Source organism: Lathyrus oleraceus, unplaced genomic scaffold, assembly GCF_024323335.1.
Source record: "Lathyrus oleraceus cultivar Zhongwan6 unplaced genomic scaffold, CAAS_Psat_ZW6_1.0 chrUn0489, whole genome shotgun sequence".
In the NCBI taxonomy this organism is placed as follows: Eukaryota; Viridiplantae; Streptophyta; class Magnoliopsida; order Fabales; family Fabaceae; genus Lathyrus; species Lathyrus oleraceus.
The window spans coordinates 1-55,588 of record NW_026112880.1 but is presented as its reverse complement, the minus strand read 5'-3'; the positions used below and the strand labels follow the sequence as shown (position 1 = coordinate 55,588).

Below are 55,588 nucleotides of genomic sequence, written 5' to 3'. Positions count from 1 at the left end.
AAATTTTCTATCTATCGTGCTTGCACCAACAACAACCGTCCATCCAACCATGTACCATCTCTCTTTCTCTTTCTTTTTTCTTTAAGTGGCCTAATATAACCATTATAATATTTGTTGACAAAATGTGAAAATAAATTTTACAATACATTTCTAATTATGAAAAAAAAATTTAATGTGATACTGATAGTGAATATGAGATACAAGAAGTTATTTATGGTTGTGTGTTAATTAATTAAAATTTTCCAATTTAACATTTGTTGTTGTCAGTATTAGCTTTACAATTAAGGGCATAATGGTTCGTATCCTTTGTACCTCCTTAGTCTTATGCTACATACGATGCTTTTGGTTAAATGTTATTCACCATGTCAACAAAACACCTAAAGAGAAGTTGTTTATCACTTTTTCATATTTATGTTTTTAATAGTTTAATTTAGTTGAAAAAAGTATAATTTTTTATCTTTATCATAAACCTATTGAATTAAAAATGCAGATTTATATTGTCATAACTGGACCTTATTTCGAAAATATAATGCGTCAAGACATTGAATTGATACATCAAGCTGCTAATAGGTGGCTTAATTGTTACGGTGAATTCTTATTTACCCAACACAAAAATTTGAAGACTTTTTAAATTTTTTTCCTACAATTTTAGACTCGGCAGTAGAGTTTGTTATCGACTATTACTCGAAGATTTTGAATGGATTTGTCGTAAAGCTGACCAGAAAAGAATCAGAAAGAATGGCGGGTCTCTTTACACTTTAATTTTTTCTATTGAAAAAGTACTCATCGTTTTTTAAATATTTATAATATTGTTAACTATGAATTATTGTGATGCAGAACTTGAAGGAGTTGTGTGTCTTCTTGCCGATACAAAGAGATACTCTCTCGTTACTCGAGATGATGAGATTTCGTTGGCTTGGAAAGAGAATTTAAGTTACATATTTTATGTAATTTTTAATTATGCACTTTTATATTATTATAGAATAAATAGTATACTTTTTGTTAAAGTAAAAATAAAATTAACAATATATTTATATCATTCTAGTTGTAAATGTTATTCGACTTCTAAATTAAAATGTTAGAACTCACAAAATTTAAATTAGTGAGTTAAATGTTAAATTTTTTATAAGCAAAACTAGTAAAATACACATGTTCCCTCACGGATAAATTTATTTTGGTATTGTAGATAATATATTGAGATATATCGGTAAAAAAACACATTTATTCTAAATGGAGAATGTATAATAAAAAATAATTATGCGAAAAAATTTCAATTATAAATTTGTAATATGATTACAAAAAATATAATTTATTTTGATAAGGGATATCAATTATCCAAAATAAGAAGAAACAAATAGTTGAAAATATAGCATCTATTTTAACCAATTGTTATAGTATTTCAAAAGTTAAAGTTTCAAACATCAATCTTCAAAATAAACTCAATGATTTAGCTTGTAAAATGAAAAAAATAGTAGTATTAGATAACAAATATATGAGGTATTAAGAGAAGTGTGTGAAAACAGGAAAGTGCGTGCGTGCGCGCGCCAATTCCATTATGGCGGGTGGTGTATTTTAAAAATGGACGAAATAATTTCAGGATGGTTTGAAAGATAAAACTGTGTGTTTTATTTTTAGTTAATTTTATAGAATGTTTTTGTTTAATGTACTAATGGGTCGAATATCTTTTGTACTCCTTTAAGATATTTCTTCCATCTTATTATAAAAAAAAACATCTTCTATTATTTGTTGATAAACCTACTATTTTTCATTTCATTTAGGTTTGCTTCTAAATTGTGACTATTCAAGGTTTGACAATGAGTTATTTATAATGATAAAGTATTGGATCAAACATTGACACAAGTTCAACCATCAGGATATATAAGATAAAAGTACTCTAACTGAAATGTTTGGAAAATGTGTCTAGCCGGATGACAAATATGCAACACACTTTCTAATTTTCATGTCTAAACGCAACAACTTATTTCTTTCTCTCACTAGCTAAGTAGATCCCGAGCCATTTTTTTGTTCATTCTAAATTATACATCATATAAGAATTCTTTTTTCCTCAACTTATTTCTTTTATATTCAATTTTTCCTATATATTTTAAATTATCCATCTTTAAAAAAATAATTCAAAGTCATAGAGAACTAAAAATATAATCGGTGCTTGCATTCTACATTCAGAGAACAACTAGGGTGAATTGACATTTAATTAGTGTGACTTCTTTAAGAATCAAAGGACACATCAATTCCTCTAAATAGTTTTGTATATTTTTCATGCAGGTTCAGTGTATTGGTGGACCAAACCTTTGTTCAGTGAAGCTAAAAGATCTGGCCAAATCCACTATCGATACGATAACCCCAACCAACCATCACTTCACATAATCTTGTTTATCCACATATTGTGTCCGACCAATAAAATCCCATTTTCTGGTCTAAGGAGCTCTCTCTTTCTATTATGCAAAATAACACCCCCCCCTTCAAGCCTAAAGTCTTATTATATATAATAAACTTATATTAGCATTTTTGTTTCAATAGAAAGAAAAAATTTCACACACCTGCCATTTTATTGGCTTCTCCTTTTGTAAGGTTGGCTACAAAACGACTAAAACTCTTCTTGTAGTATTGAAGTATAGTTTTTGGCTCTTCACCGCTGAAATTCAAACATAAATATTGATATAATAAATAAAGTAATTATTAACATTTCTATACATTTTTTATTGACACGATATAACAATATTTTTTTGTGACCAATTGTGTCCTTTGTAGATAGTTTAGAGGGGGAGGAGATTCGTTACATAAATGCCTAAGATTAGGTAAAAGAAATGAAATATGTCTTGTAAACTTTAAAATTAATTATACAACCATGTCTAAAAGAAAAACTTTAAAAGAATAATGTAAAAATTAAATTATATGTTAGAATTTAAGAAAATCCATACAAGAGAACAATATTAATACAACACCCATCTAAGTGTGCTTCAAATAAATAAATTTAAATATGCAGAAATTCAAAATATTAAATAATTTTACTTGGAAATTAAAATTTCAATAGTAGATAAAAAAATAAATATAAATCGTTAGCTAAAAGGGTAAAATAAATAGCATATTTTAAGGTTATTTGTAGATATAATACATGGCAAGTCATAGAATATGACTTTAGTTTTTAAATTTGTACTTGAATTTAAAAATTCTGATACAAAAATATAATGTTGAATTCAATATAAATATATACCTTTTTGTAACTTGTTGAAGCACATTTTTATACTGAAGCAATAAAAATGTTTCATTGTTGGAGGGGGAGAGGGTGAAATACATATATATAGAGGGGGAGAGAAAATGTTGCCATAGCTATCCTATTTTTTTAATATCTTTTTACTAAAATGTTCTTCCCGATTTTCTTATTTATTTTTTTTCTCAATTTTTTATTATTTGTTTAAGATTTATCTAAAATGTAATTGGTAAATATTATATATTTATAATATATTTATTTTTCATTATATGATGTTATTTACCCATAACCAGTAATTTGTATGAAACATAAATTATTGATCAATATAATTTTTATTTAATATTTTTTTACTAAAGTAGTCTTCTCAATTTTTTCAATTTTTCTATACAAGATTTTATTATTTATTTTATATTTATCTAAGATGAATTTTTATAAAATTAGGACACCAAAGACATTATGTCACATTTATTATATATATCCACACACACACACATATATTATATATATATATATATATATATATATATATATATATATATATATATATATATATATATATATATATATATATATATATATATATATATAGTCACATGTGAATAAGATACTAGTATGTGTCCATATATGGTCAAACACAATACATATTTTTTATTGAAAAAAGTAATTGTTATTCAAACAAAATATTGTTTATTTTAAAAATTAATATATAATTTTGAATCCTAATAGAATTTTGTTTGAAATTTGAATATACTAATCAATAATTATTTTTTATAAAATTTGTATTAACTTAATTTTTGTAAAATATTGCATTATAAATATTATTTAATTAATTCATAATAGAAAAATATAACAAATAATTAAATGAATAAAAGATAGTTTTAGAATGTACATGATTGTGTCTTAAATCCAATGGTTATTATGTTCCTGCAAATATGACTGCAACTGCCCATAATTTTAATTAGTAAGCTTTGTTGGTGATATATTTTTTTAATCTTAATTAAAAAAAAGTAGTTTACGTGACTCATATGACTTTTCCTTTATGCACTGCATTATTGTACGAGAAAGAGACTAACTTAAGGAAAAGTCAAGCTTTTGTTATTGTGTTTCTATATATAGAAAGGAATATTCAAACACAACACCCATCTCAGTGTGCTTCAAATAACCAAATTTAAATATGCAGAAATTCAAAATATTAAATAATTTACATGGAAATAAAATTTCAATAGTAGATAAAAAAATAAATATAAATCCTTAGTTAAAAGGGTAAAATAAATAGGTTATTTGTAGATATAATACATGGCAAGTCATAGAAGATGACTTTAGTTTTTAAATTTGTTACACTTTAATTTAAAAATTTTGATACAAAAATATAATGTTGAACTCAATATAAATATATACCTTTTTGTATTGAAGCAATAAAGATATTTCATTATTTCTAGTATTGCCAGTATATATAATATAAGTCTGTATTATTGATAGGATATATTTGTTAAAAACAGAAAGATAGAAGCCATATAAATTACATATAAAGGATAAGTTAGGTATATTTACCTTTTCTTCGGAAAAAGATGAACGATATATCACTAGAAGTGAAATAAGACAAACAATAAGAATGAAAATGATAATAGAAGACCTGCCCTTCATGATAAAATTTAATGTAAGGAATTAGAAGGAGGGTTTAGTATATGGAGGAGGAGAGGGAATGAGAAGAACGGTTTAGTATATGGAAGGGGAAAGGGTGAAATGCAATATATATATATAGGGTGAGAGGAAATGTTGTCATAGGTAATTCTAAGCATAGTTCTAAAAAAATAAATATAAATCCTTAGCTAAAAGGGTAAAATAAAGATCATATTTTAAGGTTACTTGTAGATATAATACATGGCAAGTCATAGAAGATGATTTTAGTTTTTAAATATGTTACACTTGAATCTAAAAATTCTGATACAAAAATATAATCTTTTCATCTAAGACTTCAATATAAAAATATATCTTTTTGTAACTTGTTGAAGCAGATTTTTGTAGTGAAGCAATAAAGATGTTTCATTGTTTCTAGTATTGCCCGTATATATAATATAAGTTTGCATTATGGATAAAATATATTTGTGAAAAACAGAAAGATAGAAGCCATATAAATTTAATAAGGATAAGTTAGGTATATATATATTTTCTTCGTCGAGTGATATTTCACTAAAAGTGAAATAATACAAACAATGAGAACCAAAATGCCAAAAGAATACCGGTCTTTCATGATAGAATTAAGGTAACATAAAATTCTTTTTATACAACTTTATCTTTCATACATAATACCATAATGAAAGTGTTGTATTATTAAGCGCTAAGTAATGTCGTCAATAGAAATTAAAAATATATTATTTTCTTTTTAACTAAAGAATCATGATTTATTCATTACCAATATCAAATAGTACTAAGTTTAGAATTACAATTAACATCTAACTTATACTTTTCTCTTTATACTTATTGTGTAAGGCTCTAATAAAATCCCATCGAGTCTTACATCACAATATTTATGAATATTTTAAAAAAATGAGTAATTTTTTCAGCACAGAAGATTTATTTGAATAGTAGTCGATTATAGACTTTGGTGCCAAGTTGTGAAGATTGTAGGAAAAAAAATTCACTGCACATCAGGTCACAAAAACAAAGATAAATGTCTAATTTGAATAAAGTTTCTTTTATAAGTAGATTCAATAAGAATGAGTATTAAGGCTACTCAATCTTGAGTATAAAGGAAATCAAAGTGAAATACACTAGACAAAACAACTATGAAACAAAATAGGGTTCCAAATTAGATTCCCATTCTCCCACAAGTATGTCATAGAATACTTAAACGTATCTTGGTATCCCTCCGAATAAATCTGTTTAATACACATAACAATGTCCATGTTATCTAAGAGCTTGCCCATAAAAAAATGGAAATCCGACAAAACCACAAAACCTAATAGACAAAAGGGCAACATGCGGGAAGGGAAAGAAGTCTCTTTGAAAACAAAAAGAAAACCCAACAAAGCATATACTTTTTCCCATACCTTCAAGATTATTCTGCAGGTTAAGAATAAATGTGATTCGTCTTCATAGTCATTGAAGTAGATAGGGCAGACTAAGTTATGTGCTCCATGAATAATGTCCTTCTTTTCCAATTTAAAGTTTCATTGGAATCCGGCCATATCAACCTCGACAAACAAGCCAAAACTATAAGGGTGTTCTGAAGCTCTTAACCACTAACATTGAGAGTTAGGGTGAAGCTGATGGAAGGAAATGAGGATGAGACCTCATGCTCTTAACCCTTGCCTGGGTGAGCTTATGATAAAGAAAGTGTGGGGATCCAGAATGAGGGACCCTATTCCACTTGACTGACTCTATACAAAATCTTGGGTGTTTATTCAAGAGCATCAGCACGTAGTGCGAGCATAATGAAAGACTCACGGAATAACAGGGGATTGATTGCTAATCCCTTCTATCTGTCAATTGCCTCTTCACTTAGGAGGACTTATCAAGTAACATGCCTCACTTGGAGGTCTTTAGCACAAATGTAAACAATCACAATCATTGCCTCTTAAGGAGGACTTCAGTCAAATGCCTGCCAAAAAGGCGACAGGACTTCCAGACTACATGGAGTAAGAGAGTGGTTACCTAAGTGGTATATCAACCACAAACCAAAGCAAAGCTCAAGCAAGAGCTAAAAGCGACTAATGTACCTGTACAAAAGCCAAATAGTTAATATTGCATTCAGAAAACCAAACAGACAACGGTGGAATCATCCAACAATTATACACAATGTAAGTCATAAGTGCAAGCACTCAAGTGAGTTCATCACATCAATGGACCTACAACACAACAAGAGTTAGTGATCAAAGCAAATGGCATCTCAAGTAATGAGACCAAACCAACCATTAGTGCTAAATACCTGAAACACAAAACACAATTGGTGAGTACAAACCACTAGTACAAAGACTAGGGTCAAAGGCAAGTCAAATGACCAAAACAGAAGTCAATATTTCACATGAAGCACATTCAATCAGACAAGAAAGAGTCCTCAAAAGTACCAAAACCAATTCATAAGGCAAATGCATCAAATGATCAATGTAAAGCAAAGGCAAGCAAAGGTGCACAAAATGGACAATCAAATTAGAAAATCCAAATCAAAACAGAAAAGCATCCAATGATCATGAGATTTTTTATGTAAGCTTATCATGTTAAGAATGAACATCATGCACAAAATTAAGTCCATAAGAGCTCAAATGATTTGCAAATGAAAATGCATAAATGCAATATCAAATATGTGACACAAATTGTCACACCATATGTTCATGTGTCCAAAATAGTGATGGCATATGATAAAAATCTCAAACCAAAGCTCAAACATCAAATCACATGTTAGGATCAAGCATGTCAAATTTCAAGTCCATTGGATAAACCATGAGCATTTCACAAACAAATGAGTGCAACATAGCAATATGGCATCATGTTCAATCAACAATTCCCAATTAAAAGTCCAGCATCCAACAATTTATGAAATTGATGCTAAAAAATACTAGACATCAAAACAAGAATGTGAAAAAAAGTTTGGATCAATTTGGACATGTCTTCTATTTTTTATGATTTTTAGAAGTTGAATGAACAAAATGAAAATCATGTGGAAAATGAAATGTGAATGAAAATCAGAAAGTGCATAAGGCCAGGTTCGAACTCATGCTAGCCAGGTTAAAGAGCGCTCAAGTGAGAAATCAGAAAACATGCGCCAGTGAAGAATCGAACTCATGTGTTGACGGTTCAAGGCGCGCTCAATTGGAATTTTAAAACAAAATGCACAAGCGAAGGTTCGAACCCGCGTGTGGACGGTCACAAAGTGAAAGAAACGCTGCGTTTAAGACAGAAACCCTAGGCCAAAACCAGAAGGCGGCACACGGTGGTTTCACCGTCTTCTCCGACTGTGTACACGACGGAGCAACAAGAATTTTTTCCAGAATTTTGCAAACCATACACCGTTAGAACCGTCTTGCAACGTAGATCACAGATATCATATCATATCAACCTAAAACCTCATGAATCAAGCAGATCGAAGGAAAACATTTTGAACAACCAAACTTTAAATCATCATATCTTGATCAATATCCATCCATTTCAAAATCTAACTATATCAACATCATCAGCACAACAGGATCTATCTAATCATGGCAAGAAATTGAAGAAAAGAGATGACGAATTTTTCACCTACTTGAGATGCAGTTCTTCAAATTCACATGTTCAAGCCTCCAAAATGTCCAGATCTTCTTCCTCAATCCTCTAATGAAGCTTTATGCACAAAGAAGCAGTTGAAAATCCTCAAATCAAGCTCAATTTCAGAACTCCATCTTCATGTTCAAGCTTTGGATCTGCACGATTCTGGACTGAATTGGTCAAAGTAATGGTTGATTCTTGCTCAAAACTACACAAGGATCATGAATCTACAAAGAAACTTGGTGTTTGTGTGAAGAATTTTGAGATTCGATGAGAGAGAAAATTGGGAGGGAAATGAAATTTTTTATCCAAATTCTGTTATTCTTTCCAATTATGATTAAGATTTGGCTTATATATGATGTGTTAATGATGCTGTAATCAAGATTAGGCAATGGTTAATTGAAAATTAGAGAGATGTGAGGTGTTTTGCAAATTGGCAAGTGTGAGGTAGCATGAGCAATGTGCACGTGAACAGTGCCATGCAAGGTGCAAATCCAATTAAAATAATTCAATAAACAACATTGGATTGGTATTAGGCTTGTATGATCCACCAAATTCAAATTATCAAATATCCCTCCAAAATGCACTTGTATGGACACTTGATCATGTGAGCTTCTTTCATGCAAGGCAATGATTCAATTTGGAATCTCTTGGTCACAAGGAGCATTTTGCAAAAAGAGTGGTTCAATTTGGAGTTTGGAATCAAAAGTTATGGCATTTTGAACTTCCATGTATACTATGTGATCATTTGGCCATAACTTCTCAACCATTCATCAGATGATCATGATATAGGACTTTTTGAAAAGAGGAGAGAAAGATCTTCAACTTTCATGTTCACCAATAATCCATTTGAAGCTTCTTTGATTTTGGAAAGTCAAGTTGAATGTGAACCAAAAACTTGCCATTTTTGGAAACTTGAAATTACAGGTCAGTTTCCATTTTTGGAAACTTTTGCTTTGACTTCAAAATCTTCAAGATAGATGTTTGACATGATGAATAGGCCTTGTATGAACATGATTAGGATGAAGAAATTCCATTCCTCAACTCATAGCCCTCAATTGACTGCACATTTGACTTGTATGGTCCTCAGATGACCTGAATATGCCTTGATGAACTTGGGCCTCTACCACCTGGTAAATTTGCTTCAAAATGAAACCCTAGCTCATATAAGCTCTTTAAAATGATCAAATGGTCCTCATCTCAAGGAAATTCCTCATCTTGTACACATAAGATCCACTTGATATGCTTGACCTATTGACTGCTTAAGCTGCAAGTAACACAGGTTAATGACATATTTTTGTGCATTTTAGTTAGCAAACAAATGAGAAAAGCAATGATATACAATGAAAACATGCTTGGTGATTAAGAATCACTCACAAAGAGATCCCAACCACAGGGGAAGGAAGTCAAAATGCTCAATGATCCTTGAGGCTTATGCAATGCAATGTTATGATGCCATGAGGGATCTTAGGGTCAAAAATTGGGGTCTTACACTAGCCTTAGGATATTGAGATATCATAGTTCCATGACATGAATGCATAAATAAGGGGAATGAGATGAAGAGGGAGGGGACATGGATCAAACTCAAATTGGACAAAGGAGGACTTTTACTAAGTTAAGATCATTCATTCATTTTGGAAGATGGAATGTACATTCCATCAATCCTCTAAATCCAATGATCTTAACCTAACAAAGTCAGATCAACCTTGACCAAGGCCCAACAACACAAGTCAAACTTACAAAGTCAATTAAAATGGTTCTACACAATTAATTTGGCATTTAAACAATTAAAAATATTAAAAATAATGCATTAAATTAAATATGGTTGGTCAATTTCCTAAAACCTCATCAAAACACCAAAGAAATGGCCATTAGATTTATCATAGGTCAAACAAATTCAAAGGACCTTGGATAAAAAATTTCAGAATTTTTGGAAAGTTAAAAGTATTTTTAAACAATTAAAAATATTCACAAAATCAATTAAATCATGAAAAATATTAATAATGATCCAAAAATAATTTTAATTCAAAAATGAAAGAGGATTTTATTTAAAATATTTTGGTGAAACTCTCATATTTTTTGGATCAATATTAAAATTAATATGAATTAATGAAAATTAAAGAAATAAAAATAAAAATCAGATAATCAAAAAAACGTGGACCACTTGATCTGCCTCATTAATTGAGGTGGAAGATCAAGTGGTGGAGAGAGTGAGTTCCATGGTACGTGTCGCATTACGCGAAAAACCGGCGGGAAACAAGAACAACAGAGCCGCCACCGTGCGTTATTTATCCCAAAAGAGGGAAAGGAAACGCTCAGAGTAAACCTGGAAAAAGCGTGGTCTCGCGACCAAAGAGAATGGGATCGGGAGTCGGTTATGCGAAAGGAAGGTATTAGCACCCCTACGCATCCGTCGTACTCGACGGGATCCACGCACAATAGAAAGGAAAATGGTTGCTAAAACACTGCTCACACACACACACACACACTGGCTGGAAGAGACACAAGAAAACAACAAGACTGACTCGGCAGGATACCGCATCCTGGGCCTACTTAGTCTATCAAGCATAGACATCAGAGTCTAAGTAGTTCGGACTGAGGAAACGACACATGCTCGCTAAGATATCGCATCTTATGCATACGTATCTCCTTTGGACGAAGGAGAATCAGAGCATCCGTAGCTCGGCTAACACGCACAAACAAACACAGGCAAAGGAAAACGTGGAGCCTGAATGCCAATCACTGGACTTACATCAGCATCCGAACCAAACACACGCACACTGGAACCCGAATGCCACTCGATGGACTTACATCAGCTTCCAAGCACACAACAAGACACAGGATGTGGAATGCCAATCGCTGGGCTTACATCCATCTCCTAACACACGCAAGACAAAACAAAGACACAGGCGCCCGGAGAGATCTGCTCATCTCCTGCCTACCTACCTCATCTGGTATGAGGATCAGGGCGACGTAGTTCCCCTACGAAGGGACACAGGACTAGCCTAACCAGATAACAGAGGGAGACACAACACTAGGGAGACTACGACTCGAGCCTAGATGTTGTCATGCAAAATCGTCCCTAAGTTAAGGTTTCTAGCTAACTTGCACAGGAAGCAAGCCTATCCTATTCAACACAAGCAGTAAATCAAGCATTCACAAGCAGCACACGCTATATACACACAATTGGGGCTCAATCAAAGGGTAAGACTGCAAGAGCAAGTCATCTGTACAGGGTTAAGGGTGCTCTTAACCTTGCCATTGAGGGGCTAAGGTGAAGCAGATGAAAGGAGAGTGAAGATTAGACTTCACAACTCTTATCCCTGGTCAGGGAGAGCTTCAGACAAAGGAGCATGGGTTCAGAATGTGGGAACCCTTCTATACTCAAGACACTGACTCGATTGTACACTGTACAAGATCTTGGGTTTGTGTCCCAATGCGTCAACACAGTGGTGTGAGCAGAGGGACGACTCAACAGAAGAGCGGGAGATAGATTGCTTATCTCTTTTATCCGCCAATTGCCTTAATCAAGGACTTTTCCTGCTTGGGACAAAAGTAAACAAACACAAACATCGCCTCTTAAGGAGGACTTCAGACAGGTGCCTGGCCAAGTAACAGGCCAGGTCTTCCAGACTACATGGAGAAAAGAGAGTCTACCTCAATGCAAATGCTATCAAGCAAAGCAATGCAAAGTTCTCAAGGAACTGTAAGCAACTATGGTACCTGAAATCAATCTAATATGATCAGTATACAGACAAACCAATAGTAAACAGCAAAGTCAACAATTAAACTGCACAATCTAAACAAAGCAAGGTGCAAAGCTCAAAGGAACCAAGCATCCTACAAAACAAACAAATTAGTCCACAATAGTCAAGTGAAACAACTCAAACAAGTATGTCAACCTCCTTAAGGTATTAGCTTTTTAACCTGAAAAGTCAAAGTCAAACTCAAATGTGAGATATAAGACCGCTAGGACAAGCCTAGGGTCCAAAGGAGGGAAAACATTAAAACAGCAAGCCAAACATGATCAATGTCAAGATAAATCACATACCAAGAGCATCCAATTGGTCTCACATCCAAACTATACACCAATTTCATTTTATGTACAAATTAAGTCAAGCTAGGCAATTATGAACTACATATACACAAACAGAATGATTTCGATTAAACCCAAACCACAACAGCTCAATAAATCTCACAAAAATTTATGCCTAAACAGAACACATTCGATGAGCTACATATCAATTTTCATGCCATTTGGACAAAAGGAAGTAGGGTAATGAAAATCAGAAAGTTAAGACATGCAAAAACACAACCAAATTAGATCACAAATCACATGTCAACTTCAATAAATTGTAAAACAGTGAGATCAAATGGGAAATGAATGGGACCAAAGCCAAATGGAATCTATACATGTTAGGAAGCACTCCACCAAATTTCATATTCATAGGGTAAAGCATGAGGATTTGGCAACACATGTAAATTTGTCACACAAACAAAGTCCTAAAAATGCTAAACAGCAATCAAAAGTATCAATCAAATTGAAAATGGATCAATTAAATCCACAAAAACTCATGTTGAAAGCTAACATATAATAGGTATCTCATGCAAAAAATCAGAGCCATAGGCCTAAGGGAAGCATGGAAAATAAATCATGAAGTTGGCATATCATAGTGTGACACATATTGTCACACTCAAATTGAATAAATCATATCTATCAATCCAGAGATCCAAAAATTACAAATCATACACCAAAAATTACAGGAATGAGTCAAGAATCATCATATGAAATTTCAATTAATTTGGAGTTAGCATGATTATTTGGTGATTAAAATGGTAAAACACATGAATATTGCACACATGTCAAAAATCAATAAGCCAATAAAAAATTCTACCAGGCACAACTTGAGTTATCATACCTATAAAATTCTAGACAAAATTATGAATCTAACAAAAAAAGTCTCACTAATTTTGGACTTAAAATGGATTTTATATGAATTTTAGAAGTTTTGTAATATTTATTGAATAATTATTTAAGTTTATGTGAATTAATTTGGTCTGTAATGGCAGTAACGTAATTATCACTAGCCAAGCCTAAACGACGGCGTATGGCATTAATTTGCTGGCAGCGTCTCATTCGCTCACAGAGGCGGGAAACAGGAAAATTGAATTAAGCCAGCGCTGAAACGGATTGGACACAGATTATTTCCAGAAAATTTACGTTTCTTCCTCGCGGTTCATGTTCTTGAGTCCCAGCTACGGTTTCGATCAAATCTCAACGAAAACGCACAAATTTTATATGGATAGAAAGGTCTAAGTACGTACGTTCCAGATATGCAAACGAAATTGTCCAGAAACTCGTGTACAAAGCGAATCGAACGAAAGAAGTTTGTGCATCTAAACTTTAATCTAAGATATCTCTCTCAATAATTGATGAAAACGCATGATACAAGCTCTATGCTACTCTACAATGAAAGATCTACAAATGCCCTATCTCAATTTGGCAAACGGTTAGATTCGAAATCCAACCTTGTAAGTATGCAGTCGCGGAATTTGTGCTTGTTTCGCTTCAATTCTCGAAAACAGGTGAAGTATGTTGATTAGGAAGATGATTGGTACAACTTTGGTAGCTCAACAATACTCCAGGTGCTCGAATTCTTGATTTGCCATTGATGAACGATCTTGGACAGTTGGAGTTTTTGATGGTTTTGAGTTCCAATTGATGCAAACAGCTCTTGATTAACACCTGCAAATGAAAACTACACCACGAATTTGCAAGAAAATTGATGAATTATTGATGAATTTGGAAAAAAAAGTGAAAGCAATGTGTGAAAAAGTGAGAGAATTGAGAGAGTTTTTTGTGATTTTCTGTTTGGATCTTGCAGAATGATTAATGATTAATGATTACAGTTAAAATTATCTATTTATACCTCTCCCTAATCCAAAATTAATTAAGATTAGCAAAATTGGAGAATTAGTGTAATGTGCAATTTTTCAAGTGTGTGGCCAAAATGCCCTTCCTTAATGCAGCTCATTTTCTGTCCAAATTTTGTTCAAACAAGTCACAAATGATATTTAGAAAATGTTACAAAAAGCCTCATTTCAAAATTCCAAATATTTCTCAAATTGGACCATTTTGCCCTTGGATTTTAATTAGTGCACTTGAAAATTGACCTTTTTGTGTGAATGCTTTTGGCAAAATGTGGTGATGGATTATGAAAGTACACATTAAATGTGATTTGCTCAAAGAAAAACCATCCAATTTGGCCACTCCAGGTGAAAGTTATGGCACTTTGATTTCGGGCATTTTCTGAAAATGATTGGTCCATATCTTGCTAACCACACATGGGAATTTCAAGTTCTTGGACTTTTTGGAATGGTGAGATCAAGATATTCAACTTTCATGTTGGACAAAATTCCATTTGAAGCTTGTATGATGAAGTTATTTTGAGGAGAAAAAGTTTCCATTTTGGGCAGCTGAAATTACAGGTCACCTGCCATTTTAGGAAACTTCTTGTCTGACCTCCAATTCTTCAACCTTGGTCTTTGATATGTCAAATGAGACTTATATGGACATGAATGAGGCCTTTCAAACCATCTCACACCTTCCAATCCATGAAATCAGGCACAGTTGACCACGGTTGACCACAGTTGACTTTCTAGGTTTTCTGAAGAAGTTCAGCTTGACTGATGACTTCTGAGCCTCCAATCTTGGGCCAAACCACTTCAAAATGATCCTTAGACCATATGAACTTGATAAATCAATCCTAGGGCTTTGTCCCAATGAAAATAGCACATGCTTGCTTGTTTGACCTGATCTCCTGAGCAGTTTGACCTAATTTGTCAGTGGGCTTGCACATGGGCAAATGGACAATGCAATGTTATGCAGTGGACCATGTTATGTTAATGACCTAATATGAAATGAATGTACAAAAGGTAGGGTGCAAATTTGAGGTGCTACAGCTGCCCCTATTCAATCAGTTGGGAACCCGAATGGATGAGAGCAACGGCTGTCAGACTTTCAGGGTAAACAGGGATTGAATACCAAGTACCGTAGAAATTTGCACACTGCTGGGAATTTTTTTTTTGTTTTCTTCTTTCTTTTCAGGGTAAAGCACATCCAGACATCGACACACGATGAATGGGAACAGAAATCATCTCAACTAGATGCCAACGGACAACTAGGAAACACTCAACGTTTACCAAAACCAACGGAGAGGTAACTCAACTCTACTGGGGATAACCAGGAAAGGATACAACCATACGTCAGCGGACGTAATGGGGAAAAACTCAACGTTTACCAAGACCAACGGAGAGGTAACTCAACTCTACTGGGGATAACCAGGAAAGGATACAACCATACGTCAGCGGACGTAATGGGAGAAACTCGACGTTTACCAAAACCAACGGATAGGTAACTCAACTCTACTGGGGATAACCAGGAAAGGATACAACCATACGTCAGCGGACGTAATGGGGAAAAACTCAATGTTTACCAAGACCAACGGAGAGGTAACCAATCATTAATGAATGACTGGAAGGATAATGATACAACCATACGTCAGCGGACGAAATGGGAAAGACTCAACGTTTACCAAGACCAACAGAGAGGTAACCAGACATAATAGGATGAATGGGAAGACTCGACCAGACGTCATAGGACGAAAGGGAGACTCAACGTTTATCGACACCAACGGAGAAGGAGAAAACTCAACCAGACGTCATAGGACGAAAGGGAGACTCAACGTTTATCGACACCAACGGAGAAGGAGAAAACTCAACCAGACGTCATAGGACGAAAGGGAGACTCAACGTTTATCGACACCAACGGAGAAGGAGAAAACTCAGCCAGACGTCATAGGACGAAAGGGAGACTCAACGTTTATCGACACCAACGGAGAAGGAGAAAACTCAGCCAGACGTCATAGGACGAAAGGGAGACTCAACGTTTATCGACACCAACGGAGAAGGAGAAAACTCAGCCAGACGTCATAGGACGAAAGGGAGACTCAATGTTTATCGACACCAACGGAGAAGGAGAAAACTCAGCCAGACGTCATAGGACGAAAGGGAGACCACAACCGGACACCAAATAGGACGTCTACTGGGGATTCTGGCTGGGAAATCAACCAGACATTAATGAATGACTGGGAATAGGGTATACAATCAGACGTCATCGGACGAATGAGAAAAACACAACGTTTATCGAAACCAACGGGGAGGTAAATCCACATGGGGAAGGGTACAGCTAGACGTCATAGGACGAATAGGAAAAACTCGACGTTTATCGACACCAACGGAGAGGAGGAAACTCTGAGGGGAATCATATGGTATTACCAAATGATCTGTAGGGAATAAGCAACTAGACATCATCGGACGACTAGGAAAAACTCGACGTTTATCGACACCAACGGAGAGGAGGTTCAACTGGGGAAGACCCTGTGGGGAAAGATATCAACTATACGCCAACGGACGCATAGGAAAAACTCGACGTTTATCGACACCAACGGAGAGGAGGAATCTTCTGGGGAGAGTGAACACAACCAAATCATCAACGGATGATCGGGAAAAACTCGACGTTTATCGACACCAACGGAGAGGAGGACTCTTCTGGGGAGAGTGAACACAACCAAATCATCAACGGATGATCGGGAAAAACTCGACGTTTATCGACACCAACGGAGAGGAGAAAACTCAACCAGACGTCATAGGACGAAAGGGAGACTCAACGTTTATCGACACCAACGGAGAAGAAGAAAACTCAACCAGACGCCAGCGGACGAAAGGGAGACTCAACGTTTATCGACACCAACGGAGAGGAGGTTCAACTGGGGAAGACCCTGTGGGGAAAGATATCAACTATACGCCAACGGACGCATTGGAAAAACTCGACGTTTATCGACACCAACGGAGAGGAGGAATCTTCTGGGGAGAGTGAACACAACCAAATCATCAACGGATGATCGGGAAAAACTCGACGTTTATCGACACCAACGGATATGAGGACTCTTCTGGGGAGAGTGAACACAACCAAATCATCAACGGATGATCGGGAAAAACTCGACGTTTATCGACACCAACGGAGAGGAGAAAACTCAACCAGACGTCATAGGACGAAAGGGAGACTCAACGTTTATCGACACCAACGGAGAAGGAGAAAACTCAACCAGACGCCAGCGGACGAAAGGGAGACTCAACGTTTATCGACACCAACGGAGAGGAGGTTCAACTGGGGAAGACCCTGTGGGGAAAGATATCAACTATACGCCAACGGACGCATAGGAAAAACTCGACGTTTATCGACACCAACGAAGAGGAGGAATCTTCTGGGGAGAGTGAACACAACCAAATCATCAACGGATGATCGGGAAAAACTCGACGTTTATCGACACCAACGGAGAGGAGGAAAATCACTGGGGATCAAGGTCATGACAGAGAGTAGACAGGAAGGAACACCAAGGATGCCAGGTTGTAGGCAGAAAACAGGTGACCGACCAAAACGTGAATTGGTTTGTGTTCAAAAACACTCAACATCCTGAAGAGGGCTAGAAAAGCAGTCTTGTTAGAGGATGGACATTCAATTCCACAAGGAATACGAATCTTACTCGACTGGGGAGGACGACTTCGACCCAAGAGCGCGTGAGACAGATTACCTATAGCCGTCAAAACGTAGATAATAGACTCGCATGGAAGATTATCCATAACCGGGTTGTAGGTTGTTAGATGGATAAAACGACCGAAATCACCCTGAAGAGAGCGAAAGCAAACTTGTTAAAGGATGGATATTCGATTCCACCAGGAATACGAATCTTACTCTGCTGGGGAGAACAATCAAAAGACTGACCAGGGAGTGCATGAGACATATTATCTATAGCCGTCAAAACGTAGATAATACACTCGCATGGAAGATTATCCATAACCGGGTTGTAGGTTGTTAAATGGATAAATCGACCGAAAAGAAAGGCATCAGGGTACCAGGACTAGGTATGCAAAAGATGACCAATCAAAAGAGGATAAAGTTGCTAACTCGGAGCAAATACCCAAAGGGAAGGGGACGACCGACTGGGGACAATACTGCTTGATCAAGGCCAGTATCCAGAGGGGAAAAGAATATCAATACCGCAACCTGGGTACTAATAACTGCGAAGAAGGGATTACATCTACCGGTTTGTAGGTAGAAAACCACAGAAAAGTAACCAGTCATCAATAGGATGAGCACACAGGGTTAACTCCACCAAGGGGATGAAAGTGGGATTTTACAACTACCGGTTAGTAGGTAGAAAACCACGGATAGGACTTACAACTACCGGTTTGTAGGTAGAAGCCAACAAATCCGCTGAGGATAAGAGTGAATGAGTGCCGGTTAGTGAGCAACTATTCATTTATGCCCCAGGGAAAAACAGTCAACAAGAAGCCAATTTAGGATCGATCCAAAAAGGCAAACTGAATCAAGACTCATCCTAATGAGGAAAGAACTCAATAGGGAAAACCCATCCCGTTAGGGAGGGAACGGAAGCAACCGTCATCCACGAGGATGTATCTCAGTGGGGAAATGGCAGGAAAGGATAGACACTTTCTGCTTAAGGGGTTGGCTCTACATGGAGAGATCAGACACACCCACATCTGCTAGGGGACCACTGGGTAGAACCAGGTTTTCTTTTTACCAACGGATGAAGAAATAAACCTCTGTGGGGATTGATCCTGAATGCCATCAGGAGCAACTGTAGCAAACGTGCTGTACAGGTTGAATAAAAATCCGCCTCTGCCGGGGATACGGTCTGATGATCTCGACCACATGAAGCATATGTTTGAATTTTTCTATGGCGTAATGCTCCATATAGGATGGAAATGCTACGCGTTTCGAGGATGCAATGAATACTACATGCAAAATGCAAAGTGAATGAAAACTCCGCTAGGGAGCCCACTGATCAAATACTCCAACTCTGTGGGGAGACTCTGCTGAGGAAATCTCTGCTTGATAAAAACTCTGTAGGGAGAGCACCGACTCCTCACTCATGCTGGAGAACAAAATATCCAGGATCAACCAGATCTCTGGTGAAAATGGATAGGCATTGATGAAGTTCCTCATGTCAACCACTCTGCTGAGGAAATCTACCTGAGAAAATGACAGAATACTGAGACGTCAATCCTCCAAATACCGAATCGTTGCAGAAAAGCACCCGTGCCAGGGAGAGGAGAAGACTGCTCTGCTGGAGAGACGAAAATTGAAGTCTTCAGTACACCTACTGCTTGAGAACTGCCCCACAAAAATGTTCAAACAGCAACCTTGCTGGGGATGCCCCACGATAGGGCTCAAACAGTACTCTATTAGGGATGCCCTACCATAGGGATAACAGGGACTTGGAGAAAAATGTTGCACTGTCGGGGATATGAAGATGAACAACTTCAACCAACACTGCACCGAGCAACCTCGCTGAGGAGAGACCATGAAAAGGTTCTACAGGACAAAGATACAGTTATGCTCGAGATACGAACGACTGTCTTACCTGTCGGTAATCGTACCACCCCTGGGAGAGCATTGCGGGTCTCCTAGGTATCCTTTCATCATTGTGAATGTTCACTTTGTTTAAGAACAATTTGTGAAAAATTTGTTTATTTTGAAAACAATGATACTTTATCAATTAAATCATGCAAAACATTTGTTGAGTTGAAACAAATAAGAGTGCAAATAATTGGATAAAAGCTCAAATCGATGTGATGGAATGGTAGTGTGCAAAGGGCGAGACCCCATAGATCTGTACAAGTTTGAAATCGGTGATATATATTGGAGAGGGCTACACTGAACATAATGACCTTTTCTCTACCATTATGAACTTCGATGTATTCAGAGCTTCGATCGACGACGCATCGAGAATTCCTGTCGGATGACAGATATAGAACACAGTCTTGTCAAGATGCAGTTACTTGCCAAATCCCTAATTTTTGCCTAGATTGCCCCAGTGTGAGGTGTTCAATCTAGCGGGATGCAAATTCTTTTTTCAATGTCTCTAACTTTTGCCTGGATCGCCCTTTCGGGTTTTCAATCCACCGAGACGCTCCTTTTTGCCTAAGTTACCCTTTGGGGTGTTCAACTTAGCGAGCTGTTTTGCTTTTTTTTGTTTTTTCTTAGGCGAAGTATTTCTTGACTGCATCAGGATTCACAGGACGAGTGAACTTATCCATCCATTGCTGTAAGTATCAAAGCACCGCCTAAAAAGGCTCTCTTGAAAACATATGGACGTTCATAGTTGGGAGTCCACTTGCCCCTGGAATCGGGCACGAAAGACAAGACTTTCTTGAGCACAAGGTCCCTCGGAACACGAGACTTGACCTTCTTATCAAATGCTTTCGTCACTCTCTGCTGATATAACTGACCATGACACATGGCAGTTAATCTCTTCTTTTTGGTCGAATTCAGCATCAGTCAACTTGGGACTTTGAGGGTGCTATTTTTCCTTTTGTTTCTTTCCTTTTGATTTTGCTTTTGATTTCTTTTGATTTTGCACCCTCTCTTTCTTTGTTTTTTTTTTGTTTTTTTTTTATGCCCCAGTTGGCTGTTCTGCTGATTCTCGAGATGCAGCTGAGTGATCTTCTTTTCTTGCTCAAGAAGTCGGGAAATCTCGTCAGGAATCCCTTCAACATCATCTTCTTCCGCTTCGAATACAGGGAATTCAAAATTGGGAGATGACGTCCGATCATTATGTTCAATGGGTTTGAGAAACAACCTGCATAATGATTTTGATATGAAAAGTTTTTTGGAAATCAAACAAGACAATCGTTATGCAGATGAAAAGATTGCTTTTATTCTTGTTTTTAGGGTTTTTTGTGATCACCGATTTCATGCAAAAAGCGAAAAGGGAAAACAATTGGAAAAACAAATGTTTAACATGCATTTATTTGAATGAAAATATCATTGCACAAAATGTTGCCAACAAAGTCATCACTTCTCCTTTTGGCATGGGAGAAGGTTTTTTAAACAAAGTGATTATTACTCTGACTTCTGAACGACTGTAGGAACGCCCACAGTGACCCAATTGTGATAGATCCCCCCAGGGATGACAACTGACAGTATCCTTTGCATCAGCATCTTCTGCCTTTGAACAACCCTATTTGTTGAAGACCTCGGAATAAAAGTCAACGCCAACCCGGGACTTGTTATCTTCAGCTTGATTAACATGGGGACCCAAGTCTTCAAAGTTCAGAATACCTGACTTCACGAGGTCTTGAACCTTCATTTTCAACTGAAAGCAACTATCCACATCATGACCAGGAGCACCCGAATGATACACACAATACTGCTCAGGCCTATACCACCACCGAGGGTTGACGGGTATAGCCGGCGGGTCTCTGGGAGTAATCAAGTTCCGCTCTATCAACGAGGGATACAACTCTGCGTAAGACATAGGGATCGGGTCAAAAATGATCCTCTTCCTCTCATTACCCGTATTGGCTTGATTATCATTGGGAGGCTGGTAAGCCTGCTGCTGAGGACGATGTTGTGGATGCTGATACTACTGAGTTGGTCTTCTCTGTTGTTGTTGAGTTGCCGGAACATTCACAGCAGCAACTTGACGACACTGTCCTCTGTTCATACTCCTTTGACGATGCACAACATTCGTTTCACCCTCTCCCCTTCTGGGTGCCCCAGAGGATGGTTTCTTAGCACTCGAAAAACTTGAAGAGCCGGGATCTTGTATCTTTCCTGCTTTGATAAGGCTCTCGGTTCTTTCTCCACAAACAACAACATCAGAAAAGCTGCTGAACGAGCAACTTCCCAAGCGATCCATGAACACACCCTGCAAGGTTCCAATGAACATGTCAGTCAGCTCTCTCTCCAACATAGGAGGTTGCACTCTGGCGGCTAGCTCACGCCACCTCTGGGCGTACTCTTTGAAGCTTTCCTTGGATTTCTGACACAAACTCTGCAATTGGGTTCGGCTCGGCGCCATGTCCATGTTATGCTTGTATTGCCTCAGGAAGGCCTCACCCAGATCTTTCCAGCTTCTGACTGATTCTCGCTTCAGATCCATGTACCAGTCCAAGGATGCCCCAGATAGGCTATCTTGGAAAAAGTACATCCACATCTTCTCATCGTCAGTGTAAGCAGAGATCTTCCTGAAGTAAGCCTGCACATGGGTGCGAGGACAGGAGGTGCCATTGTATTTGTCGAAAGAGGGCGCCTTGAACTTGTAGGGGATCTTCAACCCATCCACCAGACCCATGTCGGTCACGTCAAACCCAAGGGAGTTCTGACATTCCATGACTCAGATTTTCTCAGCAAGATCATCCACTTTTCTATCCCTCTCTTCGGTTCTCACAACATCATCGTCCTCACTGAGGAGAGTAAACATGTCCTCTTGTCTGTCAACAATCGGAGCAGGATGGCTAATCGGAGCCTGGGTAGCTCTGGCATTAACAGTCTCCGCAGCAAGAGGCTGTCCGTTGATCCTTATTCCTCTCAACTCGTCCCCGACGGCATAGTCGTTAGTGGGAGTAGCAACATTGATATTCTCATGAACCGGTGCAGCAACAGGCGAAGCACGGTTGGACGTCTGAAGCACGGTCTCTTGTCTCTGAACCAAGGCTCTAAGCTCTTCCTGACCTTGAGCAACCCCTTGCATCATGTTCATGAACTGGGCCATGTTCGCCCTCATCTCAGCCAACTCAGTCTGAACCTGATCCATACTTCTCCGTTGATTGAGTCTGGTTGAATACCGGTGCGGTCGCTGATCAGCTATCCTGCCTAGGACAGGAACCAAAGTGAGAAGTCTTGTCCCCCAACCATGTCTGTAATGCAAGGATGATATGTGCATGATATGCGTATGATGCGGATGCTATTTTATCATGAATGATCCTGGAAAGGATATGAGTATGCGAGTTAACTTTCTTCTTTTTCATGTATTATTATTTTTTTGGAAACTAAACATGCTATGATGCAAATGATGTAGCCAAGACTGGCAAGCTGTGCATCTCTGAACACAGGATCAAAGCTTCGGCTTGAACACGGAGTCACAATCCATCTGAAACCCAAAGTCAACTGGTCAACTGCCATCTGAACCCAATCTGAGAAACTGAGTCACCAACAGAACCCTGAGTCACCATCCGGTCACCATCAGTCACCAACAATCACCATCTGTACCTGTAAAAATGATCATTCCCTCCCCACTCACGGGTGTCATCTAGGCCAGGGTAAGGTCGAAAGAAACGCAACATAAATAACCTTTCGCAGAATACCATCATATACACACCCGAAGTATGTAACGATGATATCCTACCAGGGTCTGAACTGCTCGTGATATCAATGTTCCGCTAAGTGGCGCATACCACCCGCTTCCCATGAATCACTCTATTCCTAGGTTTCCTAGATTTCACTCATAGCCTGGGTATTGGGCCTTTTACCTCGAGTAACTCCCACCCCAAATCAGAGAGATACAGCACAACCAGCAGATGAATATGTAAGAATGCAAACATTAATGCACACAATAAATGCAAACAATAAATGCACATATATACAATGAATGCACTAAATAACAGCACAAAGCAACCAAATCCCTAACCTAGAGAGCGCTAGGAGAGACTCGCTTAGGGAAGATGGACCAGCAAGAGGTCAACTTCTCTCTATCCCCAGCAGAGTCGCCAGCTGTCGCATTACGCGAAAAACCGGCGGGAAACAAGAACAACAGAGCCGCCACCATGCGTTATTTATCCCAAAAGAGGGAAAGGAAACGCTCAGAGTAAACCTGGAAAAAGCGTGGTCTCGCGACCAAAGAGAATGGGATCGGGAGTCGGTTATGCGAAGGGAAGGTATTAGCACCCCTACGCATCCGTCGTACTCGACGGGATCCACGCACAATAGAAAGGAAAATGGTTGCTAAAACACTGCTCACACACACACACACTGGCTGGAAGAGACACAAGAAAACAACAAGACTGACTCGGCAGGATACCGCATCCTGGGCCTACTTAGTCTATCAAGCATAGACATCAGAGTCTAAGTAGTTCGGACTGGGGAAACGACACATGCTCGCTAAGATATCGCATCTTATGCATACGTATCTCCTTTGGACGAAGGAGAATCAGAGCATCCGTAGCTCGGCTAACACGCACAAACAAACACAGGCAAAGGAAAACGTGGAGCCTGAATGCCAATCACTGGACTTACATCAGCATCCGAACCAAACACACGCACACTGGAACCCGAATGCCACTCGATGGACTTACATCAGCTTCCAAGCACACAACAAGACACAGGATGTGGAATGCCAATCGCTGGGCTTACATCCATCTCCTAACACACGCAAGACAAAACAAAGACACAGGCGCCCGGAGAGATCTGCTCATCTCCTGCCTACGTACCTCATCTGGTATGAGGATCAGGGCGACGTAGTTCCCCTACGAAGGGACACAGGACTAGCCTAACCAGATAACAGAGGGAGACACAACACTAGGGAGACTACGACTCGAGCCTAGATGTTGTCATGCAAAATCGTCCCTAAGTTAAGGTTTCTAGCTAACTTGCACAGGAAGCAAGCCTATCCTATTCAACACAAGCAGTAAATCAAGCATTCACAAGCAGCACACGCTATATATACATAATTGGGGCTCAATCAAAGGGTAAGACTGCAAGAGCAAGTCATCTGTACAGGGTTAAGGGTGCTCTTAACCTTGCCATTGAGGGGCTAAGGTGAAACAGATGAAAGGAGAGTGAAGATTAGACTTCACAGCTCTTATCCCTGGTCAGGGAGAGCTTCAGACAAAGGAGCATGGGTTCAGAATGTGGGAACCCTTCTATACTCAAGACACTGACTCGATTGTACACTGTACAAGATCTTGGGTTTGTGTCCCAATGCGTCAACACAGTGGTGTGAGCAGAGGGACGACTCAACAGAAGAGCGGGAGATAGATTGCTTATCTCTTTTATCCGCCAATTGCCTTAATCAAGGACTTTTCCTGCTTGGGACAAAAGTAAACAAACACAAACATCGCCTCTTAAGGAGGACTTCAGACAGGTGCCTGGCTAAGTAACAAGCCAGGTCTTCCAGACTACATGGAGTAAAGAGAGTCTACCTCAATGCAAATGCTATCAAGCAAAGCAATGCAAAGTTCTCAAGGAACTGTAAGCAACTATGGTACCTGAAATCAATCTAATATGATCAGTATACAGACAAACCAATAGTAAACAGCAAAGTCAACAATTAAACTGCACAATCTAAACAAAGCAAGGTGTAAAGCTCAAAGGAACCAAGCATCCTACAAAACAAACAAATTAGTCCACAATAGTCAAGTGAAACAACTCAAACAAGTATGTCAACCTCCTTAAGGTATTAGCTTTTTAACCTGAAAAGTCAAAGTCAAACTCAAATGTGAGATATAAGACCGCTAGGACAAGCCTAGGGTCCAAAGGAGGGAAAACTTTAAAACATCTAGCCAAACATGATCAATGTCAAGATAAATCACATACCAAGAGCATCCAATTGGTCTCACATCCAAACTATACACCAATTTCATTTTATGTACAAATTAAGTCAAGCTAGGCAATTATGAACTACATATACACAAACAGAATGATTTCGATTAAACCCAAACCACAACAGCTCAATAAATCTCACAAAAATTTATGCCTAAACAGAACACACTCGATGAGCTACATATCAATTTTCATGCCATTTGGACAAAAGGAAGTAGGATAATGAAAATCAGAAAGTTAAGACATGCAAAAACACAACCAAATTAGATCACAAATCACATGTCAACTTCAATAAATTGTAAAACAGTGAGATCAAATGGGAAATGAATGGGACCAAAGCCAAATGGAATCTATACATGTTAGGAAGCACTCCACCAAATTTCATATTCATAGGGTAAAGCATGAGGATTTGGCAACACATGTAAATTTGTCACACAAACAAAGTCCTAAAAATGCTAAACAGCAATCAAAAATATCAATCAAATTGAAAATGGATCAATTAAATCCACAAAAACTCATGTTGAAAGCTAACATATAAAAGGTATCTCATGCAAAAAATCAGAGTCATAGGCCTAAGGGAAGCATGGAAAATAAATCATGAATTTGGCATATCATAGTGTGACACATATTGTCACACTCAAATTGAATAAATCATATCTATCAATCCAGAGATCCAAAAATTACAAATCATACACCAAAAATTACAGGAATGAGTCAAGAATCATCATATGAAATTTCAATTAATTTGGAGTTAGCATGATTATTTGGTGATTAAAATGGTAAAACACATGAATATTGCACACATGTCAAAAATCAATAAGCCAATAAAAAATTCTACCAGGCACAACTTGAGTTATCATACCTATAAAATTCTAGACAAAATTATGAATCTAACAAAAAAAGTCTCACTAATTTTGGACTTAAAATGGATTTTATGTGAATTTTAGAAGTTTTGTAATATTTATTGAATAATTATTTAAGTTTATGTGAATTAATTTGGTCTGTAATGGCAGTAACGTAATTATCACTAGCCAAGCCTAAACGACGGCGTATGGCATTAATTTGCTGGCAGCGTCTCATTCGCTCACAGAGGCGGGAAACAGGAAAATTGAATTAAGCCAGCGCTGAAACGGATTGGACACAGATTATTTCCAGAAAATTTACGTTTCTTCCTCGCGGTTCATGTTCTTGAGTCCCAGCTACGGTTTCGATCAAATCTCAACGAAAACGCACAAATTTTATATGGATAGAAAGGTCTAAGTACGTACGTTCCAGATATGCAAACGAAATTGTCCAGAAACTCGTGTACAAAGCGAATCGAACGAAAGAAGTTTGTGCATCTAAACTTTAATCTAAGATATCTCTCTCAATAATTGATGAAAACGCATGATACAAGCTCTATGCTACTCTACAATGAAAGATCTACAAATGCCCTATCTCAATTTGGCAAACGGTTAGATTCGAAATCCAACCTTGTAAGTATGCAGTCGCGGAATTTGTGCTTGTTTCGCTTCAATTCTCGAAAACAGGTGAAGTATGTTGATTAGGAAGATGATTGGTACAACTTTGGTAGCTCAACAATACTCCAGGTGCTCGAATTCTTGATTTGCCATTGATGAACGATCTTGCACAGTTGGAGTTTTTGATGGTTTTGAGTTCCAATTGATGCAAACAGCTCTTGATTAACACCTGCAAATGAGAACTACACCACGAATTTGCAAGAAAATTGATGAATTATTGATGAATTTGGAAAAAAAAGTGAAAGCAATGTGTGAAAAAGTGAGAGAATTGAGAGAGTTTTTTGTGATTTTCTGTTTGGATCTTGCAGAATGATTAATGATTAATGATTACAGTTACAATTATCTATTTATACCTCTCCCTAATCCAAAATTAATTAAGATTAGCAAAATTGGAGAATTAGTGTAATGTGCAATTTTTCAAGTGTGTGGCCAAAATGCCCTTCCTTAATGCAGCTCATTTTCTGTCCAAATTTTGTTCAAACAAGTCACAAATGATATTTAGAAAATGTTACAAAAAGCCTCATTTCAAAATTCCAAATATTTCTCAAATTGGACCATTTTGCCCTTGGATTTTAATTAGTGCACTTGAAAATTGACCTTTTTGTGTGAATGCTTTTGGCAAAATGTGGTGATGGATTATGAAAGTACACATTAAATGTGATTTGCTCAAAGAAAAACCATCCAATTTGGCCACTCCAGGTGAAAGTTATGGCACTTTGATTTCGGGCATTTTCTGAAAATGATTGGTCCATATCTTGCTAACCACACATGGGAATTTCAAGTTCTTGGACTTTTTGGAATGGTGAGATCAAGATCTTCAACTTTCATGTTGGACAAAATTCCATTTTAAGCTTGTATGATGAAGTTATTTTGAGGAGAAAAAGTTTCCATTTTGGGCAGCTTAAATTACAGGTCACCTGCCATTTTAGGAAACTTCTTGTCTGACCTCCAATTCTTCAACCTTGGTCTTTGATATGTCAAATGAGACTTATATGGACATGAATGGGGCCTTTCAAACCATCTCACACCTTCCAATCCATGAAATCAGGCACAGTTGACCATGGTTGACCACAATTGACTTTCTAGGTTTTCTGAAGAAATTCAGCTTGACTGATGACTTCTGAGCCTCCAATCTTGGGCCAAACCACTTCAAAATGATCCTTAGACCATATGAACTTGATAAATCAATCCTAGGGCTTTGTCCCAATGAAAATAGCACATGCTTGCTTGTTTGACCTGATCTCCTGACCAGTTTGACCTAATTTGTCAGTGGGCTTGCACATGGGCAAATGGACAATGCAATGTTATGCAGTGGACCATGTTATGTTAATGACCTAATATGAAATGAATGTACAAAAGGTAGGGTGCAAATTTGAGGTGCTACAGTACGCTAGAGTCAAATGTCAATACGCCTGGTAATCACAATGTACGCTCCTGATTAAAACATTTCAAACTCATTTAATGGCTCCGAACACTTCCAGCGCATCGCCGGAGCCAAAGGCCGGTCATCTTCTCTGATAATCCTGGCCGGACTGGTTCAATCATCACCATATCATAAATGAAAAAAGAGTAGATGATCCTTAAAGATAAAATGGCGTAAATCACGAATATCACCTCAATTTTAACTAACTCCAAATATATATAGAGATACGTGGAGTTGAATTTTGAGGTGTGTCAACTGAGTTGCTTCGATTTGACCTCAAAGCAACTCAATCTTCTTGCCTACATTAGTAGGACTTCAGACAACCAAAGATCCAAGAGAATTGATGAGAATTGAGAGAGAATCTAAGAGAAGAAAAATCTGGAAAAATACCTTCAATGCTGTGCAGAAATGGATCTCTCTTGCTTCAATTAGTGCTTGATCTTGCTTATGGAGCTTGTGGAAGTGGCTTAAGAGTAATTCAAAGCTTTGGATCCTGGAGTTTTTGAATCTCCAAACAGTGAGATTCAAACTCAAATTTCAGTTGAAATTTCTCAGGTTTTCCTTTGAATTGAGAGGGTTTGGAAAATTGGGGGCAAAGATGGTGCGCAAGGTCCTTTGAATTGAGGCATTGGACGTCTATTTATAGCAATGAGTAGTGTTATTTGCATACTTGAAAATTCTCCAAATTTGGTAATGCAACGCACATGCTTGCATGGGCGTGTGCAGGCCCATGAAGCAATCCATTTAGGTCCACAATCAACAGAAATAAGGTCTGCATGAGGCTTGAATGGCAAGGCAAAGTTGTTTGAACATTGGAAGCATGAATCTTGCCAACTAATACAAGCCTGTTTAAGCCATGCGCAACGCTATCAAACTTTTTCCAAAATAAATGAATTAGGACTCTTTGGAAATCTTAGATCAAGAGGAACAACTTGAGGTGGAAGTTTGGAACTTTTAACATGTCAAAATATTTTCTAAGTGTCAAGCCACATATTCAATTATTCCACCTTGCTTAACTTCTTATGTGAGCTCCAAATGATAAAAGTGTTTTCATAAAAGTTGTAGGCCTTTCAAAAACCATAAAAATGGTCACCAATTTGACATCATTTGGATTTAGGATGAGTGATTTATGAATTTTTGAAGTTGAGGAAAATCACTTGTTCAATGGAATTGGTCCAAAATGACATATAATGTATCCTCATATCACATGCTCATAAATGTTGATTTAGCTCTCACTCCCAACATAAAAATTAAAGTAGACATATTTAATTTGATTGTGAAACTTGGAAATATTTCATATCATAAAAATTGAGCAAGTTATTGCCTTGGAAAGTTGACTTTCAAATTAGGGTTTAGACAAAATGACCTATAGTGTTTCAACATAGAAAATGATTTTACAAGCAAAATTAGCCCTAGACCTAAACATGAAAGTTATTTGGAATGTCATTTAGAATAACGTTTCTCTTGGAATCATTTTCATATGATGAAAATTATAGGAGATAGGATCTAGGGTGAAGAAGTTACTCAAGATACCCAGATGAACTAGGGTTTCCAAGGCAAACCAACTCCAAACTCTTGAAGAATGCTTGATCAAAATAACATGTAGAGATCATGGGGACTCTTATATGATGCCTAGAACCATTGTGGATCATTACTTGGTTGAGCTCTTGGAAATGAGGGTCTTAAACCCTATATGTGAACTTGATAGATCAATGGTGATCATGCCATACCTACAAAAGAGTTAGGCAAATGCAAAGACATATTTTTAGTATTTTGGTTAGTAAAGATGATAATATAAAAGTATGATACAATCAAATGGTGCTTGGTGATATCTCCCAAAACAAACCCAATGAAAAAGGGGTAAGGAGGATGCCAAGGTATGATCCCAAGGCTAATGCATATGATGAGATTGCATGAGGGATCTTAGGGTCAAAATTGGGGTCTTACACCATGTTAGTAGAATCTGAACCAGTTAGTGTTAAAGAAGCGCTCAAGAAGAAGGTATGGTTGAAGGCCATGAAAGAAGAACTTGAAGCTATAGAAAGAAACAAGACTTGGGAGTTGACTAAGCTTCCAAAGGACAAGAAAGCCATCAATGCCAGATGGGTTTTCAAGGTGAGCTGAAGCCAGATGAATCAATTGGAAAACATAAAGCAAGGTTAGTGGCAAAAGGTTTTCTATAGAAACTTGAGTTAGACTACTTTGAGGTGTTTTCTCCTGTAGCGAGACATGAGACAAGTGGACTGGTGATTGCGATAGTTGCTAACAAAAATTTGCCTCTGATGAATTTAGATGTGAAATCTATGTTTCTGAACGGTCCATTGCAAGAAGAAGTATACATGTCACAACCTCTTGGATTTGTGAAAAAGAATCAGGAAGGGCTGGTGTACATGTTACATAAAATGTTGTATGGACTGAAACAAGCTCCTAGAACCTGGAATCTGAAAATTGATTCATTTTTCAAGCTCCAATGATTCAGAAAGTGTGAGATGGAATATGGCATTTATGTTTAGCATACTTCTGAAGGCAATATGATTTTGGTGTGTCTCTATGTTGATGATATATTGCTGACAAGAAGCTGTTCAAAAGAGATAATGAAGTTAAGGAAGGTGTTGATGAATGAGTTTGAGATAACTGATCTAGAAAATATGACATATTTTCTAGGGGATAAAGATTGTGTAATATGAGAAAGGTATAATTTTGCATCAGCTGAAGTATGAATTTGAGATTCTAAAGAGATTTGAGCTGCTTCATTGTAAGATTGCGATATAACCTTCAGAAACAAATCACAAGTTGGAATTATTAGTAGGTTCATGAGTAAACCAAAGTGATCTCATTACCAAGATCCTGTTATGATTCTAAGGTATATTAAGGGGACTCTGAAGTATGGAATTTTGTTCCCTTATGGCGAAAAGGCTAATTCACAACAGATGTGTTACTCAGACTCTGTTTGGTATGGAGACAAAGTTGATAGAAGAAGTACTTATGGATATTTGTGTAAGTATCTGAGAGGTCCTATTTCTTGGTGTTCCAAGAAGAAATCAGTTATTGCTTTGTCAACTTGTGAAGCTAAATACATTGCAGGTATTGTGGCTGCATGTCAAGCTGTTTGACTTCTGAATTTATTGCAGGATCTGAAGATCAAAGTAGACAAGCCTCTGAAGTTGATGATTGATAACAAGTCTGCAATCATTCTTGCCAAGAACCTAGTGCTGCATGGGAGAAGCAAGCATATTGAGACTAAATATCATTTTATGAGAAGCAACTGACATATGTTCTGACAAAAGCGAACGAGACTAATCAATTTCTCTACTTGAGGGATTAAATTGGTGTTGTTAGTTTTGATTAGTTTAATATGAATTAAGGGATAATGTTAAAAGTAATTCATATTAAGTAGCAGTAGTATTAGTTTTGTTAATCTTAACCTAGCTAGTTTAGGTTAACATTTTGCCTACGTGGATATATTGTTTGTGTATATAAACAAGTGTAGTTGTCAATAGTGACATGCGTAACTATTTAAGGTAATCATTTTGAAGACTAGTGGAAGTTTGTTATTTCAAGTCTCTCTTCTTCTATCTTCAGCTTGTTCATCTTGTGCACCAACAATAGTTATAAATATATTTATTTGACCTTTTATTTTTCAAAATAAATTTATAATTTTAATAAAACATATATTTATAAAAATAAGGACTAATGTATTTAAAATTTTCTATAATTTATAATTTTAAATGAAAAAAAAATGCGAATGTAGTTTTTAATTAAAGATAAAGAGCCTTATATTTTTTATAGTATAAATTTACATAAAATTTTGCTTCCACAAACTAAAATTTCTGACTTTATTGATTATAGGCCCCTGTTTAAATAAAAATATAGTATTTAGAGATAATGAAAAACAGTTATTTTCTATTAAAAGATAATCTAATAATAAAAAAATAGTATCTACCAAATGGAACTCAAATAACACTAACAAGTATGAAACGTACGTCATCCTAAAAGAACACATTAATTAGGTGTTGTTCATTAACACCTATCAGCAAACATAATAATTGGAAATATACAACTTACCAACATGACTTAACAATTTGTCAAAAAAAGTTGGATGGTTTGTAAACCATAATTAGTCAGATAAATATCCAAGTAAATTGCCACACAGAAAATCAAGAGACTTAGGGCCTGTTTGAATTGATTTTCAAAAACTGTATTTTAGTTCTCAAAAATTATAAAACTAAAAATTTGTTTGATAATACTTTTCTATCATAGAGTTTTCAAAATTAATTTTAGTATTCTGTTTTTAAAAACTAAAAAGTGAAAACATCTTTTAGATGTTTTTCTTTCCTATTTGGTGTTTCAAAAAATATTCTAATTTTTATTAATGGCATTACTGTAAATATGTTAAACTTTTTATTTTTTATTTTATTTTTGCAACTTTGTGAATTTTTTTAATACTGCATTATAATAACAATATTCTGTATTTTTCTAATTTTGTTTTAACATATTTGTGAGTTTTTTTACTGTATCATACGTTTTATCCATTTTTAATCTTAGAAAAAAATCCACTTTAATATAGAACTCTCTCAATTGATTATTTTTAATCAAAACTAAAATTTATAAAAATATATTTAAATTGGTAAAGTTTATCTTTTTTAATATAGTCCATATTTGATGACTCATGAAAACTATTATATCTTTTATTTGACATTATTTATTTAAAGTCTTAATTATATTTAAATTTTCTTTTAGATCCCTTAATTTTTATTGGTTCCATGTTGCTCTGTTATATTAAATACCAAATACTTTAGTACTTTAATTTTTATTTTGATATTCTATTTATTTTAAAAATAACTGTAGATTCTAAAATAAATTAAATAACATTGATCTGAATGTTATAAAAAAATTAAATTAATTATAAATAAATATATTATATATGAGTTTTGCTAAGATAGAGCCATTTAATTTTTAACGAGTATATCTATCTATCTATCTATCTATATATATATATATATATATATATATATATATATATATATATATATATATATATATATATATATATTCAAATGATTAATAAAATATTAAAATAGAAAATCATAAATATTTAGATTGTTTATTAACTTATCTTATCCGATTGATAAAATTATATATAGCTTTGATTTGTATTAGAGTTATTTTACTATAAAACTTAAAAGATTAGATTTTAAGATCTTTAAGATATTCATTTTTAAAAAAAATTAGAAACCAAAAACAATTTCTCCAAACAAGTTTTTAAGTTTTTAATTTTTAAAACGATTTTTAAAAACGGAACTAAGAAACAGATTTTATTCCCTTAATTTTTTTAAAAACAATTTTTTAAAATTGATTTATAAAATCATTTTTAAAAATAGAAAATCAAAACTCAATCAAACGAGCCCTTAGTCTTAAGGAAAAGTAAATTGAAAAGAACAAAAGTAAATTGTCCTTTAGTCATATAAAGAATAAAAATTAAAGTAAATTGCCACACAGAAAATCAAGAGACATTGAAAAGAACAAAAGTAAATTGAAAAGAACAAAAGTAAATTGTCCTTTAGTCATATAAAGAATAAAAATTAAGTCATGTTCTTTAGTGAGATGTGCCAATAAACATACAAAAAAGTCTAGCTCCATTATGAATAAAAAGTCTAGCTCCATACTCATCTTCGGTGTATATTATCTCCGCACATGACTATACATTTATACTTTAGATACTATCTACAATAATCATGGCACCCCCTCTGAACCTATGATAGTATGTTGGTCTGTAGTGTTCAATCAGGTAGTTTGCTTGTTTCCATAAAATTGGGTTAAAATAGTAACAAGCTAGTATAACTAATGAATAATGGTAGCAAGCTAGGATCATTACATTTAGTTGTTAAATTTGATCTCCCTATTTAATAAAATTAATTTTTATTTTGATAAAAGCATACATTTTTCTTTTTTATACATGCATGGGAGATTTTATAAATTTAATCGAACTACACAATTTATTTAATACTAATACAAATTGAAATTTTTAGATTTCTTTAATGTTCTGTTGAAAAGAATAACTAAGCTCTATATTTTTTAAAGTTGGGGATCTTTGAACTTCCACTTCTCTTCAAAATGATTACCGTAAATAGTTACACATATCACTATTGACAATCCATTGAAGAAGCCAACAAAATGGCTGGTATGTGATTTTTTTTTCTTTCTATTAAAACATTAGTTGACACCATTTTGAATGTTTAAAAATTTATTAACCATTATAAATTTGTAATGTAGGGCTCGAAGGAGTGGTGTCTGTTTTACTTAATCAAAAGAGGCACATCCTTACCACCAAGTCATGGGACTTTATTGGTCTAACACAATATGCTGAAAGAGAAAATTATGAAAGTGATATTATTGTGGGGGTTATTGTTACTGGAATTTGGCCGGAATCTTCTAGTTTCAATGATGAAGGTTTCGGTCCTCTACCGACCAAATGGAATGGCAGTTGTATTGCTTCAAATTTTTCTTGCAATAGGTATTTGACTTCCTTATGTTATTGTTGATAAAAAAAGCTTCCTTTATATCATCAGGAAATTAAACTTTAAACATCTTCATCTTCACCCACAAGCAATATCACAAATTGGTATTTCAATATGATTTATAGTACCTTATTATATAGAGATGAAACACAATCAAACAAATAAAAATATTAATATAAGTTAACATGTTTTTGTAGAAAAATCATTGGAGCCAAGTATTATTTATCTAGTTCTAATGAACCCTTGAGCCAAGTAGATTTTGAATCTCCAAGAGATTCAAAGGGACATGGAACTCATACATCATCAACCGCAGCCGGGAACCCAGTTATCATGGCAAGCATGCTAGGACTTGCACAAGGAACGACAAGAGGTGTAGTCCCGTCTGCACGCATTGCTGTATACAAAGTATGCTGGTCAACTGGGTGCTTTGATGAAAGTATTCTTGCCGCATTTGATGATGCAATTCTTGATGGGGTTGATATATTATCAGTATCACTTGGATATGATTCAGCAGACAACAATAATCATTATAAGGATGCAATTTCTATTGGAGCATTCCATGCAATGCGTGATGGAGTGCTTACGGTAGTGGCAGGAGGGAACTTAGGTCCACACCCTGCATCCTTACATAATCTTGCACCATGGACAATTATTATTAGTGCAAGCACGATAGATAGAAAATTTATCACCAAGGTCAAATTAGGAGACAATACAACATATGAGGTAAATTCATACACTATAGCATGACAATACAACATATGAGGTAAATAGATTTACCTCATATGTTGTATTGTCTCCTAATTTGACCTTGGTGATAAATTTTCTATCTATCGTGCTTGCACCAACAACAACCGTCCATCCAACCATGTACCATCTCTCTTTCTCTTTTCTTTTTTCTTTAAGTGGCCTACATAACCGTTATAATATTTGTTGACAAAATGTGAAAATAAATTTTACAATACATTTTCTTAATTATGAAAAAAAAAATTTAATGTGATAGTGATAGTGAATATGAGATAGAAGAATGTTATTTATGGTTGTGTGAATTAATTAAAATTTTCCACTTTAACATTTGTTGTTGTCAGTATTAGCTTTACAATTAAGGGCATAATGGTTCGTATCCTTTTGTACCTCCTTAGTCTTATGCTACATACGATGCTTTTGATTAAATGTTATTCACCATGTCAACAAAAACACCTAAAGAGAAGTTGTTATCAGTTTTTCATATTTATGTTTTTAATAGTTTAATTTAGTTGAAAAAAGTATAATTTTTTATCTTTATCATAAACCTATTGAATTAAAAATGCAGATTTATATTGTCATAACTGGACCTTATTTCGAAAATATAATGCGTCAATACATTGAATTGATACATCAAGCTGCTAATAGGTGGCTTAATTGTTACGGTAAATTCTTATTTACCCAACACAAAAATTTGAAGACTTTTTAACTTATTTTTTTTCCTACAATTTTAGACTCGGCAGTAGAGTTTGTTATCGACTATCACTCGAAGATTTTGAATGGATTTGTCGTAAAGCTGACCAGAAAAGAATCAAAAAGAATGGTGGGTCTCTTTACACTTTAATTTTTTCTATTGAAAAAGTACTCATCATTTTTTAAATATTTATAATATTGTTAACTATGAATTATTGTGATGCAGAACTTGAAGGAGTTGTGTGTCTTCTTGCCGATACAAAGAGATACTCTCTCGTTACTCGAGATGATGAGATTTCGTTGGCTTGGAAAGAGAATTTAAGTTACATATTTTATGTAATTTTAATTATGCACTTTTATATTATTATAGAATAAATAGTATACTTTTTGTTAAAGTAAAAATAAAATTAACAATATATTTATATCATTCTAGTTGTAAATGTTATTCGACTTCTAAATTAAAATGTTAGAACTCACAAAATTTAAATTAGTGAGTTAAATGTTAAATTTTTTATAAGCAAAACTAGTAAAATACACATGTTCCCGCACGGATAAATTTATTTTGGTATTGTAGAAATAATATATTGAGATATATCGGTAAAAAAACACATTTATTCTAAATGGAGAATGTATAATAAAAAATAATTATATGAAAAAATTTCAATTATAAATTTGTAATATGATTACAAAAAATATAATTTATTTTTGATAAGGGATATCAATTATCCAAAATAAAAAGAAACAAATAGTTGAAAATATAGCATCTATTTTAACCAATTGTTATAGTATTTCAAAAGTTAAAATTTCAAACATCAATCTTCAAAATAAACTCAATGATTTAGCTTGTAAAATGAAAAAAATAGTAGTATTAGATAACAATATATATGAGGTATTAAGAGAAGTGTGTGAAAACAGGAAAGTGCGTGCGTGCGCGCGCCAATTCCATTATGGCGGGTGGTGTATTTTAAAAATGGACGAAATATTTTCAGGATGGTTTGAAAGATAAAACTGTGTGTTTTATTTTTAGTTAATTTTATAGAATGTTTTTGTTTAATGTACTAATGGGTCGAATATCTTTTGTACTCCTTTAATATTTCTTCCATCTTATTTATAAAAAAAATATCTTCTATTATTTGTTGATAAACCTACTATTTTTCATTTCATTTAGGTTTGCTTCTAAATTGTGACTATTCAAGGTTTGACAATGAGTTATTTATAATGATAAAGTATTGGATCAAACATTGACACAAGTTCAACCATCAGGATATATAAGATAAAAGTACTCTAACTGAAATGTTTGGAAAATGTGTCTAGCCGGATGACAAATATGCAACATACTTTTTAATTTTCATGTCTCAACGCAACCACTTATTTCTTTCTCTCACTAGCTAAGTAGATCCCGAGCCATTTTTTTATTCATTCTAAATTATACATCATATAAGAATTCTTTTTTCCTCAACTTTATTTCTTTTATATTCAATTTTTCCTATATATTTTAAATTATCCATGTTTAAAAAAAACAATTCAAAGTCATAGAGAACTAAAAATATAATCGGTGCTTGCATTCTACATTCAGAGAAAACTAGGGTGAATTGACATTTAATTAGTGTGACTTCTTTAAGAATCAAAGGACACATCAATTCCTCTAAATAGTTTTGTCTAAAGTCTTATTATATATAATAAACTTATATTAGCATTTTTGTTTCAATAGAAAGAAAAAATTTCACACACCTGCCATTTTATTGGCTTCTTCTTTTGTAAGGTTGGCTACAAAACGGCTAAAACTCTTCTTGTAGTATTGAAGTATAGTTTTTGGCTCTTCACCGCTGAAATTCAAACATAAATATTGATATAATAAATAAAGTAATTATTAACATTTCTATACATTTTTTATTGACACGATATAACAATATTTTTTGTGACCAATTTGTGTCCTTTGTAGATAGTTTAGTCGTTACATAAATGCCTAAGATTAGGTAAAAGAAATGAAATATGTCTTGTAAACTTTAAAATTAATTATACAACCATGTCTAAAAGAAAAACTTTAAAAGAATAATGTAAAAAATTAAATTATATGTTAGAATTTAAGAAATCCATACAAGAGAACAATATTAATACAACACCCATCTAAGTGTGCTTCAAATAAATAAATTTAAATATGCAGAAATTCAAAATATTAAATCATTTTACTTGGAAATTAAAATTTCAATAGTAGATAAAAAAATAAATATAAATCCTTAGCTAAAAGGGTAAAATAAATAGCATATTTTAAGGTTATTCGTAGATATAATACATGGCAAGTCATAGAATATGACTTTAGTTTTTAAATTTGTACTTGAATTTAAAAATTCTTATACAAAAATATAATGTTGAATTCAATATAAATATATACCTTTTTGTAACTTGTTGAAGCAGATTTTTATACTGAAGCAATAAAAATGTTTCATTGTTTCTAGTATTGCCAGTATATATAATATAAGTCTGCATTATTGATAGGATATATTTGTTAAAAACAGAAAGATAGTAAATTCAATAAGGATAGGTTAGATATATTTACCTTTTCTTCGGAAAAATATGAATATGAATGATATTTCACTAGAAGTGAAATTAGAGAAACAATGAGAACAAAAATGATAATAGAAGACCTTCCCTTCATGATATACTTTAATGGATAGAAATAGAAGGAGGGTTTAGTATATGGAGGGGGAGAGGGTGAAATACATATATATAGAGGGGGAGAGGAAATGTTGCCATAGCTATCCTATTTTTTTAATATCTTTTTACTAAAATGTTCTTCCCGATTTTCTTATTTTTTTTTTCTCATTTTTTATTATTTGTTTAAGATTTATCTAAAATGTAATTGGTAAATATTATATATTTATAATATATTTATTTTTCATTATATATTTACCCATAACCAGTAATTTGTATGAAACATAAATTATTGATCAATATAATTTTTATTTAATATTTTTTTACTAAAGTAGTCTTCTCAATTTTTTTAATTTTTCTATACAAGATTTTATTATTTATTTTATATTTATCTAAAATGAATTTTTATAAAATTAGGACACCAAAGACATTATGTCACATTTATATATATATATATATATATATATATATATATTTATATATATATATATATATATATATATATATATATATATATATATATATATATATATATATATATATATATATATATATATATATATATATATATATATATATATATATATATATATATATATAGTCACATGTGAATAAGATACTAGTATGTGTCCATATATGGTCAAACACAATACATATTTTTTATTGAAAAAAGTTTAATTGTTATTCAAACAAAATATTGTTTATTTTAAAAATTAATATATAATTTTGAATCCTAATAGAATTTTGTTTGAAATTTGAATATACTAATCAATAATTATTTTTTATAAAATTTGTATTAACTTAATTTTTGTAAAATATTGCATTATAAATAATATTTAATTAATTCATAACAGAAAAATATAACAAATAATTAAATGAATAAAAGATAGTTTTAGAATATAAATGATTGCGTCTTAAATCCAATGGTTATTATGTTCCTGCAAATATGACTGCAACTGCCCATAATTTTAATTAATAAGCTTTGTTGGTGATATATTTTTTTAATCTTAATTAAAAAAAAAGTAGTTTACGTGACTCATATGACTTTTCCTTTATGCACTGCATTATTGTACGAGAAAGAGACTAACTTAAGGAAAAGTCAAGCTTTTGTTATTGTGTTTCTATATATAGAAAGGAATATTCAAACACAACACCCATCTCAGTGTGCTTCAAATAACCAAATTTAAATATGCAGAAATTTAAAATATTAAATAATTTACATGGAAATTAAAATTTCAATAGTAGATAAAAAAATAAATATAAATCCTTAGTTAAAAGGGTAAAATAAATAGGTTATTTGTAGATATAATACATGGCAAGTCATAGAAGATGACTTTAGTTTTTAAATTTGTTACACTTTAATTTAAAAATTTTGATACAAAAATATAATGTTGAACTCAATATAAATATATACCTTTTTGTATTGATGCAATAAAGATATTTCATTATTTCTAGTATTGCCAGTATATATAATATAAGTCTGTATTATTGATAGGATATATTTGTTAAAAACAGAAAGATAGAAGCCATATAAATTACATATAAAGGATAAGTTAGGTATATTTACCTTTTCTTCGGAAAAAGATGAACGATATTTCACTAGAAGTGAAATAAGACAAACAATAAGAATGAAAATGATAATAGAAGACCTGCCCTTCATGATAAAATTTAATGTAAGGAATTAGAAGGAGGGTTTAGTATATGGAGGAGGAGAGGGAATGAGAAGAACGGTTTAGTATATGGAAGGGGAGAGGGTGAAATGCAATATATATATATAGGGTGAGAGGAAATGTTGTCATAGGTAATTCTAAGCATAGTTCTAAAAAAATAAATATAAATCCTTAGCTAAAAGGGTAAAATAAAGATCATATTTTAAGGTTACTTGTAGGTATAATACATGGCAAGTCATAGAAGATGATTTTAGTTTTTAAATATGTTACACTTGAATCTAAAAATTCTGATACAAAAATATAATCTTTTCATCTAAGAATTCAATATAAATATATATCTTTTTGTAACTTGTTGAAGCAGATTTTTGTAGTGAAGCAATAAAGATGTTTCATTGTTTCTAGTATTGCCCGTATATATAATATAAGTTTGCATTATGGATAAAATATATTTGTGAAAAACAGAAAGATAGAAGCCATATAAATTTAATAAGGATAAGTTAGGTATATATATTTTCTTCGTCGAGTGATATTTCACTAAAAGTGAAATAATACAAACAATGAGAACCAAAATGCCAAAAGAATACCGGTCTTTCATGATAGAATTAAGGTAACATAAAATTCTTTTTATACAACTTTATCTTTCATACATAATACCATAATGAAAGTGTTGTATTATTAAGCGCTAAGTAATGTCGTCAATAGAAATTAAAAATATATTATTTTCTTTTTAACTAAAGAATCATGATTTATTCATTACCAATATCAAATAGTACTAAGTTTAGAATTACAATTAACATCTAACTTATACTTTTCTCTTTATACTTATTGTGTAAGGCTCTAATAAAATCCCATCGAGTCTTACATCACAATATTTATGAATATTTTAAAAAAATGAGTAATTTTTTCAGCACAGAAGATTTATTTGAATAGTAGTCGATTATAGACTTTGGTGCCAAGTTGTGAAGATTGTAGGAAAAAAAATTCACTGCACATCAGGTCACAAAAACAAAGATAAATGTCTAAATTGAATAAAGTTTCTTTTATAAGTAAATTCAATAAGAATGAGTATTAAGGCTACTCAATCTTGAGTATAAAGGAAATCAAAGTGAAATACACTAGACAAAACAACTATGAAACAAAATAGGGTTCCAAATTAGATTCCCATTCTCCCACAAGTATGTCATAGAATACTTAAACGTATCTTGGTATCCCTCCGAATAAATCTGTTTAATACACATAACAATGTCCATGTTATCTAAGAGCTTGCCCATAAAAAAATGGAAATCCGACAAAACCACAAAACCTAATAGACAAAAGGGCAACATGCGGGAAGGGAAAGAAGTCTCTTCGAAATCAAAAAGAAAACCCAACAAAGCATATACTTTTTCCCATACCTTCAAGATTATTCTGCAGGTTAAGAATAAATGTGATTCGTCTTCATAGTCATTGAAGTAGATAGGGCAGACTAAGTTATGTGCTCCATGAATAATGTCCTTCTTTTCCAATTTAAAGTTTCGTTGGAATCCGGTCATATCAACCTCGACAAACAAGCCAAAACTGTAAGGGTGTTCTGAAGCTCTTAACCACTAACATTGAGAGTTAGGGTGAAGCTGATGGAAGGAAATGAGGATGAGACTTCATGCTCTTAACCCTGGCCTGGGTGAGCTTATGATAAAGAAAGTGTGGGGATCCAGAATGAGGGACCCTATTCCACTTGACTGACTCCATACAAAATCTTGGGTGTTTATTCAAGAGCATCAGCACGTAGTGCGAGCATAATGAAAGACTCACGGAATAACAGGGGATTGATTGCTAATCCCTTCTATCTGTCAATTGCCTCTTCACTTAGGAGGACTTATCAAGTAACATGCCTCACTTGGAGGTCTTTAGCACAAATGTAAACAATCACAATCATTGCCTCTTAAGGAGGACTTCAGTCAAATGCCTGCCAAAAAGGCGACAGGACTTCCAGACTACATGGAGTAAAAGAGTGGTTACCTAAGTGGTATATCAACCACAAACCAAAGCAAAGCTCAAGCAAGAGCTAAAAGCGACTAATGTACCTGTACAAAAGCCAAATAGTTAATAATGCATTCAGAAAACCAAACAGACAACGGTGGAATCATCCAACAATTATACACAATGTAAATCATATGTGAAAGCACTCAAGTGAGTTCATCACATCAATGGAACTACAACACAACAAGAGTTAGTGATCAAAGCAAATGGCATCTCAAGTAATGAGACCAAACCAACCATTAGTGCTAAATACCTGAAACACAAAACACAATTGGTGAGTACAAACCACTAGTACAAAGACTAGGGCCAAAGGCAAGTCAAATGACCAAAACAGAAGTCAATATTTCACATGAAGCACATTCAATCAGACAAGAAAGAGTCCTCAAAAGGACCAAAACCAATTCATAAGGCAAATGCATCAAATGATCAATGTAAAGCAAAGGCAAGCAAAGGTGCACAAAATGGACAATCAAATTAGAAAATCCAAATCAAAACAAAAAAGCATCCAATGATCATGAGATTTTTTATGTAAGCTTATCATGTTAAGAATGAACATCATGCAAAAAATTAAGTCCATAAGAGCTCAAATGATATACAAATGAAAATGCATAAATGCAATATCAAATATGTGACACAAATTGTCACACCATATGTTCATGTGTCCAAAACAGTGATGGCATATGATAAAAATCTCAAACCAAAGCTCAAACATCAAATCACATGTTAGGATCAAGCATGTCAAATTTCAAGTCCATTGGATAAACCATGAGCATTTCACAAACAAATGAGTGCAACATAGCAATATGGCATCATGTTCAATCAACAATTCCCAATTAAAAATCCAGCATCCAACAATTCATGAAATTAATGCTAAAAAATACTAGACATCAAAACAAGAATGTGAAAAACAGTTCGAATCAATTTGGACATGTCTTCTATATTTTATGATTTTTAGAAGTTGAATGAACAAAATGAAATAAAATGAAAATCATGTGGAAAATGAAATGTGAATGAAAATCAGAAAGTGCATAAGGCCAGGTTCGAACTCATGCTAGCCAGGTTAAAAAGCGCTCAAGTGAGAAATCAGAAAACATGCGCCAGTGAAGAATCGAACTCATTTTTTGACGGTTCAAGGCGCGCTCAATTGGAATTTTAAAACAAAATGCTCAAGCGAAGGTTCGAACCCGCGTGTGGACGGTCATAAAGCGAAAGAAACGCTACGTTTAAGACAGAAACCCTAGGCCAAAACAAGAAGGTGGCACACGGTGGTTTCACCGTCTTCTCCGACCGTGTACACGACGGAGCAACAAGAATTTTTTCCAGAATTTTGCAAACCATACACCGTTAGAACCGTCTTGCAACGTAGATCACAAATATCATATCAAATCAACCTAAAACCTCATGAATCAAGCAGATCAAAGGAAAACATTTTGAACAACCAAACTTTAAATCATCATATCTTGATCAATATCCATCCATTTCAAAATCTAATTATATCAACATCATCAGCACAACAGGATCTATCTAATCATGGCAAGAAATTGAAGAAAAGAGATGACGAATTTTTCACCTACTTGAGATGCAGTTCTTCAAATTCACGTGTTCAAGCCTCCAAAACGTCCAGATCTTCTTCCTCAATCCTCTAATGAAGCTTTATGCACAAAGAAGCAATTGAAAATCCTCAAATCAAGCTCAATTTCAGAACTCCATCTTCATGTTCAAGCTTTGGATCTGCACGATTCTGGACTGAATTGGTCAAAGTAATGGTTGATTCTTGCTCAAAACTACACAAGGATCATGAATCTACAAATAAACTTGGTGTTCGTGTGAAGAATTTTGAGATTCGATGAGAGAGAAAATTGGGAGGGAAATGAAATTTTTGATCCAAATTCTGTTATTCTTTCCATTTATGATTAAGGTTTGGCTTATATATGATGTGTTAATGATGCTGTAATCAAGATTAGGCAATGGTTAATTGAAAATTAGAGAGATGTGAGGTGTTTTGCAAATTGGCAAGTGTGAGGTAGCATGAGCAATGTGCACGTGAACAGTGCCATGCAAGGTGCAAATCCAATTAAAATCATTCAATAAACAACATTGGATTGGTATTAGGCTTGTATGATCCACCAAATTCAAATTATCAAATTTCCCTCCAAAATGCACTTGTATGGACACTTGATCATGTGAGCTTCTTTCATGTAAGGCAATGATTCATTTTGGAATCTCTTGGTCACAAGGAGCATTTTGCAAAAAGAGTGGTTCAATTTGGAGTTTGGAATCAAAAGTTGTGGCATTTTGAACTTCCATGTATACTATGTGATCATTTAGCCATAACTTCTCAACCATTCATCAGATGATCATGATATAGGACTTTTTTAAAAGAGGAGAGAAAGATCTTCAACTTTCATGTTCACCAAAAATCCATTTGAAGCTTCTTTGATTTTGGAAAGTCAAGTTGAATGTGAACCAAAAACTTGCCATTTTTGGAAACTTGAAATTACATGTCACTTTCCATTTTTGGAAACTTTTGCTTTGACTTCAAAATCTTCAAGATAGATGTTTGACATGATGAATAGGCCTTGTATGAAAATGATTAGGATGAAGAAATTCCATTCCTCAACTCATAGCCCTCAATTGACTGCACATTTGACTTTATGGTCCTCAGATGACCTGAATATGCCTTGATGAACTTGGGCCTCTACCACCTGGTAAATTTGCTTCAAAATGAAACCCTAGCTCATATAAGCTCTTTAGAATGATCAAATGGTCCTCATCTCAAGGAAATGCCTCATCTTGTACACATAGGATCCACTTGATATGCTTGACCTGTTGACTGCTTAAGCTGCAAGTAACACAGGTTAATGACATATTTTTGTGCATTTTAGTTAGCAAACAAATGAGAAAAACAATGATATACAATGCAAACATGCTTGGTGATCAAGAATCACTCACAAAGAGATCCCAACCACAAGGGAAGGAAGTCAAAATGCTCAATGATCCTTGAGGCTTATGCAATGCAATGTTATGATGCCATGAGGGATCTTAGGGTCAAAAATTTGGGTCTTACACTAGCCTTAGGATATTGAGATATCATAGGTCCATGACATGAATGCATAAATAAGGGGAATAAGATGAAGAGGGAGGGGACATGGATCAAACTCAAATTGGACAAAGAAGGACTTTTACTAAGTTAAGATCATTCATTCATTTTGGAAGATGGAATGTACATTCCATCGATCCTCTAAATCCAATGATCTTAACCTAACAAAGTCAGATCAACCTTGACCAAGGCCCAACAACACAAGTCAAACTTACAAAGTCAATTAAAATGGTTCTACACAATTAATTTGGCATTTAAACAATTAAAAATATTAAAAATAATGCATTAAATTAAATATGGTTGGTCAATTTCCTAAAAGCTAATCAAAACACCAAAGAAATGGCCATCAGATTTATCATAGGTCAAACAAATTCAAAGGACCTTGGATAAAAAATTTCAGAATTTTTGGAAAGTTAAAAGTATTTTTAAACAATTAAAAATATTCACAAAATCAATTAAATCATGAAAAATATTAATAATGAACCAAAAAATAATTTTAATTCAAAAATGAAAGAGGATTTTATTTAAAATATTTTGGTGAAACTCTCATATTTTTTGGATCAATATTAAAATTAATATGAATTAATGAAAATTAAAGAAATAAAAATAAAAATCAGATAATCAAAAAAACATGGACCACTTGATCTGCCTCATTAATTGAGGTGGAAGATCAAGTGGTGGAGAAAGTGAGTTCCGTGGTACGCTAGAGTCAAATGTCCATACGCCTGGTAATCACAATGTACGCTCCTGATTAAAACATTTCAAACTCATTTAATGGCTCCGAACACTTCCAGCGCATCGCCGGAGCCAAAGGCCGGTCATCTTCTCTGATGACCCTGGCCGGACTGGTTCAATCATCACCACATCATAAATGAAAAAAGAGTAGATGATCTTAAAGATAAAATGGCGTAAATCAAGAATATCACCTCAATTTTAACTAACTCCAAATATATATAGAGATGCGTGGAGTTGAATTTTGAGGTGTATCAACTGAGTTGCTTCGATTTGACCTCAAAGCAACTCAATCTTCTTGCCTACATTAGTAGGACTTCAGACAACCAAAGATTCAAGAGAATTGATGAGAAATGAGAGAGAATCTAAGAGAAGAAAAATCTGGAAAAATACCTTCAATGCTGTGCAGAAATGGATCTCTCTTGCTTCAATTAGTGCTTGATCTTGCTTATGGAGCTTGTGGAAGTGGCTTAAGAGTAATTCAAAGCTTTGGATCCTGGAGTTTTTGAATCTCCAAACAGTGAGATTCAAACTCAAATTTCAGTTGAAATTTCTCAGGTTTTCCTTTGAATTGAGAGGGTTTGGAAGATTGGGCGCAAAGATGGCGCGCAAGGTCCTTTGAATTGAGGCATTGGACGTCTATTGATAGCAATGAGTAGTGTTATTTGCATACTTGAAAATTCTCCAAATTTGGTAATGCAATGCACATGCTTGCATGGGCGTGTGCAGGCCCATGAAGCAATCCATTTAGGTCCACAATCAACAGAAATAAGGTCTGCATGAGGCTTGAATGGCAAGGCAAAGTTGTTTGAACATTGGAAGCATGAATCTTGCCAACTGATACAAGCCTGTTTAAGCCATGCGCAACCCTATCAAAATTTTTCCAAAATAAATGAATTAGGACTCTTTGGAAACCTTAGATCAAGAGGAACAACTTGAGGTGGAAGTTTGGAACTTTTAACATGTCAAAATATTTTCTAAGTGTCAAGCCACATATTCAATTATTCCACCTTGCTTAACTTCTTATGTGAGCTCCAAATGATAAAAGTGTTTTCATAAAAGTTGTAGGTCTTTCAAAAACCATAAAAATGGTTACCAATTTGACATCATTTGGATTTAGGATGAGTGATTTATGCATTTTTGAAGTTGAGGAAAATCACTTGTTCAATGGAATTGGTCCAAAATGACATATAATGTATCCTCATATCACATGCTCATAAATGTTGATTTAGCTCTCACTCCAAACATAAAAGTTAAAGTAGACATATTTAATTTGATTGTGAAACTTGGAAATATTTCATATCATAAAAATTGAGCAAGTTATTGTCTTGGAAAGTTGACTTTCAAATTAGGGTTTAGACAAAATGACCTATAGTATTTCAACATAGAAAATGATTTTACAAGCAAAATTAGCCCTAGACCTAAACATGAAAGTTATTTGGAATGCCATTTAGAATAAAGTTTCTCTTGGAATCATTTTCATATGATGAAAATTATAGGAGATAGGATCTAGGGAGACCCAGTTTAGATCAGATGTTTTTATCTGACCAACCACCATCAACCATCTTGCTAACTTGCAATTCTCTTAACTTTTTTGGCTAATGGTAGATCATATATGCATAAGATGATGAATTTTTAAGTGTCCCTTGAGAAATTTGATCAATTGGTGAGGAAACATGTTGAAGAAGTTACTCAAGATACCCAGATGAACTAGGGTTTCCAAGGCAAACCAACTCCAAACTCTTGAAGAATGCTTGATCAAAATAACATGTAGAGATCATGGGGACTCTTATATGATGCCTAGAACCATTGTGGATCATTCCTTGGTTGAGCTCTTGGCAATGAGGGTCTTAAACCCTATATGTGAACTTGATAGATCAATGGTGATCATGCCATACCTACAAAAGAGTTAGGCAAATGCAAAGACATATTTTTAGTATTTTGGTTAGTAAAGATGATAATATAAAAGTATGATACAATCACATGGTGCTTGGTGATATCTCCCAAAACAAACCCAATGAAAAAGGGGTAAGGAGGATGCCAGGGTATGATCCCAAGGCTAATGCATATAATGAGATTGCATGAGGGATCTTAGGGTCAAAATTGGGGTCTTACACCATGTTAGTAGAATCTGAACCAGTTAGTGTTGAAGAAGCGCTCAAGAAGAAGGTATGGTTGAAGGCCATGAAAGAAGAACTTGAAGCTATAGAAAGAAACAAGACTTGGGAGTTGACTAAGCTTCCAAAGGACAAGAAAGCCATCAACGCCAGATGGGTTTTCAAGGTGAGCTAAAGCCAGATGAATCAATTGGAAAACATAAAGCAAGGTTAGTGGCAAAAGGTTTTCTATAGAAACTTGAGTTAGACTACTTTGAGGTGTTTTCTCCTGTAGCGAGACATGAGACAAGTGGACTGGTGATTGCGATAGTTGCTAACAAAAATTTGCCTCTGATGAATTTAGATGTGAAATCTATGTTTCTGAATGGTCCATTGCAAGAAGAAGTATACATGTCACAACCTCTTGGATTTGTGAAAAAGAATCAGAAAGGGCTGGTGTACATGTTACATAAAATGTTGTATGGACTGAAACAAGCTCCTAGAACCTGGAATCTGAAAATTGATTCATTTTTCAAGCTCCAATGATTCAGAAAGTGTGAGATGGAATATGGCATTTATATTTAGCATACTTCTGAAGGCAATATGATTTTGGTGTGTCTCTATGTTGATGATATATTGCTGACAAGAAGCTGTTCAAAAGAGATAATGAAGTTAAGGAAGGTGTTGATTTTGGTGTGTCCTATTTCTTGGTGTTCCAAGAAGAAATCAGTTATTGCTTTGTCAACTTGTGAAGCTGAATACATTGCAGGTATTGTGGCTGCATGTCAAGCTGTTTGACTTCTGAATTTATTGCAGGATCTGAAGATCAAAGTAGACAAGCCTCTGAAGTTGATGATTGATAACAAGTCTGCAATCATTCTTGCCAAGAACCTAGTGCTGCATGGGAGAAGCAAGCATATTGAGACTAAATATCATTTTATGAGAAGCAACTGACATATGTTCTGACAAAAGCGAACGAGACTAATCAATTTCTCTACTTGAGGGATTAATTGGTGTTGTTAGTTTTGATTAGTTTAATATGAATTAAGGGATAATGTTAAAAGTAATTCATATTAAGTAGCAGTAGTATTAGTTTTGTTAATCTTAACCTAGCTAGTTTAGGTTAACATTTTGCCTACGTGGATATATTGTTTGTGTATATAAACAAGTGTAGTTGTCAATAGTGACATGCGTAACTATTTACGGTAATCATTTTGAAGACTAGTGGAAGTTTGTTATTTCAAGTCTCTCTTCTTCTATCTTTAGCTTGTTCATCTTGTGCACCAACAATAGTTATAGATATATTTATTTGACCTTTTATTTTCAAAATAAATTTATAATTTTAATAAAACATATATTTATAAAAATAAGGACTAATGTATTTAAAATTTTCTATAATTTATAATTTTAAATGAAAAAAAAATGCGAATGTAGTTTTTAATTAAAGATAAAGAGCCTTATTTTTTATATTATAAATTTACATAAAATTTTGCTTCCACAAACTAAAATTTCTGACTTTATTGATTATAGGCCCCTGTTTAAATAAAAATATAGTATTTAGAGATAATGAAAAACAGTTATTTTCTATTAAAAGATAATCTAATAATAAAAAAATAGTATCTACCAAATGGAACTCAAATAACACTAACAAGTATGAAACGTACGTCATCCTAGAAGAACACATTAATTAGGTGTTGTTCATTAACACCTATCAGCAAACATAATAATTGGAAATATACAACTTACCAACATGACTTAACAATTTGTCAAAAAAAGTTGGATGGTTTGTAAACCATAATTAGTCAGATAAATATCCAAGTAAATTGCCACACAGAAAATCAAGAGACTTAGGGCCTGTTTGAATTGATTTTCAAAAACTGTATTTTAGTTCTAAAAACTAAAAATTTGTTTGATAATACTTTTCTATCATAGAGTTTTCAAAATTAATTTAGTATTCTGTTTTAAAAACTAAAAAGTGAAAATATCTTTTAGATGTTTTCTTTCCTATTTGGTGTTTCAAAAAATATTCTAATTTTATTAATGGCATTACTGTAAATATGTTAAACTTTTTATTTTTTATTTTATTTTTGCAAGTTTGTGAATTTTTTTAATACTGCATTACAATAACAATATTCTGTGTTTTTCTAATTTTGTTTTAACATATTTGTGAGTTTTTTTACTGTATCATACGTTTTATCCATTTTTAATCTTAGAAAAAAATCCACTTTAATATAGAACTCTCTCAATTGATTATTTTTAATCAAAAGTAAAATTTATAAAAATATATTTAAATTGGTAAAGTTTATCTTTTTTAATATAGTCCATATTTGATGACTCATGAAAACTATTATATCTTTTATTTGGCATTATTTATTAAAGTCTTAATTATATTTAAATTTCTTTTAGATCCCTTAATTTTTATTGGTTCCATGTTGCTCTGTTATGTTAAATACCAAATACTTTAGTACTTTAATTTTTATTTTGATATTTTATTTATTTTAAAAATTACTGTAGATTCTAAAATAAATTAAATAACATTGATCTGAATGTTATAAAAAAATTAAATTAATTATAAATAAATATATTATATATGAGTTTTGCTAAGATAGAGCCATTTAATTTTAACGAGTATATATATATATATATATATATATATATATATATATATATATATATATATATATATATATATATATATATATATATATATATATAATATAATATTCAAAGATTATAAAATATTTAATTATATTCTTATTACTTATCTTATCCGATTGATAAAATTTATATAGCTTTGATTTGTATTAGAGTTATTTTACTATAAAACTTAAAAGATTAGATTTTAAGATCTTTAAGATATTCATTTTAAAAAAAAATTAGAAACCAAAAACAATTTCTCCAAACAAGTTTTTAAGTTTTTAATTTTTAAAACGATTTTTAAAAACGGAACTACGAAACAGATTTATTCCATTAATTTTTTTAAAAACAATTTTTTAAAATTGATTTATAAAATCATTTTTAAAAATAGAAAATCAAAACTCAATCAAACGAGCCCTTAGTCTTAAGGAAAAGTAAATTGAAAAGAACAAAAGTAAATTGTCCTTTAGTCATATAAAGAATAAAAATTAAAGTAAATTGCCACACAGAAAATCAAGAGACATTGAAAAGAACAAAAGTAAATTGTCCTTTAGTCATATAAAGAATAAAATTAAGTCATGTTCTTTAGTGAGATGTGCCAATAAACATACAAAAAAGTCTAGCTCCATTATGAATAAAAAGTCTAGCTCCATACTCATCTTCGGTGTATATTATCTCCGCACGTGACTATCCATTTATACTTTAGATACTATCTACAATAATCATGGCACCCCCTCTGAACCTGTGATAGTATGTTGGTTTGTAGTGTTCAATCAGGTAGTTTGCTTGTTTCCATAAAATTGGGTTAAAATAGTAACAAGCTAGTATAACTAATGAATAATGGTAGCAAGCTAGGATCATTACATTTAGTTGTTAAATTTGATCTCCCTATTTAATAAATTTAATTTTTATTTTGATAAAAGCATACATTTTTCTTTTTATCCATGCATGAGAGATTTTATAAATTTAATCGAACTACACAATTATTTAATACTAATACAAATTGAAATTTTTGCATTTCTTTAATGTTCTATTGAAAGAATAACTAAGCTCTACATTTTTTAAAGTTGGGGATCTTTGAACTTCCACTTCTCTTCAAAATGATTACCGTAAATAGTTACACATATCATTATTGACAACTCCATTGAAGAAGCCAACAAAATGGCTGGTATGTGATTTTTTTTCTTTCTATTAAAACATTAGTTGACACCATTTTGAATGTTTAAAAATTTATTAACCATTATAAATTTGTAATATAGGGCTCGAAGGAGTGGTGTCTTTTACTTAATCAAAAGAGACACATCCTTACCACCAAGTCATGGGACTTTATTGGTCTAACACAAATGCTGAAAGAGAAAATTGAAAGTGATATTATTCTGGGGTTATTGTTACTGGAATTTGGCCGGAATCTTCTAGTTTCAATGATGAAGGTTTCGGTCCTCTACCGACCAAATGGAATGGCAGTTGTATTGCTTCAAATTTTTCTTGCAATAGGTATTTGACTTCCTTATGTTTGTTGATAAAAAAATCTTCCTTTATATCATCAGGAAATTAAACTTTAAACATTTTCATCTTCACCCACAAGCAATATCACAAATGGTATTTCAATATGATTTACAGTATAATGCCTTATTATATAGAGATGAAACACAATCAAACAAATAAAAATATTAATATAAGTTAACATGTTTTTGTAGAAAAATCATTGGAGCCAAGTATATTTATCTAGTTCTAATGAACCCTTGAGCAAGTAGATTTTGAATCTCCAAGAGATTCAAAGGGACATGGAACTCATACATCATCAAACGCAGCCGGGAACCCAGTTACCATGGTAAGCATGCTAGTACTTGCACAAGGAACGACAAGAGGTGCAGTCCCGTCTGCACGCATTGCTGTATACAAAGTATGCTGGTCAACTGGGTGCTGATGAAAGTATTCTTGCCGCATTTGATGATGCAATTCTTGATGGGGTTGATATTATCAGTATCACTTGGATCTGATTCAGCAGACAACAGTAATCATTATAAGGATGCAATTTCTATTGGAGCATTCCATGCAATGCGTGATGGAGTGCTTACGGTAGTGGCAGGAGAGAACTTAGGTCCACACCCTGCATCCTTACAAAATCTTGCACCATGGACAGTTGTTATTGGTGCAAGCACGATAGATAGAAAATTTATCACCAAGGTCAAATTAGGAGACAATACAACATATGAGGTAAATTCATACACTATAGCATGACAATACAACATATGAGGTAGATAGATTTACCTCATATGTTGTATTGTCTCCTAATTTGACCTTGGTGTGATAATTTTCTATCTATCGTGCTTGCACCAACAACAACCGTCCATCCAACCATGTACCATCTCTCTTTCTCTTTCTTTTTCTTTAAGTGGCCTACATAACCATTATAATATTTGTTGACAAAATGTGAAAATAAATTTTACAATACATTTTCTTAATTATGAAAAAAAAAATTTAATGTGATACTGATAGTGAATATGAGATACAAGAATGTTATTTATGGTTGTGTGAATTAATTAAAATTTTCCAATTTAACATTTGTTGTTGTCAGTATTAGCTTTACAATTAAGGGCATAATGGTTCGTATCCTTTGTACCTCCTTAGTCTTATGCTACATACGATGCTTTTGGTTAAATGTTATTCATGTCAACAAAAACACCTAAAGAGAAGTTGTTATCACTTTTTCATATTTATGTTTTTAATAGTTTAATTTAGTTGAAAAAAGTATAATTTTTTATCTTTATCATAAACCTATGAATTAAAAATGCAGATTTATATTGTCATAACTGGACCTTATTTCGAAAAAATAATGCGTCAAGACATTGAATTGATACATCAAGCTGCTAATAGGTGGCTTAATTGTTACGGTGAATCTTATTTACCCAACACAAAAATTTGAAGACTTTTTAACTTATTTTTTTCCTACAATTTTAGACGGCAGTAGAGTAGAGTTTGTTATCGACTATTACTCGAAGATTTTGAATGGATTTGTCGTAAAGCTGACCAGAAAAAGAATCAGAAGAATGGCGGGTCTCTTTACACTTTAATTTTTCTATTGAAAAAGTACTCATCGTTTTTTAATATTTATAATATTGTTAACTATGAATTATTGTGATGCAGAACTTGAAGGAGTTGTGTGTCTTCTTGCCGATACAAAGAGATACTCTCTCGTTACTCGAGATGATGAGATTTCGTTGGCTTGGAAAGAGAATTTAAGTTACATATTTTATGTAATTTTAATTATGCACTTTTATAATATAGAATAAATAGTATACTTTTTGTTAAAGTAAAAATAAAATTAAAAATATATTTATACATTTAGTTGTAAATGTTATTCGACTTCTAAATTAAAATGTTAGAACTCACAAAATTTAAATTAGTGAGTTAAATGTAAATTTTTTATAAGCAAAATAGTAAATACACATGTTCCCTCACGGATAAATTTATTTTGGTATTGTAGAAATAAATATTGAGATATAGGTAAAAAAAAACACATTTATTCTAAATGGAGAATGTATAATAAAAAATAATTATGCGAAAAAATTTCAATTATAAATTTGTAATATGATTACAAAAAATATAATTTATTTTTGATAAGGGATATCAATTATCCAAAATAAGAAGAAACAAATAGTTGAAAATATAGCTATTTTAACCAATTGTTATAGTATTTCAAAAGTTAAAGTTTCAAACATCAATCTTCAAAATAAACTCAATGATTAGCTTGTAAAATGAAAAAAATAGTAGTATTAGATAACAATATATTGAGGTATAAGAGAAGTGTGTGAAAACAGGAAAGTGCGTGCGTGCGCGCGCCAATTCC

At 33.7% G+C, this 55,588-nt stretch overlaps 1 protein-coding gene across 1 annotated transcript; it reads left to right on the top strand.

The window, feature by feature from the left end:
* The first annotated feature begins 35,054 nt into the window (after positions 1-35,054).
* LOC127114278 (cucumisin) lies at positions 35,055-37,154 on the top strand. The gene is made up of 6 exons (XM_051046579.1): positions 35,055-35,061; positions 35,154-35,394; positions 35,596-36,121; positions 36,708-36,804; positions 36,874-36,962; positions 37,059-37,154. Exons 1-6 carry the CDS (start codon positions 35,055-35,057, stop codon positions 37,152-37,154), a joined length of 1,056 nt encoding a protein of 351 aa, XP_050902536.1.
* The last annotated feature ends 18,434 nt before the right edge of the window (positions 37,155-55,588 follow it).

What these genes read in the sequence shown, in the direction of transcription:
- LOC127114278 (XM_051046579.1), top strand. An exon ending in TCAAATTTTTCTTGCAATAG is followed by an intron (nt 35,395 to 35,595) that starts GTATTTGACTTC and finishes ATGTTTTTGTAG; the next exon opens with AAAAATCATTGGAGCCAAGT. An exon ending in GAGACAATACAACATATGAG is followed by an intron (nt 36,122 to 36,707) that starts GTAAATTCATAC and finishes TTAAAAATGCAG; the next exon opens with ATTTATATTGTCATAACTGG.